Source organism: Vipera berus (genome assembly GCF_964194415.1).
Source record: "Vipera berus genome assembly, chromosome: Z".
Classification (NCBI taxonomy): domain Eukaryota; kingdom Metazoa; phylum Chordata; class Lepidosauria; order Squamata; family Viperidae; genus Vipera; species Vipera berus.
The window spans coordinates 107,518,725-107,590,813 of NC_138205.1; the positions used below are offsets into that span (position 1 = coordinate 107,518,725).

Genomic DNA, 72,089 nt, shown 5'->3' on the forward strand with positions numbered 1-72,089 from the left:
GACGTGGTTTGGGGTGGGTCCTGACAAGAATAATCATTTTGTAAGGGACTGCCCTTTGCCTTCATTTTCATTTTCAAGGTATTCCTCCAAGAAAGTCTTTTTCTGCCTCTGCTGAAAGAATGCTTTTGATTATTTTTTTACAGAAGATAGAGTTAAAACGTAAATTCAACCCTTATCATTAGGCTATAACTTACATTTTTCTAATCAATTTGCCTAACACATTCTAATCCATACTTGTTATTTTTAGTATTGTGTGTAACTTCCATGAAGCAATCCTTTTCAAATAAAACTTCAACAGGGTAATTCCCTTTCTTGGCTATTATTTAAGAACAGGCAAATTAAAATTTTATGTAAGCAAATTAAAATATTATATTTTTTCACTCAATTCAGATCAATTCTGTTCAGCTGAATGTTAATTAAGTTTATGATAAGTCTTATCTGAAAAGAGTGTTGCCTGAGGAAAACTCAATAACTGATCTGTAATTAGGGAGTAGTTCTGTAAAAAGGAAAACTATCACCAATGATTGTGTAATTAGTTTTGATTAGTATTATGTTGTCAGCAGTTTTGCCCCAAACCAGCAATTAATTTCTTTGGTTTTTAAAGTCAGATTGTTCTGAAAGGTGTAAGAGGTGATCTTATGAGATACAGTAGAATTAGAGTAGAATAGAGCTGAAAGGGACCATGGAGGTCTTCTAGTTCACCCCCCTGATCAAGCAAAAGAAGCTATGCCATTTCAGACAAGTCTTTTCTTAAAAACCTGCAGTGATGGAGCGCCTCACAATTTCTGAAGGCAAGCTGTTCCACTGGTTAATTGTCTTCACTGTTTGGAAGTTTCTCCTTAATTCCTGGTTGTTTCTCTCTTTTGTCAGTTTCCAACCATTGTTTCTTGTCCTGCCCTCTGATGCTTTGGTGAATAATTTGACCCCCTCTTCTTTGTGGCAGCCCCTCAAATATTAGAATATTGCTATCATGTCACCCCTGTTTCTTGTTTTCTTTAGACTATCTAGTAAAAGCAAGGGGTATATTATGTCGTGGGCTCTGGTGAGCAGGAATAAAGACACACAGCTAAGTACAGAGAAACTCATTCTTTTATTAAGCTGGAACTGTACTGGGGACTTGGGGTGCATCTTGCCACAATATATAGCCAAACCCTCGGGTAGCAACCAATCAGATTGAACCCATGCTTGCTGCCCAAGGTTGACCAATTGCAGGACCGGAGACGTCCTGTCTGGGTTGCTGGAGAGCCGTTAACTCTCCAGCAACGCACGTGGTGAGGTACCAAAAGCCCAGTACATAACAGGGTGTTTTCTCTTTTTTAACTAAAATGGGAATATACTGTAGCTTTTCTATCCTTAAAAGTTTCCAGACTGAGCAGTCATTGAGCAAAAAATTGATCTCATTTCCCTATAAGCAGAATAAACATACTTACGATGATTTAACATGGGTTTTCTCAAAAGTGCCTTTCCACTCATTGCTCCAATACAGAAGAATAGAAGCTTTGGGCTCCTGGTCCCCTACCCCAGGGGTCAGCAACCTGAAACAGTGAAAGAGCCACTCGGAACCGGTTCCCTCACAAAAGGAAAAACTGGGAGCCGCAAAAAAAATGTGTGCGCATGCACGTACATGCGTGCATGTGCAGAACAGGGTTTGACTGAAGAGTGGAGCCAAGGCGAGATATGCACCTACCCTGCATATTTGAATTGATTGGTTGAACTTTTTTAGTCCCTTTTTTTTGGACTGCACATGGCAGAGGACTGGGAGCCGCAGGAGATGGCTGAAAGAGCCGCATGTGGCTCCGGAGCCGCGGGTTGCAGACCTGTGCCCTACCCCCAAAGTAATTCAAAATCATCCCATTTGTTGTGAACTTAACAAGCCAAGGAAATCATCTATTCTGCTTTAGCATTGACTGTTAACTAGGATTTCCCTTGTTGTTAGCTGCGAAGTCGTGTCCGACCCATCGCGACCCTATGGACAACGTTCCTCCAGGCCTTCCTGTCCTCTACCATCTTCTGGAGTCCATTTAAGCTCACGCCTACTGCTTCAGTGACTCCATCCAGCCACCTCATTCTCTGTCATCCCGTTCTTCTCTTGCCCTCAACCTTTCCCAGCATTAGGCTCTTCTCCAGTGAGTCCTTCCTTCTCATTAGGTGGCCAAAGTATTTGAGTTTCAACTTCAGGATCTGGCCTTCTAAAGAGCAGTCAGGGTTGATCTCCTCTAGGACTGACAGGTTTGAATACCTTGCAGCCCCAGGGACTTGCAGGAGTCTTCTCCAGCACCATAGTTCAAAGGATTTCCCTACAATACCCCAACAATCTAGTGAGACAGGTGACTGTGAGGGTGTGCTACAGTTTTCAGGGACAGGTTGGCCCTAAGTCTATCTTCCAATGGCAACATAATTTCATGGCTGCTGCCCTTTAAGTAGGAAAGTAGGCTTTGTATTTTCTGCTCTTGCCTCAGGTCAATGCTGTGCTTCTGTATCCCTCTCCCACTTCACTAAAGAACATCTCTGATTCTTAACTAGGCTCTAGGAAAGAGCAGTCAGAACTCAAGATGATTTCCTTGTAGATCTTTCTCAAAGTTGCTTGTTTACAAGCTTTTGCATTAAGTCATAAATCAGGAGTGGGATATAAATTTTCCCAAGAAACTGAGACTGTTGTAAAGGACCAAAGCAATAGCTCCAAGCTATTGCTTGCCTGCAAGGATTGTCTGCAAGGCTGCACTTCAACCGAGGCAGCAATTAATGGGTGAGCCCAGTCCTCTCACATGATAACAACCTCCTCCTCCTCCTCCTCCTCCTCCTCCTCCTCCTCCTCCTCCTCCTCCTCCTCCTCCTGGCCAAGAATGAGCACTGCACAGGAAAGCACTTTCTCTCCTTGCCCTCCCGCAGCCACAAAGCAACTTTAGGAGTGCATGGTAACTGCACAGAGTTGAATCTGACTCATCTTCTTCTTGTACAAACTCCGGTGCACTTATTTACTTTTAATTTCTAATTTCCAATTGATCTCACCTGGGCTGGGCAGGAGCTGTAAAATGCCCAGGTCTGCCATAAACCATGGTTTGCAAATTACAATGGCTGGACAGGGACCATAAAATGCCCAGGTCTGCCATAAACCATGGTTTGCAAATTTCAACGGCTGGACAGGGACCATAAAATGCCCAGGTCTACCATATACCATGGTTTGCAAATTACAATGACTGGGCTTATACAGCATGTTAAGCCAAACCAATGGAAGCATTTAGCATGAGGTATCAACCAGGTGATAAAAATTTGTCTTTCTGCTTTCATAGGCAACTGGCATAAGACTGTGATCAACTTTTAAAAATGTAAACAGCAATGGAAAATCAAACACATTATGTCCATCTGTCTGACAATTTCTTTTAGCACAATAAACATATTTCAGCCAAAGCTGTATATACATTCTTTTAGCAGATGGTCCAAAGATTGTGATAATCCATAGTTTTTAGCAGTATTTCTTATAATAGTGTCTGAGATTTTGGGGGGCTGGCTTCTTGATATGGCCTCAATAAATATATGAGGATGAGATGTTTGGAAACAACTGCCTACTTATTCACTAAAGCATTGCCCCTGTTTTCCTTAAGAGATTTCTTTCAAGTATCAATCTTAATTATATGTAAAATGTAAAAGAATTCCCCTTTTACAAAATTCAGAGAAATGGGCAACTCTTCAAGTCATTTACAGCTAAGGTTAGGTTACCACATTCAAAACATTCCTTTTTAAAAAAAATTCCATGAATGCACAGGGTTTAGCCTGATGAAAAGTAAATACTGTATGTGCTGAAAATATGCACAGCCCATGAATTACAAAAATAACACACTATGGAAAAGTAGCCTATTGGCTGAAAATGCTTACCTCCTCTTAAAAACATGATTGCCTTCTTCATCCTGAAAACAAAGATGACAACTGTGAAAGTTTAACATTGCATACAGGAGGATACCTACTACTTTCTATCAGAATTATAGTTAGGAGTCTATTCTTGCAGCAGTAAAACTAAAAACATGCCTTGTATGCATACTTCTTTCAAAACAAAAAAGATGTTTTCAACAAGATTCAGCTTATTATGTTTTCCTAAAGCAGAAAACAATTTCACTATAAAACATTCAGTTCTGGTATCAATTGCACTCAATCAAATTTTCAGGCAGGCTGCTCCCAAATATCTGTTGAGTAGGAGCTCCTCTGAATGTTGTCATTAACTACCCCATGTGTTCAGCAAAGGCTAATGTGTTAGAACACCTTCCTAACTTAGGGACCAGCCACACAATGATTGTAATTTATTTATTTATTTATTTATTTATTTATGGGATTTATATCCCGCCCTATCTCCCGAGGGACTCAGGGCGGCTAACAACAACAAAACTTAAAGGTCTCTGTACAGTAAATTAAAAATAAAAATTTGAAATAAATTAAAATAAATTAAAGAATAGAGTTAGAATTGTAAATATAATTAAAATCCCTGTCAGTCTAGGTCAGCCAGGTGGAAAAGGAGTGTTTTGAGGCTGCGGCGAAAGGACTGGAGATCTTGGGCCATCTGAAGCTCAAGGGGGAGCTGGTTCCACAGGGCTGGCGCTCCCACAGAGAAGGCTCTTCCCCTGGGGGTCGCAAGCCGACATTGTCTAGCCGACGGTACCCGGAGGAGGCCTTCTCTGTGTGAGCGTACTGGGTGATGGAAATTCGTTCCTGGCAGCAGATGGTCCTGCAAGTATCCCGGGCCTAAGCCATGTAGGGCTTTAAAGGTAAGAACCAGCACCTTAAATCTCACCCGGAGGGCAACCGGTAGCCAATGCAGCTCACGCAGGAGGGGTGTAATATGGGAGTATCGGGGTGCTCCCATCACTACCCGTGCAGCTGCACTCTGCACCAGTTGAAGCCTCCGGGTGGTCTTCAAGGGCAGCCCCATGTAGAGGGCATTACAGTAGTCTATACGGGAGGTAACGAGTGTGTGGGTGACTGTACGTAGAGCATCTCAGTCTAGAAAGGGGCGCAACTGGTATACCAGGCGAATCTGGGCAAATGCCCCCCTAGCCACGACTCCAATATGATCTTCAAAACTGAGTCGTGAATCCAGGAGGACGCCCAGGTTGCGTGCCCATATGTTTTGCAATACTTCCAAATCTGTCATATAGAATCTTACAAGTTTTCACCAACAGTTTTGACATCTTATAAAATTGCAAAGATATTGTATTCTTGATCTCATGTAATATAAGGAAATGATGTTAAGATGAGTAAACCTTAAGATTTAATAATAATCTCATTAGATTTCAGTTTTAATTTTTTTATTCATTTTATAAAACTCACATGGCAAGCAATTATAGGTCCATGCACCTGCTATAATCTTGAATGGAACATGCATTTTCTCCTTGATGTTATTGGATTCCCAACTCCTATTAGCCAATTCTCAGCCTGGTTAACAGTGAAAATTGTACTTAATTATTTCTAGTAAGCTACAAATTTGCAGCGGAGTTCATCTTCTAAGATTAACCACTGTCTTTCCTCATCATGAAAAGCTGTTTCTTGAGCTGACACTGGCTCCAAGCCTTTTTTTTTCAATTAAAGGTAAAGGTAAAGGTTCCCCCGTACATGCGTGCTAGTCGTTTCCGACTCTAGGGGCCGGTGCTCATCTCTGTTTCAAAGCCGAAGAGCCAGCACTTGTCCGAGGACATCTCTGTGGTCATGTGGCTGGCATGACTAGATGCCAAAGGCGCACGGAACGCTGTTACCTTCCCACCGAAGTGGTCCCTATTTTTCTACTTGCATTTTTATGTGCTTTCGAACTGCTAGGTTGGCAGAAGCTGGGACGAGTAACAGGCGCTCACTCTGTTACGCGGCACTCGGGATTCGACCCACCAAACTGCTGACCTTCTGATCGACAAGCTCAGCGTCCTAACCCACTGAGCCACCGCATCCCTTCTTTTTTCAATTACCATGACTTTAATTTTTGGGACAGCCAGTTTGGCAAAGTGATTAAGGCAACAGGCTAGAAACCAAGAGACTGTGAGTTCTAGTTCTGTCTTAGGCACAAAGTCAGCTGGTTAGACTTGGGCCAGCCCCTCTTTCTCAGCCTTAGGAAGGAGGCAATGTTAACCCAAAATATAAATCAAAAGGAACTTTAAAAAATATTGTTTTATCCTAGACTGGACCATAGATCATGCTAAGCTGATGTATGCACTCAATCTCCATGTTGTAGAAAAGTATGACTTATGACTTATATTGTACCAAGTCACTTGATAACACATTTTTCAACAAATTAACATTGGAATTGTTTAATGTAGAGAATAAACACAGTTCTGTCTTGTAAAATAGATGTAAAGAAGGCAATGGCAAGCCACTTTCATAATTCTGCTTAGAAAAATGCAGTCCCCAGAAATTCAGCTCAAATCAATGGTGTCCTTACTTTTGTTTACTCTGTGGCTGTTCACTAATTCAGCAAAAAGTCTAAATTCAGATATGGCACAGAACCAAGATAAAATCTTTCACCTGTAAATCTTTCATGAAGACATGATCTAATTCGTGCAATATTAGTCCAGATAAATGAAAATAATGCTTTAAATACAAGGTGCACCAACAAGATCACTATCAATGTATTAGTCATCCTATTGAACTTCCAGATGCTATTTCTGTCTACCAAATTAATACAGACTGTACACTATCAAGGTTCAGTGCTCATGGGTGTGACAGGTGAACAAGAGCAGGAGCAAACAGAACTCCCAGCTGGAATAACAAAAAAATATTCCAGATTAATAGACACCAGTTGCTAAAAAAGACTTCAAAGGCAGCTGTCACTGGACAGCAAATATTAGGAAACCCATTTAAAAAGTCAATCAACTGTGCAGGGCTAAAATTTCATACACTAGAACATTTAAAACATCTCCAAATAAGTTTTCAACAATATATTGAGAAGGGTAATAAAGGATTTGATCTGGGTGATGATAGGTAAGGCACTACACTTTATGTAGAAAATGTCATGCAGCATTTTCTTATACAATACACTCAGAACATCATGCAGCATTGTACATAACTGATAATAAGCAAAGTGGCAATAATAAACAAACAACATAAAAACCACTTAGCTGAACATTTTCATCAAGGCTTTCAATAATAATGGTTTGCACAATGTGGTGCATCTTTCCAGTTATTTCCCCTCCTTTTTCCCAGTATCATATACTGTGTACAGAGAAAGATAACAAGCAATGAAACAGTTTCACCACTAACTTCCTGTTCTGCTTCTCCTTGCTTACGCCCAGGGCTTTTTTTGTCATAGCACTGCTTACGCCTATAGGTTCTGAAATAAATTTTTTTTTTTAGGAAAAAAAAAATTCTTAGCAAAGCCACTGCTATAAAAAGATTTAGTAAGAAACTATATTTTCAATAACTGAGTAAAGCAATGGATTTGGAAAGCATCTAATATTGCAGAGGAGAAGTTTTAACTGCAGTTCCAAGCAGTTTTCTTGGGAGTAAACTCAGGTAATTTAGCTGCAGTGTTTTCACGTTTGAAGCCTTAACACAGGGCCACTGAGCTAGCAATTCCAGTTTTATCCACTGTCCTCATGGCCATGGCCCTCATTTTGATTGATGCTGCCTTATTCCACTGTTTTTGATTTCTTTGTTTTTTGTTTTTTTGTTTTAATCTTGGCAGCCACAAAATCAAAGAAAATCCCTGGAAGAGAGGACAATTCATCATTATGCCTATGGCAGTTTTTTATCCCTGAACAGCAAGGTCAGATTCTGTTAGGAGGGGACTTGGGGGCCCAGCTGTAGTGAGTGGGGGAAGTGATGCAAACTGGAGGGAGATGATTTGTTGAATTCCTTCAATTATGTTAACTAAGTTGAGGCTCTTCCATGACATGACCTGTTATGTCAGTAGCTTTGTTGCAAATATGTCAGTAGCTTGTTGCAAAGAAGGTTCCTTTGAAGCGGGAGATTCTGGTGCAATTATTGGTTAATGTTGTAAAGGCGGGAAAACCCGGGCTTGTGATTGGATACAGTTTAAACAGCTCGAGTATAAAAGCCAGAGTTATTTGACAGTTGTCAGTTGACATATGTGTATTGAATAAACCTTTTTGCTGTTAAACCTCACTGAGTCATTCGTCTGTCTGAACCAAACAACTGGCGACGAAGGTGGGATAGACGGCGGACTAGTGAAGGATTGGTGACAAGCAGCAAATTTAAAAAAAATTCACAGTCAACCGCAAGCGGCCGCGGCGGAATCCTCAAACCTCCGAATGGCGCAAATTGGTTCTTTAAAAGAATTCGATCCAAACTTCCCAGAGGACTGGGAAGAATATGTGGGACAGGTCGAAGGATTTTTGCTAGTGAACGGCATAACCGACGACCGGAAAAAGGCGGCTGCCTTACTGACTATCTGTGGCACACCTGTGTACCGGGTTGCCGTGGGACTTTGTCAACCATTGCCAGTATCAAGCGTTTTGTACGCCGACTTACTGGCCAAATTAAAGGTGCATTTTACACCAAGAAGATCAGAACTCTTTTGGCGGCGCATCTTTGAAAAACGAAATCAGAGGCCGGGCGAGTCAATAACAAAATTCGTTGCGGCAGTCAGAGAAGCAGCGGTACGTTGTAAATATGATAACTTAGAAATAAGAATCCGGGACAGAGTGGTGCTCGGGTTACGCGACGAGCAGTTACAAAATAGAATTATCGCTAAGCCCACCGGCGACTTGCAAGAAGTCCTTGATGAACTTTTGACTTATGAATCCACTGGGTATCGCGACCCCCCCCCCCCGCAATAGCATGGCTGCTTCTGCTGAAATAAACCAAGAAAGCCCTGTGGACTGCGGGGAGGTGGACCCACAATGGGAAGCCGACATAGCCGAAGTCACCAGGCGGTTTGGAAAAATGGCGGCAAAACCATTCCGCAGTGAAGGACCAGAACCGAGTCGCCGATTCCAAACAACAACACCACAACGACAACCAACAACACCGCAACGACAACCGGGAGAAGTTCCAGCTAGACAGCGCGACAGCGACAACCGATGTGGAAGCTGCGGGGGAAATCATGCCCGAGCAACATGCAGATTCCGCTCTGCCAGATGCAGATTGTGCGGAAAGACCGGCCACATTCAAGCCATTTGCAGGGGTCGTGCACGCGACAATCGTCTACACGAAATCGATGTTTGGCCCGAAGGTAAGGTAACCCCTCACTATAGTGGCAAGGAGACCCCTAGACCTTGGGCACAATACCCCAACCGCGGGGAGGTGGTGCGAGTTAATCACATAGGGAAGAGAAAAATAAATCACATTTTGGGATCAAAATTAAAAATCGTAGTCCAGTTGCAAGGAATTCCTTGCAAAATGGAAATTGATTCTGGGGCCTCAGTGTCCATAATTTCAAGTGAGACCCTTAAAAAGATTGAACTTAAAAGTGGTCGCAAAATTCCACTTAGTTCAACCAAAATTCAATTGGCAGACTTCCAAAAAACCCCAATAAAAATTAAGGGAAAAGTTACCCTTAGAGTTAAATATAAGGGGTTTAATGGAATACTAGACTTAATAGTTACAGAAGGCCATAGAACTAGTTTAATAGGCCTTAACTGGTTTCCTGCCCTGGGAATTTGGGTCGGGGGAATAAACACCGTTATTAATAATAAGACCCTCAAATCTGTCTGCGATGAATTCGCAGACGTATTTGATGGGTCTTTGGGTAAATATAAAGGACCCCCAATTAATTTTAATTTAGACCCATCGGTTAAACCCATCAGGCTTAAGGCCCGACGGGTGCCTTTCGCCCTTAAGCAAAAAATCGAGGCCGAGCTCGATAAGCTTGTAGGCCAAGGCGTTCTAGAACCGGTCGAGGGTGGTTTGTGGGAGACACCGATCGTCACACCCCTTAAACCTAATGGGGATGTGAGGATCTGCGCTGATTACAAAGCCACCCTGAACCTAGGAATGAAAAAGCATGCTTACCCGGTCCCGACGGTGAAGCAGGTCCTCGCCACGATACAGGACGGCGCCATATTTGCCAAGTTAGACTTGGCGCAGGCGTATTTGCAACTTACTGTTTCCAGGGAGGCTGCTGAAGCTCAAACTATTGTTACCCACAAGGGGGCGTTCCGAGTCCACAGACTGCAATTTGGTATTGCAGCAGCTCCAGGTATCTTCCAGGAGGTGATGGAGAGGACCTTAAAGGGCATACCTGGTGTATGCCCTTACTTTGATGATGTTCTAATAGCTGGAAGAAATGAAGAAATATTAGCTGAGCGTCTGGAACAGGTACTGGGAAGATTTAGGGGGGCTGGACTTAAATTAAAAAAGGAAAAGTGCTGTATTGGAGTTAAATCCACAGAATTTTTAGGATTTAGGATAGATAAAAATGGAATTCACCCTACACCTGATAAAATTAAGGCAATCAAATTGGCACCAGAACCAAAAAACAAGGCGGAATTACAAGCCTTTTTAGGATTAGTCAATTTTTATCATACATTCTTGCCACATAAAGCTGCCATCGCGGAACCACTACATAGACTATTAGATAGAAAAACCCCATGGCAGTGGCAAGATAAACATAGAGTCAGTTTTCAAACATTAAAAGATATTCTTTCAAGCCAATCCACAGTTACTCATTTTATTGAGAATAAACCAATTTATTTAGCTTGTGATGCTTCACCTTATGGTGTAGGGGCTGTTATCAGTCACATGGATAGTCAGGGCATTCAAAAGCCAATTGCATACTATTCCAGGACGCTTACCAAAGCTGAACGGAATTATGCACAGATTGATAGAGAAGCATTAGCAATCGTGGCAGGAGTAAAAAAGTTCCATGATTACCTTTATGGTAGGAACTTTACCATACTCACTGATCACAAACCATTATTGGGACTGTTTACCACTGATAAACAGACACCCCAAATAATGTCTCCCAGAATGCTGAGGTGGTCAATTTTCCTCTCAGCATATTCATTCTCACTGCAACATAGACCTGGTAAGGAAATGGGCCATGCAGATGCCCTTAGTAGACTGCCTTTAACCAACACAGAGGAGGACCCTGCCCCAGTAGAACAAATTATGTCATTACAGGAAATTCCTGAATGCCCCTTAACTGCTAAAGAAATAGCTGAGGCTACTAAAAAAGACCATATTCTCAAAAGGATTATGACCTGGGTTCTTGGCGGTTGGCCTAGTACTAACCCTGATGCCAAGTACATCCCATATTTTAGGAGGAAGAATGAACTATCATCCCATTTGGGATGTATATTGTGGGGCAACCGTGTTGTTATTCCTGAACTTCACAGAACTACAGTTTTAACTGAATTACATGAGGGTCACCCTGGAATTGTGCGAATGAAGGCATTAGCTAGAAGTCATTTGTGGTGGCCAGGGCTTGATAAAGATATTGAAGAATGCGTTTCAGGATGTTATTTGTGTCAGCGATCTAGACCAGAGCTGCCACACACACACACACATAAGTGGGAATTGGCCAGGAATCCTTGGTCTAGGATTCACATTGATTTTGCAGGGCCATTTCAAGGCGTAACCTTCCTAGTTGTGGTGGACAGCTTCTCTCGGTGGCTGGAGGTAGTGCCTGTTAATTCAATGACATGTAGTAGAACAATACAGGTTCTTAGGGGCCTCTTTGCCACTCACGGGTTACCTGATGTGATTGTATCGGATAATGGGCCCCAATTCACCTCTGTTGAATTTCAGGATTTCCTCAGGGCCAACTCGATTAGACATGCAACATCCGCACCCTTCCACCCGTCCACCAATGGCTTGGCTGAACGTAACGTGAGAACCACCAAAGACGCCTTGAAGTGAATCATCCGTGGCGACTGGCACCAAAGACTTGCAGACTTTTTGCTGACCCAACACACAACCCCTTGCACGGCTACCGGGAAAAGCCCTGCGGAAATGAGGTGGGGCAAACGGCTAACCACCAAACTGGACAGGTTACATCCTGACAAACTACCCTCAAGTGCTGAACCTGACATCCCAAACAGGTCCTTCAAAATCGGAGACTTAGTCTGGGCCAGAAACTATGGACAGGGGGACAAATGGGTTCCTGGGGTAGTCACTGACATAATGGGGCCGTTGTCTTACACCATTGAGGGGGAAGGGAATAGAATAAGTAAAAGACATATTGATCAATTAAGGAAGAGAGTTGCCGGAAGTATGCCAGTTGATGGGGGTCAAAACGTACACGGGGGTGATACTGCATCTTGGCTTAATCAAAACAACTTGCCAGTTAGCGGTGAAGCGGAAATTCAAACCAGTGTGACTACAGCTAACACACAACATTGTCAAATTGACTGGGAGCTGTCCCCTATGAACAGGCCAGCAGTACCTGAGCAACAACAACAAACACAACTGCAATCACAATCTGTTAGTAGGGAATCTTCAGAGCCTGTGATTCAAAATTCCAGACCCATAAATATAAGCCAGCCAATCAGACAGTCAGTTAACAATGACTTAAGTAACCAAGCCAATAGATACCCATCTAGGGTCCATAGGCCACCCAAATACTTGAGAGATTACGTCAACAAATAACATCAACTGGGGGGGAAGGGGTGTTATGTCAGTAGCTTTGTTGCAAATATGTCAGTAGCTTGTTGCAAAGAAGGTTCCTTTGAAGCGGGAGATTCTGGTGCAATTATTGGTTAATGTTGTAAAGGCGGGAAAACCCGGGCTTGTGATTGGATACAGTTTAAACAGCTCGAGTATAAAAGCCAGAGTTATTTGACAGTTGTCAGTTGACATATGTGTATTGAATAAACCTTTTTGCTGTTAAACCTCACTGAGTCATTCGTCTGTCTGAACCAAACATGACCTATATTGCTTTCTTATGTGTCTTGCACACTAAAATAGTGGGAAATTTCAAGTAATAATGTCCAGAGGTTACCCGAGATTGAAGCACTGGGTTTAGTTTCAGTAAATGAACAAAGGATTTAACATTGTATATTTATTTATCTTAGGAGCAAAAGGAATAGGTGACATGAAGGTGGAAGTTGGATAAGGGTATAGGTATTAGAAGAAAGATACTGTGTTTACGTTACAAAAGAAGCCATGTGTGACAGTAAGAAAATAGCAGACAGGACTGGGACTGTTTTGTGTGAGCAGCATTGAAATTAATTAGGTGCCATCAAGTTGGGTTCAGCTCTTGAACCCCGTATGGGGTTCAAATTTACCAATCTGATTAGTGTCTATTAATATTTTGTAGCTACCAAGGACAATCTTGCCATTCATCTTATCCTTGTCTTTCCCTTCTTTTTCTAGCTTCAATCATGCTAACCATAATCAATTTTCCAGTCCATCAAATGCTTAGATCACATGTCCAAAATATGTGAGTTTCTGCTTGCTAATTATTGCTTAAGAAAGCAATTCTCATTATTTGGTCCTGGACTGATTGCTTGATTTCTGGTTAGTCCAATATCCAAATTCATACTTCGACTGTATCTCTTGCTCATTCTCAATTTCAAGCTTTCATAATGATATATTTGAAAATCCAATGGCTTACTATTTTAATCTTTATTGTCATTGAAATGTCTTATCCTTCATGATTTTGTTGAAGTTTGCTATTGTCTTCTTCCATATATTTAATCTAATCTTTACTTCTCCATTCTACTATCCTTCTTTATCAATGTTCGAACTCTTCTCAGTCTTCTTTAATTTTGAGAAATGAAGAGGTGTCATCCAAACATTTCAAATTGTTAATATGTCAACCTTAACTATCATCCCACTCCATCCTGCTGTTGATATTTACTGTATAAATTAAACAGAGATGAGCACAATATGTATTCATTATGTTTGTGTTTTTTAGTTTTCTTAATTTAACTCATATCTGATACCAGTAAAGTTATGATCTGTTCCACAGGTAGTCCTTGAATTATGGCCACAATTGGGACCATAATTATCATTTCTAAATGATGCAGTTGTAAAGCATCATGTGCTTATATTGCTTAGCAACAGCAATTCTGGCAATCCCCAGATCCCATCAGTCTTTATCCAAGGGCCCACCCCAATCCAAGCCACTTCAGGGCTTCATCCTTGCCTGCCCCAGGCGTTAGTAAGGTAAGGAACTGCCATTTCTTATCTCCCCCACTTATTTCTTCTCCAGCTCTGCCCTTTTGGCCACCGTGTACTCTGTCTTGCAGTGTGGCAAGCAGTCCCAAACCATATTGCTGTGGAGTTTTTTGCCATGTTGTAATTCAGAGGCTTCTTGACATACCACAAGAAGCCTCTTAGCCACTGAATAGTGCAAAGCTCCAGTCACCCCAGGAAGCGCCAGCCCTCAAATTTTGATGTGACTACAGGAGTACTGCAATAACTGTAACTTCAGGGACTGATCAAAAGTCTTTAACTTCAAATGGTTGCTGAACAAATGTTCATAAATCAATGATACACTTGTACTGTTGGAACTACTGGAAGCTTCCAGATTGACCGGGTTGTATTTGTCCATCTTCTATTTCTCATAATGTAATCAGTTTGATTCAATGTGTCCAGATAGTGATGCACAAGGACAGAATCTATGATTATGAAACAGTTGTTGGTAATGAAGCATTATCTTCAGAAAATTCAGCCTATGGCTGGCATTATTTTATTCAATCCAAATCAGTCTGTGGTTCCAGATTTCCAGTTTTTTAACTTCTGCATTCCAAACAACCACGAGTACTATATAAGATAAATTTGTAATACTAATTATGAACCTGTCATTTATTTGTAATAATTGAGCATATATTGTACATTATGTCTTTTTTGAGTATCACTTCAATTTCACGCAATATATATGTATTTTTGCCCTGTATGATGGAATCATTTGAATGAACATTTCCCATTCTGGTTCATTTAATTCTTATATTCCCAGGATATCTCTTTTGCCCATTTCATGTCAACTTTGATAATTTCTTCACATAAGGAAGTTTTTTTGTTGTTTCTTGTTTCAATATCGGCATCATTAGTGACCTAATATGCTTGCAGTTTGGTTTGGCCATTTATTATATATAGTAATTTTATTTAAACTGTTGTTTGATCCAGATTGTGAGCCAGCCGTAATTATTTACTAAAAATACTTCTTTTTTTAATAAATATAAATGTTGGAAATGTATTTCCTTTTGAAAAAAAGAAAAACTTTCACTTGCTATTAATGACACTGAAAACAGGGCAATTTCCTTTCTGCTTTCTTTCAAAAAGAGGCTGTAGGCAATTTACATGCACTCCCATTAATGCTTGGAGCAGGCTGCTCTTTATCCCCTTTTCAGTTGTGCTTGTCCATTGCTCAACCATTTTTTCTTGGCACACTAAGTACTGGTTCACCCAATCATAAAACACCTGCTTATTTTTAGTTTCCCAGTCTTATCCTAAAGGCAAACACACTTTTTCATAATAAGATATTCTTTCAAAAAAAAATCACACCTGAGAAATCTTAACTAAGGAGGGTCTCTCTCAGTTTTTCAGGTGTTGGATCCTAATTGGTCCGGAAGGAGAGCTTCCCCGATTGGTTGTGCTTTATCATACAAATGAAGGACGGAGTTAGGGAGGCAACGAATCCTAAAGAATGTAAACAAATGCGTCGGCCAACTTTTTAACCCAAGTCACCAACTCAGTCACTCTCGCCGGGTGACATAAAGGTCTCCCGGAGAGATCAAATAGGAACGAAAAAGCAGCGGAACAAAAGATAGCTTATCGCGCGCGGCCGACCGGATGCAGTTCGGAGTTGCTTCTACTGAAAGTGAGGATCATGGAGCCGCGGCTGCGAGTTTTGGAGTTATATAGCGGGGTTGGAGGGATGCACTATGCGTTGAAGGGTAGGTTTATCCTCCGATCCCAGATTTGCACAGGTATTCGTGTTTCGCTTCCTAAGCACGCTCTTCATGACTTGGCTTCCTGGTGGGGAAGGACACCTGCAGTGGCTGTAGGAACCAGGGCATTGCGGAAATGTATCTTATGCTTAATCCAGAGAGCCATGGACGTTTAAATGATTAGCCATTCACGCATCGATTTTATTCTCTGAAAAGATTATTGTTTGCTTTGTCTGCACATTTTTGACCTTTTGAGTTTCTGTCTTTTCAAGTATTGATTTCTGGCAACTGCCTGGACAGGTCCCTGCAGTTTTCTTGATAGAATTTAGAAGTGGGTTGCCATTGTCCTCTGATTCACATGGAGGAACAGCCTGAGCAAGCTCAACATCCTAAAGGATTCCAAAGTGGCTCACTGCAGGACCACTCCTGTCATCTGGCTAAAGCTTGCTGTCCGGGGAATTCTGGAAGCTGAAAGCCATTTCTCTTAAAATTACTGAGAATAAGAAAAAATGTTCTGGGTCTCCGAGAGTGTCAGTTGACAGCTACAATTTTCTTTTAGGCTTCAAAAAGGAATCCCAAGAATGCAAACAGATGTCAAATAATTGGAGTGAATAAATCAACAATCACCATCACATTTCAGTGGGATCCCTGCTTTATCTCTTCGACAGCCTGCTGCTGTTCTCAGCTGACCTGGGAGAAAGTTCTTTTTAGAAAGGTTGGAAATAAGGGCAGTCCCCCTTATGAGAAGTGGTGAAGGACCTATGTTTGCAGTGAGGGAGAGGGAGCAATAAGAATGAAGGTAGGATAGAGATTCTCATGGTGGGAGGCAATGAGGCATCTATCTGCCCAGGAATTGTTGAGACAGCATAGAAGAGGAAATGTTCCTTTCCAAGAGCAGCAATTAGAAACTCCAGCCCTGTGTAAGGATGGTTACTTGCATAGCTTTGTTTCATGGTGTGACTTCTGTTGGGGTGGCAGCTTTAGAATGGGAGGAAATCCTATAGCCAAAAGGACTGGTAAACTCTCTTTCCTGAGAGTTTAGTCTGCAAAACTCTCAGGAAGAAAAACCCCACCTTGATATTTTAAAAGCATTTTTAAGCTTTGCATTCTGGGCTCATTTTAGGAATGTAGGAAATTGCCTTTAAGTCAAGTAGCCGCTTAGCTGGTCTAGCCTATTATCTACTTTGGCAGTTGGAAGCAGCCACTGAGTTTCTGTGAGAGGTGACCATCTGCTTCTTGTCCTGTTATAGAACATCACTTGGGAAAACCTGAGTGGTCCTTCATGCAAAGCTTGATAAATCACATCTATCTTATCTATCTCGATCTCAGTTCCTACTCTCTAGCACAGACTTCCGCAGCCTGGTAGCTCGCCAAACTGTCAGGCCTACAATTCTTTTAAAATTTTCACCTATTTTAAAAAGATCCATGATGGTGTCTGAATCCCCTTTTGCTATTAAATATTGATAATATAGCCCTATTTGTTACAAAACTAAGTGATTGCTGCAACATTTAATACACCAAAAGTGTGCTGGCATTTTCTTTATACTTATTTTGATAAAGTGTATAGATTAAACTGGGTCCATTAATTTGCATGTTGAAAAATTATGTAATCTCTGTAATCACTAAATTTTCATCTTTTGTGCTTGGTGTGGTTGTATACAAAAAACCCCTCTAAAATATTTATATTTTTATTCTAAAAAAGTGTGTTAAAAAGTATGGGTTGATAAAGATTTTAAACTAATTACTTTAAACCACTTTCCATATATTTAATAGAACACAAGCTGCACTAAAGAAATATGCATACATTATTAAAATATAAAGATTAAATTCCAGAGAATAGCTAGAAGAGATAAGAATGCCTTCTTAAATGAACAGTACAAAGAAATAGAAGAAAACAATAGAATAGGGAGGACCAGAGATCTTTTCAAGAAAATTGGACAGATGAAGTGAACGTTTAATACAAAAATAGGCATGATCAAGGACCAAAATGGCAGGGACCTAACAGAGGCAGAAGAGATTAAGAAGAGGTGGCAAAATTACACAGAAGAATTATACAAGAATGAGCTTAACATCCTTGATAATCACAATGAGGTGGTCACTGACCTTGAGCCAGACATCCTAGAATGTGAAGTGAAATGGGCCTTAGAAAAGCTGAGCAACAACAAAGCTAGTGGAGGTGACAGTATTCTAGCTGAGCTATTCAAAATCTTGAAAGACGATGCAGTAAACGTGCTACACTCAATTTGCCAGCAAATTTGGAAAACTCAACAGTGGCTACAGGATTGGAAAAGATCAGTTTACATTCCAATTCCAAAGAAAGGCAGTGCCAAAGAATGTTCAAACTATCGCACCATTGCACTCATTTCTCATGTTAGTAAAGTTATGCTTAAAATCCTACAAGCTAGACTCCAGCACTATGTGGATTGAGAACTACCAGAAGTACAGCCAGGATTTCAAAGAGGCAAAGGAACTAGAGATCAAATTTCCAACATATGCTGGATCATGGAGAAAGCTAGAGAGTTCCAGAAAAACATCTATTTCTGCTTCATTGACTATGCTAAAGCCTTTGATTGTGTGGATCATAACAAACTGTGACAAGTTCTTAAAGAGATGGGTGTACCAGACCATCTTATTTGTCTCTTGAGAAACCTATATGTGGGTCAAGAACCAACAGTGAGAACTGGACACGGAACCACTGATTGGTTCAAAATTGGGAAAGGAGTCCGGCAAGGCTGTATACTGTTGCCCTGCCTATTTAACTTATATGCAGAGCACATCATGAGAAAGGCAGGGCTAGATGAATCAAAAGTTGGAATTAATATTGCCGGAAGAAACATCAACAACCTAAGATATGTAGATGATACCACTCTAATGGCAGAAAGTGAAGAAGAACTAAAGAGCCTCTTGTTGCGGGTGAAGAAGGAGAGTGCAAAACTTGGGTTGAAACTTAACATTAAGAAAACCAAGATCATGGCATCTGGCCCTCTCAATTCCTGGCACATAGATGGGGAAGAAATGGAGGTAGTGACAGATTTTGTTTTCCTGGGCTCCAAGATCACTGCAGATGGGGACTGTAGCCAAGAAATTAAAAGATGCTTGCTCCTCGGGAGGAAAGCCATGACAAATCTAGACAGCACACTAAAAAGCAGAGACATCACCCTGTCAACAAAAGTGCGTATAGTCAAGGCTATGGTCTTCCCAGTTGCAATGTATGGCAGTGAAAGTTGGACCATAAGAAAGGCCGAGTGCCAAAGAATTGAGGCCTTTGAGCTGTGCTGGAGAAGACTCCTGCAAGTCTCTTGGACTGCAAGGCAACCAAACCGGTCAGTCCTAGAGGGGATCAACCCTGACTGCTCTTTAGAAGGCCAGATCCTGAAGCTAAAACTCAAATACTTTGGCCACCTAATGAGAAGGAAGGACTCACTGGAGAAGAGCCTAATGCTGGGAAACATTGAGGGCAATAGAAGAAGGGGACGACAGAGAATGGGGTGGCTGGATGGAGTCACTGAAGCAGTAGGCGTGAGCTTAAATGGACTCCAGAAGATGGTAGAGGACAGGAAGGCCTGGAGGAACGTTGTCCATAGGGTCGCGATGGGTCGGACACGACTTCACAGCTAACAAAAGATTAAATGAATCTGGACAGATCAATACCATTAATATAGATTAGTTCCTTCTCTCTCTCTCTCCCTCTCCCTCTCCCCTCCTCCCTCTCCCTCCCTCCCTCCCTCTTTCTCTCTCTCAACACACACACTCACACACACACACACACACACACACACACACACACACATTGGACTTTAGCTCAATTCATCAAAAGTTTATAAATCGCAAACAACAGAGTTATATGATAAAATAATTAACGATTACAACCAAAGCCAACTTGAGTTTGTCAAAAACAGATCATGCCAGACAAATCGTATTGCATTCTTTCACCAGGTGACAAAATTAGTGGACCAGATGAATGCTGTGGATATAATTTACTTAGACTTCAGTAAGGCATTTGATAAAGTAGACCACAACCTACTACTTGATAAGATAGAAAAATGTGGGTTAGACAGCATCACCACCAGATGGATTCATAGCTGGCTGACTAGCTGTACTTGGCCTGTGGTCCTCAATGGAACTGCATCTACAGGGAGGGAAGTGTGTAGTAGGGTGCCCCAGGGCTTTGTCCTGGGCCCAGTGCTCTTCAACATCTTCAATAATGATTTGGATGAGAGGATAGATGGGGAACTCATCAAATTTGCAGATGATACCAAGCTGGCAGGAATGGCCAACACTCCAGAAGATAGGCTTAAGGTACAGAAGGATCTTGAGCATTGGGCACTATCTAACAAAATGAAGTGCAATAGTGAAAAAAGTAAGATTCTACATTTAGGCAAGAAAAACCAAATGCACAGGTACAGTATAGGTGGTACCTTGCTCAATAGTAGTAACTGAGGGATCTTGAAGTCCTAGTGGACAATCACTTAAATATGAGCCAGCAGTGTGCTGCTGCTTCCAGAAAAGCCAACACAGTGCTAGGCTGCATTAACAGAGGGATAGAATCAAGATCACATGAAGTATTAATACCATTATAAAACCTTGATACGGCCGCACTTGGAAAACTGCATCCAGTTTTGGTCACCATGGTGTAAAAAGATGTTGAGATTCTAGAAAGAGTACAGACAAGAGCAACAGAGATGATTAGGGGACTGGAGCCTAAAACATATAAAGAAGGGTTGCTGGAATTGGGTATGTCTAGTTTAATGAAGAGAAGGACGAGGGGGGGCATGATAGCAGTGTTCCAATATCTTGGGCTGCCACAAAGAAGAGGGAGTCAAGCTATTCTCCAAAGCACCTGAATGCAAGACAAGAAGCAACGGCAGGAAACTAACCAAAGAGAGAAGCAACCTAGAACTAAGGAGAAACTTCCTGACAGTTAGAACAATTAACCAGTGGAACAACCTACCTCCAGAAGCTGGGAATAGTCCAGCACTGGAAGTTTTTAAGAAGAGACTGAACAGCCATTTCTCTGAACTGATATAAGGTTTTCTGCCTGAGCAGGGGGTTGGAGTAGAAGATTTTCAAGGTCCCTTCCAACTCTATTATTATTATAAAATCTGTAGATAACTTTTTTATATACAGTATCACACTGTCATCTTCTCCCTCCATCCTCCTCTTTGCTGTGGTTTCATAGTGCTGTTAACTGCTCTGTTAAATTGTTGTAGGTTTTTTACCTTAACCTTAAAATATATCAAAACATATCAAAAACAGCCATAACATATCCACATTTACATATTGAGGGACCATTGGCAAATTCATGGCACATTCCATTTAACTATCTGGACCAATAAACTAAAGGAAGACTCTACATTGTCATTTAGTCAAGAATAGTCAACGTGATGTACTCTGGATATTTTTTGGACTATAGTAGTCTAGGAATTGTAGCCTATCCTAACCAGAAGATACTAGTGCATGCATTTTAGTGTACTGTATGAATTCAAAGTAAATCATAATGTGCTTTGTTGGATTATAGCTTGAGTGAATTTAATTGTGATGTGGAGGCTATTGTACATCTTGGCACTAGTGATCTGTCCCAAAAAGATGTACTCTGTGCAGAATATTTCCAGAGCTTGGGGCAGGAACTTAGCAGGATAGGCTGTAGGCTTACTTTTTCAGAGGTTTTTACCAATGTACAAGGAGCAAAATGGAAAGGGCCAGCGTATAATAGAGTTCAATATGTGCCTAAAGGAGTGGTGTAAAGGGGAAGGCTTTGGTTATATTAGTCACAATGTCTGTAGCTGGTCCAATGAAAAAATGTACAAAAGAGATGGTTTGCATCCATCAAAGAAAGGGACTGAGTTACTCGGCAATAAATTCACAGATTTTCTGGAGGAATATTTAAACTAAACAATGGGGACAGTGAGTTAATTGATACAGAACATCCCTGTCCCTGGCAATCTAAAATTATAGGGCTATCAGTGCATGTAACAGATATGCATGTGGACAAGAATATCAACCTTGCTGTCAAGCAAAATCAAGATTTTAATAGCGAGTGCCACAAAAAGTGCACTAACCAAACAGGTGGTAAGAAAATAGCGGAACTCAGGCACCACACAGGTTACGTAGAAAGTAAACACAGGGTCAGTCATAAAGGACTCAAATGTCTATACACCAGTGCACAGAGTATGAACAGTAAACAGGGTGAACTAGAAATTCAAGTTAATGAGGGCAGATATATTGTTGCCATTATAGAAACATGGTGGGACGAAACCCACAAATGGAACACACAGCTAGAGGGATTTAAATTATTTAAAAGAAGCAGACCAAATAAAAGAAGAGGTGTGCTTTGAAGGAGCAGGCAGGACAGCGAAGTTAAGCAAACTTAACTTTATTAGGAACCAGGCAAACAACAGAAGAACATTGCTCTTATTTATACTCGCAGCTGTCAACGTTTGGCCAATCAGGGCTGAGCCGGTTTCCCGCGCCGTTCGCTTCCGCCAATCGGAGTCGGCTGGTTTTGACAGCTCGGAGCTGTCATCGGTAGCGCGTGCTGTTGCCAGATGATTCTGACAGCCGAGAGCTGTCAGACAGTGGGCGCCTGCGTAGTTCTGTCCGGCAGCTTTTGACAGCTGTCAAAAGCTGCCGCGGCTTTTACCTCAGCCCTGCTGGTTTATGTACATTCTTAATGTTTACGTTATTAAACATGTGAATACATAACACCCCTTACCCCTCCCTCTGATTGAGTTGACGTTTCCCCGATTGTTTCTTTTTTGGGTTTCCCCATTCGAAGTCTTCCAAATAGGTGGGGGTCTTTTTATTCTATCGGAGCATCGGGGGATTGTCTCTTCTGGTCGTTCCCTTTCCCCAGGTGTATTGGGATCTGGCTCGGGGGGCAGGGGGCTTGGCTCTGTCGTTTCAGAGTTCCTTTGTGGGTTTTGTTGTGGTCCAATTTGTTCGGGGGGGTTTTGGTGTGAGGGCATTTGCGGCGGCGGTTCTGACTGCATTTCATAGTTCCCCCTTCCCCCCATATTTTGCGGGCTGTGTTGCCATAGTTGGTCAATGTGCCTGCGGATGTGGGTATTGTTCCCAGTGTCGATGACGTAAGATAGGGGACCTGCTTGTTCTATGACGACCCCCTGTGTCCACTTATTGCCGCCTCCGTAGTTCCTAGCCCAGACAGCTTGCCCGGTGCTGAGAGTTCTGTACCGGAGGGGAAGCTCTGGGTCTGGTGGGGATCTATCAGGATGTAAACGGTCCAATCTGGTAGTCAGTCGTTTGCCCCAGCGGAGTTCTGCTGGAGACTTCCCAGTAGTCGTGCAGGGGGTGGTGTGTTGTGCTAATCACCTCAGCCAAGCCGTTCGTCGAGGGGTGAAACGGAGCCGTGGTGGTGTGCCTAATAGAGTTCACCGTTGTGAAACTCTGGAATTCGTGGGAAGTAAATTGGGGGCCGTTATCGGAGACTAATACATCCGGAAGCCCATGTGTGGCAAACAACCCCCTTAAAACTTGTATTGTGGATGCAGAGGTTGTGCTCGTAACTGGGGCCACCTCTAGCCACCTAGAATAACTATCTACGACTATTAGGAACATTTGTCCCTGGAATGGACCTGCAAAGTCTAAATGGACGCGTGACCAGGGTTTCTTGGTTGTTTCCCATCTGTGTATGGGAGCTTGGGGCTGAGCTGCTCTGACAAGTTGGCAGGGATAACACCCAGCCACATATGACTCTATTTGCCTGTCGAGGCCGGGCCACCAGACGTAGCTTCTGGCCAAAGCTTTCATCTTGACAGTGCCCGGGTGACCTTCGTGGAGGCTTTCTAGGACTTTTAATCTGTGTTTTTCAGGTATTATTACCCTGCTGCCCCATAATAAACATCCCTGATGGGAGGATAATTCTTTTTGTTTTAGAACGTAAGGTTGGAATTCTGGGTCTGGGGGTGTGGATTGCCAGCCTGAAGTGACGTAGCCTAAGACTCTGCCCAGGATTTTGTCCGCAGCTGTGGCTGCAGAAATGTCCCTGACCGATAATGGGCATTCTGGCAGTTCGGATATAGCTAGGATCTTCCCAGCTGGTGCGGGGTCTGGGTCAATTACTGGTAGGGGGAGTCTGCTAAGCCCGTCTGCATGACCCATGCTTTTCCCTGGTTTGTATTCTAATGTGAATGAATAGGCTGACAAAAAGGTGGACCATCTGAGGATGCGGGGGGATAATATCTGGGGCGTCTGTTTGTTTACTGTAAAAATCCCTAATAGGGGCTTATGATCCGTAAAAATGGTAAATTGGCGACCATAGAGGTAGTCGTGAAACTTTTTCACGCTAGCTACTATGGCTAAAGCCTCTTTATCGATTTGAGCGTAGTTGCGCTCAGGTTTTGACAACGTTCTGGAATAGAACGCTACAGGGGTTTGTGTTCCCTCCTTAGTTAAGTGGCTCAGGACTGCTCCAATGCCGTAGGGAGAGGCATCACATGCCAAACATAAGGGTAGCTGTTCGTTGAACAGTGCCACCGTAGCGTTGCTGGTCAATAAGTTTTTTAGAAGTTTAAAACTTTCGTCGTGCTGAGGGGACCAAACCCAGGGTTTGCCTTTGTCTAATAGCCTATGGAGGGGTTCAGCGATTGAGGCTTTGTGAGGCAGGAAGGTATGGTAGAAATTAACTAACCCCAGAAAGGCTTGCAGTTCCTGCTTATTCTTTGGGATGGGCGCTGTTTTTATGGCTTTTATTTTAGATTCAGTGGGGTGAATTCCCTTTGCATCAATTTTAAACCCTAGGAATTCCGTTGAGGGTACCCCTATGGAGCATTTGTCTCTTCTTAATTTGAGGCCAGCCTTTCTGAACCTATGGAGCACATTTGTTAGTTTGTCTGCTAAGTCGTTTTCTGATTCCCCTGCAATTAGGATGTCATCAAAATATGGGCAGACCCCAGGGATCCCTTTTAGTGTTTTTTCCATGATTTCTTGGAAGATCCCTGGGGCTGCAGAGATGCCGAATTGAAGGCGGTTAATTTTGAACGCTCCCTTGTGCGTGACAATTGTCTGTGCTAAGGCGGTGTCAGGGGTGACAGGCAGCTGTAAGTACGCCTGCGCCAAGTCTAACAGCGAAAATGGCACCTGACTTAATGGCCACGAGGATGTCTTTGACAGCCGGGACCGGGTAGGCATGGGCGTTTAGTGCGCGGTACAGGGTCGCTTTATAATCAGTGCATAATCTGATTTGGCCATTGGGCTTGATTGGGGTCACTATGGGTGTTTCCCATTCGGCCCCTTCTACTGGTTCTAAAACTCCCAAAGTAACTAGCCGATCTAGTTCGTTTTCTATTTTTTCTCTCAAGGCGAAGGGAACTCTCCTAGCCTTGATTCTGATGGGCATTACATTAGGGTTCAGTTTTAGCGATACTGGGGGTCCTGTGTATCTTCCCAGCGAGCTGTCAAAAACGTCCGCGAATTGAAGGCAGACGGATTCTAAGTTTGACAGCTGAGTGGCGTTGACGCCTGTCAGCGCTATCCCTAGTGCCTCGAACCAGTCCAGCCCTAGCAGGCTGGTCCTGTTTTCCTGGGTGACTAGTATAGTAAGGGGTCCCTTAAATTGTCTAAACTCCGTTGGGACTGAGGCCTTTCCCCGGAGCTTAATGGGCGTTTTTTGAAAATCCGCTAGGCGGAGTTTAGTGGGACGTAAGGCAGGCTGTTGCTGGCTGCGGTTACAAATGTCCTTGTAAGTTTGCCAAGAAATGAGAGAGACGGAGGACCCAGAGTCCACTTCCATCTCGCAAGGGATTCTGTGAATTAGAACGTCCACCTTGACTTTGGGCTTAAGGGTGCTGTGGACCGTATGCTCCCTCGCTTTTCCCTTTACATTTTGCACTAGGGGTTTGGACTTTTGTCTTTCCCTGGGAGTGGGTCGGTTCGTACCTGCAGACGTCACCTCCAATTCATGTAGGTTTTCTCGGCTCCGGCTACGGCACACGGCTTTGAGGTGACCTGTTTTTCCGCATCCATGGCACTTGGCACTGCGGAACCGGCACGATGCTCTCGGGTGGCTTCCGCCGCAGCTGGCACATTTAGCTCTGTTAGGCTGGTAGCTAGTGCTCTTGTTGTTGGAAGGGCCCCCTCGGCTGTTGCGCTGAAGCCTGAGCTTCTCGAACCGCCGCTGCACGGCATCGATGTCCATGGAGATGTCGTCGTCCTCTGGTCCGCTGAAGGTGCCGTCCTCCTGGTGCACGGACCCACTGGGCCCGCTATCAGGGGAACGTTGGTTGTCGCCGTGGCTGTCTTCGTAGGCGATGACTTCCATGGCCACTTCAGCCAGCGTTAGAGCGGGTTTGGCGATCAGCTTCCTCCGCAGGCGCTCATCTTTAAGCCCGATGACGATTTGGTCCCGGATTCGGTCCTCTAAGTCGGGGAACCGACACCGCCGTGCAGGGTGTCTGACCCGGGTTATAAAGTCATTAGCGGGCTCGTCAGGAAGTTGTACTCGTCGGGCGAAATTCACCCTCCAGAACAGCTCTGACTTCGTGGGCATGAAGTGTTTGCTCAGCCCCTCAGTGAGCTCTGCGTAGGAGATTGTTGCGATGGGTTCTGGACTGAAGAGTCCCACAGCGGCATCGTAGACGGCGGGCCCGCTGAGCCAGAGGAGGGCGGCTGCTTTAGCCCTATCGTCGGTTATCTTCTTTACCACCAGGTACCCTTCTACCTGGCCTAGATGTGATTCCCAGCATTCTGGGTGGCGAGTGTTGAACTCGCGAATATGGCCATGGTTCGTCATGCTGTCCGGTCGTGGATGCTGCTGCTTGCATTGTGTGGAAGCTAGGCTTCCCGTTAGTGACTTCAGCGAGTGACTAGCTCTGGCTAAGGGAAAAAATCTCTTCTCCCCTTAGGCGGTGACTTCAGCTACGCAAGCAGGCATCCCATCCTCGTTGCCAGTGCTTTGAAGGAGCAGGCAGGACAGCGAAGTTAAGCAAACTTAACTTTATTAGGAACCAGGCAAACAACAGAAGAACATTGCTCTTATTTATACTCGCAGCTGTCAACGTTTGGCCAATCAGGGCTGAGCCGGTTTCCCATGCCGTTCGCTTCCGCCAATCGGAGTCGGCTGGTTTTGACAGCTCGGAGCTGTCATCAGTAGCGCGTGCTGTTGCCAGGTGATTCTGACAGCCGAGAGCTGTCAGACGGTGGGCGCCTGCGTAGTTCTGTCCGGCAGCTTTTGACAGCTGTCAAAAGCTGCCGCGGCTTTTACCTCAGCCCTGCTGGTTTATGTACATTCTTAATGTTAACGTTATTAAACATGTGAATATATAACAAGGTGGAGTTTTGCTCTCTATATAAGAAATAACATCTCTACAGAAATAGAGCGCAACAATGAGAAAACTGTCTTGAATTCATTTGGGTCAATATAAAAGGGGGGAAAATGACATTGCCATAGGTGTATACTATAAGCCGCCCAACAAAACAGAGGAAATAGATGAACTTTTTGCTAGTCAGCTAACTAAGGTATGTAGGAAGCACATCACAATAGTAATGGGGGACTTTAATTACCCTGACATCAACTGGGAGACAAACTTCACCAAGTGGAAGATCAAACAGATTCCTGACAAACCTAGCAGACAACTTTGTCTCCCAAAAAGTAGAGAAGGGAACTAGGGGATTAGCCATATTGGATCTAATCCTCACTAACAGAGATGAAATGATAGAAGGTGTTGAAGCCACAGGAACCTTGGGGGGAAGTGATCATGCAATAGTGGAATTCAACATTATGGAAGCACAAGCAATAGAACATAGTCAGACTAGAGTCTTGGACTTTAAGAGAGCTAATTTCAATAAACTTAGGGCTTGGGAAGGATTCCATGGATGAGAATCCTCAAGGAGAAAACAACTCAAGAAGCTTGGGAAATTTTGAAAAGTGATATAATAAAAGCCCAGTCTAGCACAATACCAACAAAGAAGAAAAATAACAGCTCTCAAAAGAAACCAGCATGGCTGCTTAAAGAACTCTGATAAATTGAAAAATAAAAAGGACAAGTATAAAAAGTGGAAAGGGGTACATAACTAAGGCAGAATATCATCAAATAGCCCGAGCCTGCAAAGATGAAGTGAGGAAATTCTCTGAACTAAGGCTTGCAACAAAAGTCAAAAATACAAAAAAAAGCTTCTTTCAACATGGAAAAAAAAGTGAAGGAAATGATTGGTCCATTAGTGGGGGAAAGTGACAAGAAGGTGACAAGCAACAGGGAGAAAGCAGAACTATTTAACTCATTTTTTGCATCTGTCTTTACACAAAGGGAAAAAAGAGTCCAACCTATCAAAAACAGTGCCATAAAAAACAGAATAGAAACACAAGTTAAGATAGGCAAAAAAATGGTAAGTGAGCACTTGTCCAGTGTAGACGAGTTCAAATGACCAGGTTCTCAAGGAACTGGCAGATGTGATCTCAGAACCACTGAACTATATTTTTCAAAGATCCTGGAGCACTGGGGAACTACCAGATGACTGGAAAAGAGGTGATGTAGTTCCCATCTTCAAAAAGGGAAAAAACATGGATCCAGGAAATTACTGACCTATCAGCCTGACCTAAATACCTGGGAAGATTCTGGAAAAGATAATCAAACAATGAATCAGCGAGCACCTAGAGGCAAACAAAGTCATTACTAAAAGCCAACATGGGTTTGTCAAAAACAGATCATGCCAGACAAATCTTATTGCATTCTTTGACCAAGTGACAAAATTTGTGGACCCCTGTGAATATAATTTACTTGGACTTCAGGAAGGCATTTGATAAAGTAGATCACAACTTACTACTTGATAAGATAGAAAAATGTGGGTTAGACAGTATCAGATGGATTCATAGCTGGCTGACCGGACATGCTGGCAGGAATAGCCAACACTCCAGAAGACAGGCTTAAGATACAGGAGGATCTGGACAGACTTGAACACTGGACGCTATCTAACAAAATGAAGCTCAATGCTGAAAAAGTAAGGTTCTACATTTAGGCAAGAAAACCCAAATGTACAGGTATACTGTAGTATAGGTGGTACCTTGCTCAATAGTAGTAACTGTGACAGGGATTTCAGAGTCCTAGTGGACAATCACTTCAATATGAGCCAGCAGTGTGCTGCAGCTGCCGAAAAAAAGCCAACACAATTCTAGGCTGCATTAACAGAGGGATAGAATCAAGATCACATGAAATATTAATATCACTTTACAGTACAATGACTTGGTAAGGCCACATTTGGAATACTGCATCCAGTTTTGGTCATCATGATGTAAAAAGATGTCAAGACTCTAGAAAGAGTATAGAGAACAGCAGCAAAGATGATTAGGGGACTGGAGGCTAAAAACATATAAGGAATGCTTGCTGAATTAGGTATGTCTAGTTTAATGAAGAGAAGGACGAGGGGGAACATGATAGCAGTGTTTCAATATCTCAGGGGCTGCCACAGAGAAGAGGGAGTCAAGCTATTCTCCAAAGCACCTGAAGGCAGGACAAGAAGCAATGGATGGAAACTAATCAAAGAGAGAAGCAACCTAGAACTAAGGAGAAACTTCCTGACAGTTAGAACAATTAACCAGTGGAACAACCAGTGGAACAACCTCCAGAAGCGGTGAATGCTCCAACACTGGAGGTTTTTAAGAAGAGACTCACAGCCATTTGTCTAAAATGGTATAGGGTTTCCTGCCTGAGCAGGGGGTTGGTCTAGATGACCTCCAAGGTCCCTTCCAACATTATTATTATTGTTGTTATTATTGATCATCACACAGTCAGCCAGATGTTCAGACTTGATTTGGCATTTTTGTCTACCTATCGAGTCCTTACCAAGGATCTAGGATAGGCAGATGTGGATGTTTGATGGTATTACAGATATCATCGCAGGATGGAAGCAGTTCCTAGTAAGGCTGCCTTTTGCCTTTGGCGAATTTGTCAATGCCAATGGTGTTTAAGTGGTGCTCCAGTTTTGGGATTGAACCCAAGGCACCTATTACTATTGGTACTACCCTTGCTTGCCTTTGCCACAGTCTTTCTATCTCTATTTGTAGGTCTTTGTATTTTGTTATCTTCTCCAGTTCTTTCTCGTCTGTTCTGCTGTCTCCAAGCACTGCCACATCCACTATCCAGATTTGTTTGTCTTTCTTATCGACAGTAATATAATAATCACATCAGTGATGCCCTCGACGTGATGTCCCGTTGCCTGGAAGCGGTCCGGGAATGGATGGGGAGGAACAGGCTTCAACTCAACCCGGACAAGACTGAATGGCTGTACATACCGGCATGTCAGGATATTCAGAGTATTCCATCCCTTAATATTGGGGGCGAGTTATTGCCCCCCGTAGATAGGGCTCGCAACCTGGGTGTCCTCCTAGATTCACAGCTCTCCTTAGAAGATCACATAGGAGCTGTGACTAGGGGGGCTTTCACTCAGGTTCGTCTGGTGCGCCAGCTACGACCCTATCTGGACCTGGATGCCTTGCGTACAGTCACCCATGCACTTGTGACCTCTCGTCTTGACTACTGCAACGCTCTTTACATGGGGCTGCCCTTGAGAACCACTCGGAAGCTTCAGCTGGTACAGAGTGCAGCTGCACGAACACTTTTGGGGGCTTCCCGATACTCCCATATTACACCTCTCCTCCGTGAGCTGCACTGGCTTCCAGTTGCCTTCCGAGTGAAATTCAAGGTGCTAGTGATGACATACAAAGCCCTACATGGCATGGGTCCAGATTATCTACGGGAACACCTACTGCCAGCGTCAACACCCCTCCGTCCTGTGCGCTCCCACAGAGAGGGCCTCCTCAGGGTGCCACCGGTCAGAGAATGCCGGCTGGTGACCCCCAGGGGGAGAGCATTCTCGGTGGGTGCGCCAATCCTTTGGAACTGCTTGCCAGCCGAAATCCGGATGGCCCCCGACCTTCGCACCTTCCGGCGTGACTTAAAAACCTATCTATTCCAGCAAGCTGGCCTGGCCTGATAGATTTGGGGTTTTATTTGTTTTATTATTGCTTTATTGTATACTTACTTTGCTCTGTACACCGCCCTGAGTCCTCCGGGAGAAGGGCGGTATATAAAACAAATAAATAAATAAAATAAATAAATAGTTTGTCCATAGGCATGCATGTCTGTAAGTCACGGGTATCAAACTCGATTGTGTCACATGACATGTATTGTGACTTTTTTTTTGCCTTTGTGGAGCTGGGGTGGGTGTGGCCCGCACGGGATGCATCTGACCCATGGGCCACCAGTTTGACACCTCTGCTCTAAGTGAAGGAAATTGTCATTTTATATTCTAAAGGAATTGTTTTTCTCTTTCCCTCTTGATCATCAATTCCATTATATTGCTTTAAAATTAAGGCTAAAACACAAAGGCCCAAAGAAGCATTCTTGAATTGAAGCAGGATGATGAGTTTGGAGAAAAGCAGAAGCAGTCAGCCAGAAAAATGATCTCACACTCCAACCTCACTAACTTTTTGGAACCAGTTGATAAAGAGAAACAAATTCCATGGAGACCCAGTGGTTTCAAAAGAATAAGTAGAAATTAAACTTCAACCTGCAATTGCTTCCATGACTTTGAAAACCTTGATGCTCAAGTGCTTGGGCAGTTGATGGAGGAGAATGAAAAGAGATTGGTTAAAGTTTTCAGTAGTTGCAAAATAAATAAGGTGTGACTGTTTCCCTTTCTAGAATAGCTTTACTGAGATATAAATTATCCAGTTGTACTTGAGAAATAAACTTATTTGTTTGTTTATATCACTGCTCTACAACTGATGCCTCTTATTCTGTTTGTCCCTCCTTGAATTGTAGCAAGTGGAATATCTGCAGAAGTCGTGGCAGCTGTTGATGTGAATACAGTGGCCAATGAAGTTTATGCACACAATTTTTCTACCACACCACTGTGGCCAAAAACAATTGAGGTAATTGATGCAACTGTTTGGAATCTGTTTATATTTTGATTAAACCTCACTGTCTGCTGAATAAGAAAGTAATTTGTTTTCCCCCCAAAATTTTATTTTATTTCTCTGGCTTTGTAAATGAGGATGAAGAAAACTCACACTACTGTCCCAGTTAAAACAAATGTCTGGTTTCACAGAGCAGGCTGTGCTAAAACGTGATTTGCTTGTTGATGGCTTAACACAGGCTCTCAGGGTTGCAACTCCCTGGGGCATCAGTAGCAATTTAATAGGGGTGGGAGGGTCAGAGTTTTTCTGTAAACCTGGTCATACTGCCAAAGTCAATGAGTTTGTTTTGGGGGGTTTTCAATTTTTGAAACTACAGCATTTGAGAATGCCTGCCTTGCAGATAGTTTAAAGTTTCATAACTAAAAATAAGTAGCAAATCACTTGTTTTACTTCATGGGGACAAATTCAGTTATTATTTAGGGAATCGTGGAACCTCCAAATTTGGCTTAATGTACTGAATAAAAACTAATTATGAATTATAGCCTAGCATGTTGCATGACCCTAGCCACTTTAGGTTCACTCCAGAAAGCCTGATTAAGCAAGCCAAAGCAGATTGTAGGAGTTGATAATGCAACACACCTAAAAGGTTCACTCCACAGGCAGGAATTATTCATTTAGGCAAGCTGTTAAGGCATTCAAAAACTAGAGATAAGGATTTATTGAAAAAGGCCATATCAATGCATTTTGGCAACTATAGTGATTCAGGAACAATCCTGTCTACTGAAACAAGGTTCAGACTCATATATGTTTCTTTCCCATTCTTTGCCTTGGTTCATCTTTTGAATAATTAATCACTCATATTTTTATATCACTAAACTGAAAATATTAAATCATAAAATATTATAATAGAATAGGCAACATGATAGGTAAAATAAGAATAATGAGCAAAAAATGTCGCTAAAGCAGTTTATGTAAGTACAAAAGGCCGAGGAATAAGGGGAAAGATAATGACTCAAATATAAGTTCTTAAAGTTTACCTTGCAGCTTGTTATAAGAAGGAGGTAAGAAAATAAGTTGAAATAGTCCCATTTCCTTCTCTCTCTGCAAGCCCAAGAGTATCCTACATATAATGGGAAATGTTTCAATTATTTCTTCTTTTTTTTAGGGAATAACACTGAAAGAACTCAACAGCTTATCTTTTGATATGATTTTGATGAGTCCTCCTTGTCAGCCCTTTACAAGGTATCTGTGGTTTCTTGGCAACATTATGGAAGTGGTTTGCCATTATTTTCTTTTGGGGTATTTTCTCAATTTTTCAACATAAACTGAGGCAAAGTCCTAGGCCAGATGCTGGCCCAAACGCACCAAGCTGTTTCAGTGCCTGTCTCTGGTCTCTCTTCTCCTAGTGTGCTGTGCTAAAATTGGCTCTTTTATTCTAGTTATGTTAAACTCACATATTGGTGTTCTGGTTAATGAAAAAATCTTCCAGCTAAAAGGCCAAAGCAAAATGACTATTTTGCAGTAAAAATATTTTTATGTAACATATTTGCATTTAATGGAACATCATGATAGCCTTCATTTCTACACTGCATGGGTTTTCATTTCCACTCACTAGAGCCTTTTGTATTTTTTTTTTAATTCCATTTATATCCCGCCCTTCTCCGAAGACTCAGGGCGGCTTACAAGCTTAGCAGTAGCCTTCATTCTATGTATATGCCTGCTTATTGAAAGAGTGTTAGTGTTGCAGCCCTCTGGCTACTGAACTAATTCTCATCTAACAATCATCACAGTTTGAGCTAAAGATTCTTAGCATATATGCAACTAGACACACGAATTCTGATTCAGCTCAAATAGTTGATGTAAGAAAATACTGTTTTTAGAATCAGAATTATAAATTCTTCCCATTTTGTGCACAGACGTTAAACACACTGGCTTTTTAGTTTTTCTTCTTTAACTTTTATCCACAGAATTGGTCGACAAGGTGATATTTCTGACCCTAGGAGCAAAAGTTTTCTCTATATTCTAGATATTCTTCCAAAGTAAGTATTCATGGCAACTCTTCTCCTCTAACATTACTGGGTAAGATTCCTGATATCATTATGTCTATATTTTAAAGACTATACCACTTTCCACAGTGAGCTGTAGATTTGTATAATTTTATGGATCAGGCAGATCATAGATTTATATTGTTACAGAGTTGCCTAAGAAAACATGTTAAAAAGAATGTAAAACTTGTATTTCTGATGAAATGTTGAACATGAGAAATGATACCATACAATTATCATGTTTTAGGAAACACAGTTTTGTAGTGAGCCTGTATAGGTGCAGCCATCATCTCTTCTTTTTTGAAAATAGCATATGGCATGTGAATTTGACCTGATTTGCCAATGCAGCATATGATTCCTATTTGTCTGGTCTTTTTTGGTACCTATGAGCAAGATTGGCAGAGATTGGAAAGTGTTGTTTTCTATCATAGTCTATTGTATTTCTTTTATAGACATTCAATTTATTGTTACAATAAATTATCAAATATAGTATATTGGTAGTATAGTATATTGCTATACTACCAGTAGTATATTAGCATATTGGTAGTTAGATCTTGATATATAACATCCTACTGTATATAATATGCTTGATAACCAGCATGATATATACATGACGTTGGATTGTCCTAGATTCTAGTTCGGTGAGTGACATGCCATGTGATTTTGGGTGATGTGCCTAGAAGCCAGACTAGAATGTGGTGTATTCCTGTATAACCTTTGGACCCTCTGGAAGTTGTTCTTGTGTGGCCTAAGGAGTCTCTGAAAATGTTGCAAAAACATCCTTGCATGTTTTTTAGAGCTTCCAAAGGCTGTGTGAGAGCATGAACTCTTGCCCAATTTCCAGAAGGATCAGAGGCCAGGCGAAAGCACACCACATTCTTATGTAGCTTCTGTAGCCTCCAAAGAGTAGGAGAAGGTCTTGTGTGATTTGGGGGGACTGCAAAGAGTCTTTTGGAGATTCCGGACTTAAGAATGTGGTGTGTTCTCACATGATCTCTGGAATTCTCTGCCCTCACATGTTCTCTTAGAACTTCCAAAATGCACATGAGAATGGGACATGTTTTCTGCTCTTTTTGGAGGCTACGAGGCTATGCAAAGGCATTTTTCAACGTTTCTAGGCCTTGTGCAACCCAAAACTGCCTTGAATAGTTTTTTTTTCCTGAGAGACAGACAAATTGAAAAATATTTTTTATTTATTTGTTTGTTTATTGTGCCACCCATATCACTAGCCAAGTGACTTTGTTATGAATTGTTTCTCTTCTCTCTCTCTCTCTATCTCTCTCTCTCTCTCTCTTTGTGTGTATGACACACTAGCAGAGTCAAGTTAGTTTTTTCCTGACATGTTGAGCCAAAAACTTTGCCATCATTGTGAATCTAGTCTGTTCCAAAGTCATAGAGATGCATGAGTGCCCACTCTAATCTATCTCTCAGGGTGTTTTATTAATCTCCACTATATTTCCATGCTTTGAAGAAAATCACTTCATTGAAAAGGGTTTTTTAATTTCAAAAATACCCAACATTGTCAAATCTGTATTCTACAAATGAAATGACTATGTTAAAACACTTAACATGCTGCCTATTTAATTATATATTTCTTTTTCACAAACTCAGATATATGATTAAGGAAATGACAAAATAAACATTTTTTGTTTTTGTTTTTCTATGCCTGGAACAGTCTAGTTAATTGTATTGCGTTATCTGGAATTTTAAAAATGCATTTAATCTTTCTTGACCATATGCCCCAGTGAAACAGCAGTTTTAGTCTTAAGGCTCCTAAATTTTGAGACTCTTTAATTGGCCTTCTTCAATTCTTGTCTTCTAGTGGGATAAAAGTTAAAACATTTCTGACTGATTTATTTAACCTGTTGCCAGTAAATTTTCTTTCTGTTTTTAACTGAAATAATGAGATGCAATCTGGGGGTAAGATAAAAAGTAACTAAGCATGATTTTTTTTGTTCCAATTGTTCATATTTATAACTAAAGTTTAAACAAATTGTTTTACAGGCTTACAAGGCTGCCAAAATACTTACTTTTAGAAAATGTCAAAGGTTTTGAAACATCTTCTGCCAGGTATATTGGAATTAAACATTAATGCCAATTTTTTGTTGGCAAAAGAGTAAGGAACTAATAAAATTATACAATGGGTATTTTCAGATTGGAAAAAGTGTAACATTGCCAATTCTTGGAACATGGAGATTAACATATAATACCTTATTGTATTTAAAAATAATAAAAAATCCTAATTCATAGAATTGACGCTGCAAGATTAAACTGTTTTAGATGAGATGCAGTGATAGTGTAGCTATATTTATATATTATATATTTATATATTAGAATTAATATTTCTATTGTAAAATTTGAGGGCATCCTAGCTTTTTATTTTAAGAAGGCAAGAGATCTTATGTTCAAATTAAAACATTAACTTCTGCTTAGCCGTATGAGGAAAAGCTGCAGAGATTCGATCTGTTCCTTGCTCTCCTTTTTCTACAGATACTGAAATACAGACAAAAGTTCTTTATTTCAGGATAAATAGGATGGGCAGCTAATTTTCATGAAGGTTGTACACCGCCCAGCCCAAGTAACTAAGCTGAATTCACGCTTCATGGTTGTTGTTTTTAGCTTAGTGCTGTCGGGATGTCAGTCGTTGTAGTTCATGATTGTTTTATGAACCAAGATGACTATCTCTTATTGTAAAGGTATTAATTAATTACAGTATCTGAATCCAATCAGTATAACAGTAGTGAAAAAAATTGTATTTAGATAACATTGGATATTCATTCATAACAGTGGAATTCATGGTTTTGTTTTATTGTCATATTGCCAGGGATGAACTTATACGAACACTAAAAAAGTGTGGATTTATATATCAAGAATTTCTGTTGTCCCCAACTTGTGTGAGTAATGTCATTGTTAAAATTGTTCAGTTCAAAATTTTTCTGTTGATTCACTTACTTTGTAGAGGTGCTGATCTTTACATATTGTTTCTCAGCCCCAAATTATTTCTACCAGAGTTTGTTCCTGGATTATGTCATCAAAATGGAATTCTCATCTTGTAGAGATGTTGATACAGAAACATTTCTTGGAGTAGAAGAGCAACAGAGACAAATTCTGAATTCTTCCTCATTGACCATACTGGTTAGAGTTGAAATCTAAAATATAAGATCCGCAAATTAGATATATGTGGTTATCATATTGGGACTCAGGATATTGGGACTCAGAAATATAATGATGGAAGGATTTGAAGTTGTCCCTATTTCAACTAGAGTGGCAGATAATTGTCAACAGATTAAGACAACATGATCCAGCTTTGTTTATATAATGAAATGGCTGTTGTGCCTCAGACTAAAATCCTTCTCTGTTTTGTGAGGAAGAAGGGAAAGGTATTTGTGTGTTAGAGAAAGAGAAATAGAAAGGAGGAGGGGAGGCAGGATGGGCCAGGAGAAAAAGGATTCATCCAATTTGTGGTGAGAAAGAAAGGGATGATTGAGTTAAGGGAAATCAAAGAACCTTTAAAATAGTGGATTTGGACTTATGCATATACATGAACCTGTCCTTTCAGATGCAAGGACTTATTCACCACATATTCCCAAGAAAACCAGGGAAGTTTTGCTCTCTCTTTCCTTTATTGTGATGCAGATTACTGCTTTTCTGTTGTGATTGCTAAAAATGCAGTCTTCTTCAGAGTCCATGGAAGGAGAGGGAAGCATTTATTTTTTCCCCTCCAGCCATCTTGTTCCTGAATGATGTTTTTCTTCACTGCTAACAGTCAAGTGGAGAAATGAACTAGGGATTTTCAAGCAGGAAAGAGGGCATTAAGCCCACAGGATGCCTGTGTTGGTTTTTTTCTGAATTTAATCTGAAATATATTTCACAAGTGTGGAAATAGTGATTGGTGTGATGAACTTCCACGGTGAATATTAAAGCCAGCTCTACCATTTTGTTATTGTAAGGCCTGGAATTTTGATAATGCAACCACTGTGCTGATCACAGAAACCATTGTGACTTACTGAGTTCTTTAATTACAGATTGGGATTCCAAATTCAAGACTGAGGTACTTTTTGATTGCAAGACTCCATTCAGAGCCCTTTTCTTTCCTAGCACCTGGAAAGGTGAGACTACCTTTTCATCATTAAACACAAAATCTACTGGTTGCAATAATCTCAAACTTACAGTCATCTGTGAATGGAAATTTAAGAATGCTCCAGACATATGTTGTTGAATTATCCTAAGCTGTTTAAAGGAATGGAAGAACTTTGCATCTTGAAGATGGCTAGTGTCGTGCAGCCTGCTTTAATATGGTACCTGTCAAATACAACCTATCAAAAAAGTATAGTCAAGCATGGTGCTTTTTAGTTATGTTAGAACTGCAATTTCCAGAAATCCCTGCAAGAAGAAATGATTAAAGAGTATAGCATGCAAACTTGAGGTTCCCAATGGCTTGTTCCTGTTCATTTTGTTGTACTAAATTGCTGTTTAACTTGATATGAATGCATGAACTGTTTTTTCTGTAGGAATCTCTTGTTAAAAGGCACTTGGAAGGATTTTGTTATTTTATTTTTTTGCAGAAAAGAACTTGAAACTGCTTTCATGGAGCAACCAAATTTAGTTGTTAAGGGCACATTGAAACATTGTTCAAAATCACCCACAAACCCAATTTTGGACTCTTTACCACATGAATGAAGAATACCCATTCAGTACACTAATAATAATAATCAGAATAGAGACGAATGGGACCTTGGAGGTCTTCTAGTCCAGCTCCCTGCTCAAGTAGGAAACAACAAAGAGTTTCTCTATAATTACTGGACTTTATTATTAGACTATAAATGTTAGACTTCTGCACTACTTGGTGAATATTGTATGTAAATATTTTGAATGAAATTTGCACATCATGTGTGCATATGAACAACGTTTAATTAAATACCTGAAAAACAAATAGAAGCTAAGACAAATTCAAGGTTGGTTCATGTTGTCAGGGAACAAGGGTACCAATTTAATATTTGTAAATAATTCATCAATTCAGGTGATTAACCAATATCACATTAGGCATCCTTTACATGATGACCAGCTTCACTGTTAGATTCCATATACTGCTTGCCCAAAACGGTGTTTGCTAATATAGCTGGAGGATACTGGATGAGAAAAGTTGGTTTATAAAATAAAATTTAATTTCTTTGAAAATATTTGATAACTGATAATCTTAGAAAAGGGTTCTTACTCAATAACCTTATACATACTGACTGATTTAATATATGACACTGAAATGCATTTCATTTGTTATATTGAATAAAGTAGAGTTTGCTAAGTTCACACATTGCTCTAAGCAGTGTGTTATGGCTTGCAACCACAGTCCTTGGTGCACAAAATACAGTAAACCCAAACCAAATGAAGTTTAGTTCCATGCATGAACCTGATCTGCATATGTTGTCATCCTTGTTAAAATAAAATTTGAAATTTCCTTTGAATGTTTGTGAATATAATACTTTCTAATTTGTTGCTCATTTTTCTTCAAACAGATTTTGACTGATTTCCCAAGCCAGGAAAGAAAGAATTCAAAGACATATAAAGATGCTGCAGCTGTGGCTGAAACTGGTTCTCAAGGACTTAGGAAAGACCTCAGTTCTTGTCTTGATGCTAATGGAAAGGGGGAGTTTCTGTATAAACTTGAAACAGAGACAGAATTGGAAAGAAAACAGCAATGGGACAACAATCTGTCTTTACAGATGCTCAAAGGTTTTCTCCAAGATGATAGAGAAGAGCTGAGTCAGTACTTCTTACCATTGAAGTCCCTGCTACGTTATGCTCTCCTATTAGATATTGTCAAACCCACTTGCAGAAGATCTACATGTTTCACAAAAGGGTAAGTTCATGTGAATGAACCTGTTTATTCATTTGGTCTAGTTTTCAGAATAAAAATGTTTTCTTCACATCTTTTTTTAAAAAAACTTAGCCAATAAGCCAAAGCATAGTTCTCCTATATTAATTTATCCCAATCATTTAAAAGATATACCCAGAAGAAGATTCACAGATAAGATTGCCATATTTAATGATCTTTCCAAGGAATCATCTATGTTTCATAAAAGGAAAGACTTGCTAGTAGCTATTGGTAAAGATATCTGTTGTTTCATTTCATTATAGTGTTTAGGACAATGAAGTAAGGGTGGGGAACTGAACCAGGAAAGGGTGGGAAATGAGAATTGGCTTCTTTCCACTCATGTTCTCCAGATGCCCAGAAGAAGACCAGATAGCATCATAGTAGAGGGAAGGAATCCCTTTCTGAATTACAATGTCTTGCTGCTCGCTTTGTCAAAGATTCATCCATGGGGAGCAAGAGGGAGCTACTTCTAGTGGTCTGAATTATTGTGTGTGGTTTAAAGATTGTTTAGCCTTGGAGATTTGCCAGTGAATTTTGTAAAGTGCTTTGCAGGGGATTGCAACTACTAAACAATTGAGCAAAAGAGATCTGCTTCCATTACAGTGTTAGACCTTCAGGCAACTTTTCATTACTATGCCAAATACACAGGATGACTTTGGATCCTTTTTTAAAAAAGTAATATTATTTTTGTATTCCAAGTCAATCTTGTAATATGAAGTGCATGTTACCTGCAGTTTCTGTCCTCAGAAAGTGTGCAGTGCAGGGGAAAGGTGCAGGCTCTGTTATTTAGAGATCCTACTCCTTTTTTTCTTTCTCTTTCGTTCAGCCTTTGATTGTATAAAACAGTAATTTAAATTTGCCTAGCTTTCTATGTCTCCTTTACTGGAATCGGTATTTGTCTCTAGCTACAATTCATCTCTCTCTCCCATGCCAGCTTTTATTTTTTTATAGGGGTATGTTTGGTTCTGTTTGCTTGATAACTGTTTCTCAGGTTCTGCTTGTCCTGTAATTAACAATAAATAACAGCCTGCAAGAAACTGCTGCATAAATGTGTTTATGCCAAAAAAAACAAACCACAGTGGCTCCAGAAAAGGGATACCATTATTTTTAGTGCTTCTGTCTCAAATATCACTGAGCCCAGCATTGTATACATTAGCACTGTGTACATCTGGAAAATGATTTGCAAGAAGTGTTTTGGCTTTGCAAGAACACATCATGATTCTGCTGTTCATTAAAGCAGTCTTTTTCCCCCCCCATGCTTCGACAGCTTACAAAAATGTACCACAATAACCTTTGAGTCACTCAAAGAAAGCCTGATGGCTTTAATGTTCAATACATTTGTGGGCTTGGAAGGCACAAATCACTTCTTCCACATTATTGATTTTATTTATGACCAAACTGGCTGAACTTGCATTCCCTGGCTACTTTTATTAAATTGGTGTTCGGTACCATTAGATGCTTTTATAAGCCATTTGCAAACACAACCTCTCTACTCATCAATGGTGCAAATCTCACAAGAGTTGTAATGTATAACTCTTAATTGATTTAAAGGTATGGACACTATGTAGAAGGAACTGGTTCAGTGTTACAGATGGCAGAAGAAATTCAGGTACAGTGGAACCCTTTATATATTCATGGTTTAATTTTATAATGCAGTTTCTCTGCTTTAGTTAATTTAAAAAAAGATAGAAGTAAAGCTACCAGCAAGAAAAAAGTAAGGCCCTAAATGGCGAGGGTCCAGGATATTTGAGGGAACACCTGCTGCCAGCATCAAGCTCCCTTCGTCCAGTGCGCTCCCACAGGGAGGGTCTTCTCAGGGTGCCGCCGGTTAAAGATTGCCGGCGGGTAACACCCAGGGGTAGGGCCTTCTCAGTGGGTGCACCTGCCCTGTGGAACCAGCTGCCTGCGGAGCTTAGGACTGCCCCCGACCTCTGTTCATTCCGCCGGGACCTGAAGACCTGGCTCTTCGAGCTCTCTGGCCCAGGCTGAGAATTTTTTAATTTTAATTTTAACTGGGTTTTTTATTTTTCTCAGGGTTTTATTTAATCTTTTTAAATTTGTTTTAACGTTTGTATTGATTTTCTTTTAAATGCCCTGTAAACCGCCCTGAGTCCTTCGGGAAAGGGCAGTATATAAATCTAAATAAATAAATAAAAATAAAATAAAATCATATTAAACCGAATACAGGTTGCCTGAAGACATGCACTTAAACTTAGGTATGTTATTTGCTCTTTGAATTAATATATTTAATTATATATAATATTCTATGGAATAATTATAAGTGGTTCAAAATATTTCAAAATCATTCAGATTTGTGAAAAAATGTATATAGTCTTCAGATCGTAATCACTCATTTAGCAACTGTTCAAACTTGTGATGGCACTAAACAAAGGGGTTTTATGACTCGTCTTAAAGGTTCTGGCAGTCACGTTCTTCCCCATAATCACATGATCTCTGCACTCATGATTGCAACATTGAAGTGAGATCTAAGCAGAATATTAATTCCCGTTAAAGAAGCTGTGCTAGCAACTTGGCCTGAAAAATTTTAATTGCAGCAGGAACATAGTATCCTCACTTTGAGCTGAAAATGAGGTCCTCAGTTAACAATCCACACAATCTTCACTTGATAATGGCAGCTGGGCCTGCTGGAATTGCTGTCAGTTAGCAATGTAGTGCTTTATATCTGTTGTGTAGAAATGGCAGTTCTGGTCCCAATTGATATTATAATCTAAGGAATACCTATAAAACTAGTACTGATTTTGAGTGAGAAAGAAAAAAATGGTTAATAGAAATTGATTGTACAAAGAAATTCGTATTTGCAAAAAAAAAATTCATTTTCTCAGATTTGCATACCACTCATCAAATTTTTCTGAAAATTTTTATTCCCATGATATCAGTGTAAAACATATCTTTTAAAGTTAATAGTACAGATTCAATAAGAAACTATCTACAAATGTAGTATTTTTTTTTAAAAAAAATTTCAAATCAAAACAAATGAAGTGAAAACAGAACCAATAAAGAAAACTGCATTTGCATATTAATGTGCACGAATCACTAAGATGATAAATAAAAGCCAACTTTGTATTTAAGGAATAAATTTGCATTTATTAATAGAATTAAATAGACGCATAAGTTAAAGATTGCAGTGAAAACCAAATCTACAATGAATAAAAAGTATAAATCGAAAATGGACAACCTGCCCCTCTCCGAATGTCATGTGATTACATTTCGCAGCATCATTTATCAGTAACTTAGCATAAGAAGAAAGGCATTTTTTACTTCATCCTTCCCATATTAAGAAAAATGCAGATAGTCTTATTTTGTTGGTGCTTGTATTGGGCAGCTGGCTTTCAATTCATTTGTCTTTGCTTTTGTCATACCCTAAAGTCATAAGGAACCAGATCAGAGGGGACCACCGATAAGTGAAATGGGCAAAGGGCCACCAGGCCACAGGTCCTCAAGCTGTATCTCTTGTGTGCATGCATGTTGATGTTATGGGTGGTGTTTGTGGCTTGGAGCTGCTTCCATCTATCAAAAGCATCAGGTCCTGCAGATATCTCTGACTTAGACAGAGTGTTCCAGCTCAGCTCTGCTAGGATTATGGAGCATTGCAAATCATGTTGATGGATGATGAAATAGTGCATGAAAATAAGAATGTTATACTTTAGTCATACATCATGAACAATTTCCCAAAACCTTTTCTACAGCTTGAATCCGTATTTAAATCTTTTGATGATTTGTCTGAGGATGAAAAGCTTAAGAATCTATCAATGCTTCAACTGCGGTATTTTACTCCAAGAGAAATAGCAAATCTGCATGGATTTCCCCCTAAATTTGGTATGTGTTTGGTATTTCTTAAATACAAACCTAAGTAATATTTAGAAATGTGTACACACCAGAAACTCAAATGAAAATGCTTACTATATACTCATATGTAAATTAATCTGCATATAAGACTACCTGTGAAATTGCAACCAAAATTCCAAGAAAAATAGGCCACTACAAATAAGCTGAACTGCAAAATTGTAACCAAGCAGAGAAATAATTTTTCTTTCATTCACAAATTTGTTTTTCACATACCTCACATTCTCTTGCAGTAACAGAATTGTTTGTTTCTTCCATGCTGCTAACAATTTTTAGCTTGAAAGATGTAATATATGACAATCATTGGCAATTTCTAGGCATTGCAATTTACTACCTACTGGAAATGTGTACAGAAAAAGTGGAAAACAATAAATTTTTATGTCATCATTTAAAACTCATGATTTTTTTTATAAATCCAAGTTCTGCTTGTGGAAAACTGAACCCAATTTTGGTAGTATTCTGGAATCAAAAATTTTGGTGTATAGGCAAGTGGTAGGTTATAGTGCATATCGTAGGTTATATATTCTTCAGCAGGCAAAACACTTTTTGAGTTTATTTTAAGTTGTTTGTCCTCATGAACTTTGAATATAATACATTTCTTCTATGGGACCAAAGATTTTAAATTCTGTATTTGTAGTACATTATAAAATGCACATAGTGGTTCACGTGCTCTCTGTGTTTTGGTTCTTTTTATATGTGAAAGAATCATATAGAGGAGAGGAAGTCATATATTATTCTACTTGTCTTATTTTCATTAATAAAATCAGTCTTCTAAGGCTGCTGAAATAACATTGTTATGTTCAATTACGATGTCTGTGCATCTGTGACTAGCTTTTAGAAAGATGACATCAGATTATTCAGAAAATGCTTCTACTGCTAATGTTTTGTCCCCAAGGCTAGCTTAGCTTTCTTCAACCTGGTGCACTTAAAATATGCCTGGCTGCATGCAAGCAGAGCATTATACAGATAATGGTCAGATACATCAGGAAGGCATTAAATTGGATAATGGCTGGGTCAGAATAGAAAAGATGTTGACATACAAGCTTGAGACAGATTTTTCCCTTTTCCAAGTGACAGATTTTGTAGAGCATACCATTTAGTACTGAGGTCATGCTGGAATCCAATTTCTCCACAGTTCAGTGGACATGAATGTAACCAGGAGGAAAAACACTTTAAATGAGGGGGGAAAAATCTTTGCTAAATAGTAGTGAAAAGCAAGAAAGACAAGATGTTCCCTAAAATAGCAAACTTCTTAAAAGAACCACACTTTACCATGCCAAAGAATAACGCTGAAAATATCATGAAATAATCATGCTTGATCGGAGTAATCCATATTTCATGGTTCAGATACTGTTTGTGTTGGCAGTTAAATACCAGGAATTATTAAAAAAAAGAACAAAACCAAACCCCAGGCAATTATTTCAGTTGAAGGATTCTTCCACATTTCTGATAATGTTATAAGTTATAGAGAATACCAAGAAACAGAATGTTTGCCAGTTCTGTATCTGTTTGAAAAACTCAAAATATTCCCAACTCAAGCTTAGTGTCTGGTGTCTATATAAAAACAACAATGCAGTTTTCTTGGCAACAGTACAGGAGGTTGTCTTTGCCTTCTTCTGTAGTAGTGTGTTTGGATTTGTTGGTTGGTTGGTTTTCCAGTCCAGTCTATAATCCAGGTGGTCTCCCATCAAGCATTAAGCAGACTAGCTCTTCTTAGTTTCCAAGCCAAGGTTTTGTTGCTTTCTGCTAAGACGGAATAGGTCCACTCAGAAGTAATTTATGTTGAGTTCAGTTATCTTGCTATCAAGTCAAAGAGGACTGCAGTTCTGTACTCACTAGCCTTAGAATATAAGTCATTGAAGTTATCAGTCTATTTATGACTAAGCCTTTATAGGTTTTCAGTGTCAAAATAATAGCAATAACCATTTTACCTTTGGAATTATGGCTGAAAAAAATAAGTTTTCTCTCTTTTTTAAAAAAATGTTTTAGATTTTCCTGAAAACATTACCATAAAGCAGTGTTACCGTCTACTTGGAAACAGTCTCAGCGTGTTTGTGGTTGCTAAATTAATTTCATTTCTCGTTGAACCTATCACTAAGTGATGAATTGTTCAAGTGAACTTTCTGGAAACAATATACTACATCAGAATGGATTTCTTCCCTGGAAGAGGATTGAATCTTATTACCATGGTATATTTGTGTGGATGCTCATCTTTGTTTATAAAATAAATAATTGTCAAATATATGTTTGTTTTACTATTTGTGAAAATAGAGGGTTTTACTGAAAGTCTTGTGTTAGTATTTTAATTTATGATTATTGGATCCTGAATTTATGAAAAAATAGGAATTGTTTAGTTCAGGGTTTTTCAACCTTTTCACCCATTGTACCACTTTTAGGATATGGCAACAACCGAGTACCACCAGTCGCCTAGCAAGGTGTCAAAAACGTGATGACCCCCCAAAAAAACAACAAAAAAGTGATGAAGTACTGGTAGTCCTCAACTTACAATAGTTCACTTAGTGACTATTCAAAGTTACAATGGCATTGAAAAAAGTGCCCCCCAAGCCACAGCCGAGCAAGTCACCTGCCTGCCCACCCAGCGGCGCTCTTCCTCCTGTCCGAGGTTTTCATTGTTGTGAGCATTTCTGTTGAGGATTGGCAGCAGGGGTCGGGTGGTGGGGTGTTTGGTTTTTATCCCCCCCCCCCCATCTGCTGGGTGGTTGCAGCAGGCTTTGGTCACTTCACATGACCCTGGGACACTACCAAGCATCTGAATGTAAATCACAAGACCCTGGAGATGATACAACATTCCAGCTGATTGGCGCTTCTTCTGGGCTCAGCAGAAGCGCCAGGATCAGTGCCGAGCTCCAGCTGGAGCCTGGCACTTTCACTGAGCCCTGACAGCCTCGAAGAAGCGTTGATCCTGGCGCTTTCGCTGAGCCCTGACAGCCCTGCAGCTCCAGCCATCTCTCACTCAGGCTTGTGCGGTGCTGCCACTGGTTCAGCTCATTCCCCTCCCCTGCTACCACTTTTCTAGGATGGTCACGTACCACCTGCCAGGTGCCAATGTACCACAGGTAGTACCTGTACCACTGGTTGAAAAGCCCTGGTTTAATTTAATATAAACCATTTTAAATACTCTTAAACCCAAGCTCAGTGGTAGAATATAAACGTTTTTAAATAAAAAAAATTAAAGGCAAATATTAAATTGCTTTTAATGTCTTGAAAAACAACTCTTTTATTCTTAATACACTTTATCACTGTTTCTTCCAAAGAAATTCTAGAATTGTAGTTTCATAATTTATTGTTAGAAATGTCTATGTTGAATCCAAACTGCAATTTTCAAATTTCCTTAAGGAAAAGACTGATAAAGATGCAAGTCAACTTAATTTTTTTGAAGTAAATCTATATATCATAGAATCTCTGCATATCTAATTCTCTAAGTTCAATTAATAGCATCTGTAATTATAAAAATAAAAGAGCAGGCTTTTCAATCTCAGAATTTATATTTAAAGTAAAGGACAAACACATTCTGACCTCAACACAGATTTACTAGTAGATCCAGTGTTTCATTATTACCAATGTATGTGCCTCTTAATGGAACGCAGAATAATGACAACTACAAAAACAATCTCAGTAAAAAAACAAAATGAAAAACGAAAAACTGAATTGCCACAGTTGTTAGTGAAAAAATAAAGAATCTTATGCTAGAGATTTAAAAATAATTGATAATTATAAAGCATGATTAGATATAGTAGGAAATAACCATTTGTTTAGGTGCAAAGAAACTGAATCTAGCTTTCTACATTCTTATAACCCTTATTTGGTACTATATGAGTATTCAAGAGGTCTGGTTTCTGAATAGTTATAATGTAACCGCTTTTCAGACAAGGGAAAAAGATTCATAGAGGACATTAATGCTATAATAGCACCTGGAAATCTGTTGATAGGACTGTGAGCATATAGTATGCAAGCTTGAATATACTGTATGCTTATTCTTCAAAACACCTACTATAGAGTTGTAGGAGTATATATAATTAAACTTTGTCAATGTGATAGCTTCGATCCTTGGGAAGGAATAATTCACTGAAGTTCTGCATATACACATGCCCTCAATATCTGCCTTGAAAAATACTCTGGGGTGGAAAAGGGGGAAAGAGAAGACTATGATTTGAAATTTTATTTTATAATATTTCAAAGGCACAAAAGTTTACTGTATCATCTTTTTTAGTACATCTTGAATAAACCCAACTCCTATATTGAACATGTTACTGCTGAAGGTAAGTACAATACACAGATATTCAGTAAACATGCCTGAAAATTGACATAAGATTCACATACTAAAAAAAGATTCCTATAATTATGTGTTTTAAAGTAGATTTAATTCAAACTAAGTTAACGGTATGTTAAAGATATGAGGAATTTATTGCGTAATCTGGAAATTGTGGGAACGGCCAGAATTTGGTCTCCCAAGAATTTGGCTTTTGACCTTTCAGCCTTTCCGTGCCTTCCTAGTTGGGCCTCTCTGTAGCTTCAGTGTAGAGAACACTCTCCTGGCTGGGAGGGGGGCCTGGCATGTGGGAGGTTTGGGAAACGCTATGATAAAGACTTCACATACATCTTATGCTATCTTGTTTTTGTGTGATCTCATAAGCACCTGAGTATCCAATTATTTCTGTGTATCCTGGTTGTGAGAGACTGATGTAATCTTTGTAATATTAGAGGTGAATAAAAGTTCAGCGGGCAGTGTACTCTCCAGAGTTCTTTTGGAGACGAGGCTGCCCTGCTGGTTCAGGACAACTCTATCGACCCGGGTCTGAATTCCTTTCCCTTCGTCTTAATTCTTTTCCCTTCAGGAAATGAATTTGTCTTAGCCATACTCATATAGGAAACAAAGGGTCCTAATAAATTACAGTATTGTGGCTCAAGTTCTTCCAGAAAACATGAGGGAAACCATCAGAGAATTCATGCAGTGAAGTCTCAGTGAAAAAAGTATGGGTTCAAACCAGACCCATGAATTCAGATTGTCTTTGTGTTGACTCATTTTCTCTCTGTTTCATTTTAAATTCTTATTTAGACACAGTACTCAATAGAATATCAAAATAGCTGATATGGCAGGATAACATTAATTCCTTTTTAAAGTACATCTTCAGTATGATAGCATGTAGCATATCCAATATGATGAACATCTTAAAATATTTTCAAAAACTTAGTATATCCATACTATTTTTATAACCTAGAATGAGAAACAATACAAAATGAAATGTTCCCAATGAAGTTTCATTGCTTATATATCTGCCTTCTTTTATTTTTTTATAGACTTAACGTTTTTTTATCTATGCATCTCATAGAATATTGAGATTCAAGGTATTACCAAGAAAATCAAATAATATGTTCCTTTTTATTTTGACTCAGTTGTTCAAATTCCTAAAATATTGTTATGAATAAAAGTTGCAAATCTTGTAGGAGTATATACAAAATTTCATTTGTTTTGTTAGCGGGGGAAAAGAGGTGGGTAGAAAGATGATGTTTACTTTCTTAAATACAAATTTAGCTGAACTTTTAAAAGCTATAGATTAAAACAAGCTATCAACTTTAGATTCAAAACATCCTTAATTATATAACAACAATAATAATAATAATAATAAAGTTGGAAGGGACCTTGGCGGTCATCTAGACCAACCCTCTGCTCAGGCAGGAAACCCTACACTGTTTCAGACAAATGGCTGTCCAGTCTCTTCTTAAAATCTTCCCATGTTGGAGCATTCACAGCCTCTGGAGGCAGGTTGTTCCACTACAGTAATTACTTGTTCTAACTGTCTGGAAATTTCTCCTTAGTTCTAGGTTCTCCTTAGTTAATTTCCGTCCTGCCTTCAGGTGCTTTGGAGAATAGCTTGACTCCCTTTTCTTTGTGGCAACCCCTGAGATATTGGAACACTGCTATGATGTCCCCCCTCGTCCTTCTCTTCATTAAACTAGACATACCCAATTCCAGCAACCGTTCCTTATATGTTTTAGCCTCCACTCCCCTAATCATCTTTGTTACTCTTCTCTGCTCTTTTTTACATTGTGGTGGCCAAAACTGGATGCAATATTCCAAGTGTGGCCTTACCAAGGCATTGTAAAGTGGTATTAACACTGGTATTGTAAAGTGGTATTAACAACATGCATTGACCTAGTTCTTACATGTTCTAGCTACTTCTTCCTATTTCCTTACACATCTACATGACAATGAGATATGTTAACTTAAAACCTGCATTCCAAAAAGCAGATTTGAAACCAAACTTAACTTTGTACAATAGTGTCCCCCAGCTTTCTTCAAACTCTAAATCTGTTGTGTTACATTTCCCAACTTTCCCAGAAAACATGTTCACAATATGAATATTTCCACTGTTCTATTTCATCAAACTATTTGTCTAATTTATAGATAAATATATTAGATTAAAAATGTCAATATTTCCTGACTAGTAATAGCCCTCCACAACATGCTACATGTACCTTTTAGTTAGAAGTGCCATCAATTTAATTTTTTAGAGGAAAGTTGGTATTTCACCACTGAGCTACAGTACATTAATAATGTATTATAAAAATAGTATTAAAACATTTTGTTAATATAACTACAAACTATTGTGAAATTAGTGGAAGGGCAGTAGCTAGATAAAATCACAGCTGATTTCCCCACAGAATATCCCATGCTTTATCTTTAGTATGTCTAGATAAGACTGAAGAAATCTCTGGTATATATGAAGCCTGGAAAATTGCTGACAATCAGTTTCACTGTACAAAACCAGATAATCAATGACATGACCTGTAATATGTTCTTATGTTCCTGTTTTACTGTACTATAAAATCATTATGTAATGACAATATGTGCAATGTGGATATGTTTACTTTTTATTCGATTCCATATTTTTAGTTGCAACTTTATTGATTAAGGGTGTTTTCTCAACCATGACAACTTGAAGATGTGTGAACTTTCTCTCCAAAATTCCCTAGCTAGCAGTCTATACATTTTCAAATTGCCATGGTTGAGAAACATTGGTGTAGATTAATCCTCACTGTTCTTCTGATACTCTGCCAATAATAACATGGCCATCAGGTCCCTCTTACTTGTGCCTGGCCCATCTTCTACATATGTTAGAAATTTCTGAAATTGAAAAAAAAGGCTAAAGTTTAATACAGCACAATCTGTTGTTGAATCACCTTTATTCATTGGCATGCTATAATAGTTTGCTTCTACAAAGATTAAAAGGAATGAAAATGATTAAACACTGAAAAGTTAAACAGTAGAGGTATTTTTTTAAAAAAAAACTTGGAAGATACTCTTAGATGTGTTTGATCTACATGCATATCGACACACAGTTTTCCACTCCAAAGATGCCTTTATTTTTCAATTTCCTTCCCACTAACACAGGGGTCTTCAAACTTGGCCCTTTTATGACTTGTGGACTTCTACTCCCAGAATTCTTTTTTTTTTATTGAAAAGTTTTACAATACATTTTATCTTTAACAATCCCTTCCCCCCTCCCTCCACCCAACCCCAGTGTGGCTGGCTAAGGAATTCTGGGAATTGAAGTCCACAAGTCATAAAAGAGCCAAGTTTGAAGACCCCTGCACTAACATCTCATTGTCCATCATATAATTAGGCTTTCCTAAACGTGGTAGCCTCTTTTCCTTGTCCTTGGCTCTCTCTCCCTGCAAATTTAGATTTCTACCAGTATTTGCAAATCAAATATTTTGGCACATGTAAGAGGGGAATTCTCCATCTGTTTCAATTCATATTGGTGCTTTTCTAAAGCCACTTGCAGTCCCTATACCCTGTTTCAATGATATAATTTATTTTTCCATTTAAGCCTTCAGTATTTTATTTTGCGCTATATGATCTAGTTAGGAAATACATGTTGGATATTATGACTTCATGATACCTTATAACCACTGGGCCTGATTACAGATGAACGTTACAAAGCTAAGTCAGAATAAGGTCATTGCTTCCTGTCATCAGTTTTAACAGTGGTGATCAGGAAACACTTTTTAACATATTTTTACAGTTGTTACAGTTGTTGAGTTGTAATGGTGTGTGAAAATGTATTTGAGAGACATGAGGGAGAGCTACATGAAGAAAACCATGCAAAAGATGTATCAGCCCATAGATGGAGAGGCAATGTGACAAACACTTCCTTCCCTAGCTTTCCACAGAGCAAACAGAGGGGAGAAATAATTTCTGTCTTGTAAAATTCCACCAATGTAACCTATGTACCTGGATGTGCTTTTCTGAACTACCTCACATGCTTAATATGAATTCTAATAATGCCTCAGTTTTATTCAAATTCCTGCTTCCTTCTGAGCTTTGTTTGCCACAGACAATCCTTCATAGATATCAATTGAAAATGATTAATAAATTGTTAATATACTATCATTTTGTTTGCTTATTATAAATATTATGATTATTGTCTCACACTCACATATAAAACCTCCTCTTTTTAATCAAGAATTTTTCCTCATTGTGATGAACCCAAGTGAATTTCCAGTGAATAACAGAAACATGAGGCAGGTACAAATTAGGTAAAACAAAGCTGTAATTCTTAAGGGACAATATAATAATGTGCATGTGTATCACACCATTAGGAAGTAGGAACCAACATTCCAGTATTTGCCCAAGAGAAGTCTTGGAAAACTGTTGATTTACTTATAAAATTTAAGAAATGCATGAAAATATGATCTAGAACTTATAGACAACTATTCCTTTATAGCAAGTGAATCACCTCTAGTACTCCTAACTGAGAAAGAGTGCTGAATAAGCACATGCAAAGACTTTTTCAAGAGCAAAGTACACCTGACATAGGATTAATCCTTGAAGATAATACAAATTTCACTTTAACTGACTGCACAAGTCCAGGAAGGCTAGAAGTGAGGGATGAAGTGTCCAAGCTTTTTTCCTTGGACCCTGGTGACATTCTTAATGATTTTTGGGAATAACTATGGATCTGATTCTGGTGAAAAAAATAGACCTAAAAGGAACATTAATCAGGCACAGTGAGTACCATTCTTGACATTTTAATTACAGCTTGCTTGAATTCATATAGATACAGAAAAAAACTGCCATAGGAATAGAACAAACTATGTAGCTTCATTAAAGTTCTTTACAATGTGCTATGTTCTTCCCTTTGACATATCAGGCCTCGCATGTCATCTGAAGGGGGCAATTTAGTCTTCTACACTGGCTCTTCCAAGAATATTGAGTTCAGAACTGGATCACAGGGCAGAATAAAACTTAATGAAGAAGACCTTGCTGATGTTTTTAGTCAGGTAATGATTTGGATCTGTTCACAATGTTGTTTATTACTATCTAAATCCAATTCTTCAATAACGCTTAGAGGGGATTCAGAAAATCAGATTTAAATACGTTGACACGTGACGATTCATATATACTCCCATCAGTTACATGCTGCTTTTTAAGATAAAGATATTATCTAAAGAAGTTTTTAATCTGGTCCCAGATTAAATAATTTAGTCCTCAAATAGGATAATCCATAGATTTTATTTTTATAATTCATAGATTACTTTTATATATTATATTTTTATAACACATAAAGAATATAGTTAATGAAAGGAGTGCAGTGCATAACCAGGACAATTATGGGAGAGAGTCAGCTGGAACTGCGTGAGGTATTGCCGGGACTCTGCTGAGAGGCCAGGATCGGTGTGCGCTGCTCCAGCTGATCGGCGGCGGCCTTGGGGGTGCCAGGCAGCCGCATGCGGTCTTAGGGCAGAGATTCAGCTGGGGCTGCATGAGGTTTGTCTGGGTTCTGCTGAGAGCCCAGGATCGGCACGTGCAGCTACTGATCAGCAGCGGCTCTAGGATCTTTTGCCTCCTAGGTCACGCCTTCTTCTCCTTCCAGCATTCCTTCTCGGAGCAGCATGCGATTGCCAATAGGTGATTGCAGGGGCTTTGGGGGGGGGGGCTGCAGCTTCTGCAGTTGAAGTGAGGGCATGGGGGACATGTCAGGGTGCTAGTTGGTTATCCCCCCAAAGACCCCCTAACCTTAAAACAGCTCTTGGGTAGCAACGGTTACCCAGCACGAGGGGCTCAGGAGAAAGAGATGCTGGCAATGCTAACTCCCAAGAATGAGGGGCTCAGAGGTAGCTACAAGCAGGGGAGGGAGGAAGGGAGGGGGGCAAAGAAAGGAAATCAAACCTGATTGACAGGCAGCATAGTAACCCTGCCCCTACTCTGCAGAGGGCAGATCTCCATCATCCCAAACCTGGCAGGAGTCTTTCTGCCACACCATTGCAGACAAAGGGGGGCTCCAGTGAGGAGGAAGTGGAGGAAGAGGGTTTTGGGATCCCCCCAAAAAAACAAATGTGCTTTATGGATAACCTCCCATCATGACAGAAACAACTAAAACCTGCTGCACCCACCCAGCAGACGTGGGAAAAATAAAAACCAAACATCCCCTCCCCTGCTGCCAATCCTCAACAGATGCTCATGACAACGAAAATCTCAGGAGGAAGTGCCCGGGCGGGCAGGCAGGTGTCTTGCTCAGCTGTGGCTTGGGGAGGGAAAGGGGGCAGCTTCGCCCCCCACAAACACTGCCCTCTCATGAAAGCAGGATGAAAACTGAAAAACGACAAGGAATTAAGGTTAAAACAGAAGAGTGTCTCGCAGTGGTTTTCTTCCCCACTTCCTTCTAGCAGTTTAAATTTGTAAAGACCACCAAAGAAAAAACTTTGCTTTCTTTCATTTTAATTCAGAAGGGAGAAATGGGAGGATTCGGGGGGAGGGTTTGTTTCAAAGGAAGGGAAAGGGGGGCTTTGGGTCTGTGGGGGGCGTAGCAGGTGAACGGTGATGGCACGCAGCTTCTGGCATGGGGATATGCGATCTTTTTAAAAGAGCAAAACTAGGCAAAAAATAAAAATCCCCCACTCCACCCCCAAGAGCAGGATGCGGATGGGATTTTTTTTCTTGTTCAGAAGAGACACTCTTCTGTTTTAACCTTTTTTCTTTGTCATTTTTTGGAGTTTTCATCCTGCTTTCGCGAGAAGGAAGCGTTTGGAGGGATGAAGTTGTCCCCTTCCCCACTAACTGGGTGTACAGATAGTCATCAATCTACAGATAGTCATCAGCCCAAAATTTATGTTGCTAAGAGAGAAATTTGTTAAATGAGTTTTGTCCCATTTTATGACATTTCTTGCCACATTTGTTAAGTGAATCACTGCAGTTGTTAAATTAGTAACACTGTTCTTAAGTGAATCTGGTTTCCCCATTGACTTTGCTTGTCAGAAGATTGCAAAAGGGGATCATCTGACTGTGGGACCCTATGACCGTCATAAATATGAATCAGTTGCCAAGCATCTGAATGTAAATCACAAGACCATGGGGATGCTGCAATGGTCATAAGTATGAAAAATGGTCATAAGTCACTTTTTTCACTGCCGTTATAACTTCGAACAGTTACTAAGCAAACTGTTGTAAGTCGAAGACTACCTGTATTTTATCACTTTTTTCCTTTTTTTGGTCATCAAGTTTTTGACACTTTGCAAGGCAACTGGTGGTACTCAAATATTGCCATATCCTAAAAGTGGTACAATCTGTGAAAAGGTTGAAAAGCACTGGCCTACACCAATACAATTGATTGCACAAGGCTTTATCATCAGGTGTTCCAGTTATTTCATATGATGTCCTTCAGTGTGGTTTTATTTTGCTTTGTCTAAAAGCATCACTTTTCTCCTTTGCTTATGCTTCATAATATATATATCTATATATATCTATATATATCTATATCTATATCTATATCTATATCTATATCTATATATATGTGTGTGTGTGTGTGTGTGTGTGTGTATATATATACAATATATATATATACAATGTATATATATATATACATGTATATATATACAATATATATATACAATATATATATATACTGATATACAATCAGCCCGGGTTCGAATCTCAGATAAAGGGTATGACTAACTGATGAGAACATAAATAGTTCGAAATGATCATCTTAGCCTCCCAAATTCTTTATTAGCAATTTGAATAATTTGCACAAATAATGAGCTGTCATAAGTTGACTAGTTCCTGTGGATAAGCCCTGAGCCGGGCCAAAAACAGGAATGAAAGAGTTAATTAGCAAGGTCCATTCAAAAAGCCTTGACAAATACTTAAACATACATTTGCCTTGCCTTCCAGCTAATATAAGAGAGACAGAACCTGTGGCTCAGGAGGTTAAAACACTCCCTGATATACAATCAGCCCGGGTTCGAATCTCAGATAAAGGGTATGACTAACTGATGAGAACATAAATAGTTCGAAATGATCATCTTAGCCTCCCAAATTCTTTATTAGCAATTTGAATAATTTGCACAAATAATGAGCTGTCATAAGTTGACTAGTTCCTGTGGATAAGCCCTGAGCCGGGCCAAAAACAGGAATGAAAGAGTTAATTAGCAAGGTCCATTCAAAAAGCCTTGACAAATACTTAAACATACATTTGCCTTGCCTTCCAGCTAATATAAGAGAGACAGAACCTGTGGCTCAGGAGGTTAAAACACTCCCTGATATACAATCAGCCCGGGTTCGAATCTCAGATAAAGGGTATGACTAACTGATGAGAACATAAATAGTTCGAAATGATCATCTTAGCCTCCCAAATTCTTTATTAGCAATTTGAATAATTTGCACAAATAATGAGCTGTCATAAGTTGACTAGTTCCTGTGGATAAGCCCTGAGCCGGGCCAAAAACAGGAATGAAAGAGTTAATTAGCAAGGTCCATTCAAAAAGCCTTGACAAATACTTAAACATATATATATATATATATATATATATATATATTTCATAAGAGCTGGCTCCAGATTCTCAAGGTCCTTTGACATGTGACAACCAATAAGTGTCCAGACTACAGATTTGATCTTCTGTGATGCAGCTTTTATGCATTTATTTGCCTTGATTTTTGTTATTTTGGCAGGCAGCTACAATCATTTTGGCTTTGCAAAACCAATCAGAGGCTCATGAAAATTCTATAGTATGAGGAATAGAGCTCCTCATAATTTTTAAGCAAAATCCAGTGATTGAAACTTAACATAGAAAGATCAAATAAGGTTCTATAGTTTCTTTATTTTTCCAGTAACTGGAAAAGCTATGTTATCCGACATTTGCCATGCTCAAAAATGCAATGCCTAAGTATAGGATTTCCTGACCTGAATGGCAACTCAGAAATGCCTCTATATAGAAATATAGTATATACATTTCCTAGTTTAGAAGAGATGCAGCTATGTTAGAAAAGTCCCTACAGTGGGTAAAACTGGAAAGCCCAAACATTCCTCCTCTTCCTCCTTCTCTCTACCCCCCACCCTCAACTGCCTGGATTAGTCACTGCAGCTTTCTTGGCAAAATTTCTCATAAGTGGTTTGCCATGGCCTCCTTCCAAGGGTCAAGAGAGAGTCACCCAGCTGTCTTTGTGTCTAAGATGTAATTAAAAATCTCGTCTCCTAGTTTTTAGTCAAGTGATTTAAGCATTATACCAATTGAGTCTCTGTCTTTTGTTAGAATCCAGGAACCTGTAGAATCTTCAGGGACTCTGCCCCAAGGGTCAAGTTACTCAAGAGTTTCTCAGGGTATATAACCTCTGTCTTAGCCAACGTTAGTGTTACAATCCTTTCTCTCTTCTGAGTCATACCCAAATATTGTAACATGGGGGGATTTTGCAGTATTCTCATTTGAACAAACATCTTTACTGGGTGGGGTAGAGTGCCATCCCTCCCCCTTCTGATCTACTTCAGTGGAACCATTCTATCTTTCATGCTTTGGGGCAGGGAGCCTTTATATACATATGGTTTAGAGTTCCACAGTCAAGACTGGCAGCATGATGCTTCATCCATTTTTAATACATGAACTGATCATGTGAGTTTTTGTCCCTGGATTGGAAGTTAATAGTATTGGAGCATTGTTTGCAAATACATTCGAAAGAGGACAACTGGCAGAAGCAATCCTTAAAACAGCAAGGCCTATAAAGAGTAAAAATCAGAATTTCTTCCTCTCCCTGGACAGAGTTCTCTTCATTCACTGAGAATTATGTTTTTTGCAATTTTTAAGCATTTGAGAATTGTTTATCCCTTTTATTTATAAATATAGATCCAACGGAACAAAGATGAACTTCTAGAACTAAAAAGACTCACAAGCACACATCACAATGTTTCTAGTGAGATCATCCAGCTTCAATCCCAGGTATTTTTTTTAATATCTCTTATGTATCATTTATATATTATGAATCTAGTATACATATCACTATTTAACTACCAAATTAATTTTTTAATTTGCTGTACTGCAAAATAATTTTATGTCCCGGTTTAGATCCTACACTTCATGCCACACAAATAGCAGTTTATGATATCTCTCAATTTCTTTTTTTAAATTTGCCATTGTTCACCTATAAAGAATAAAATCCATTTTTAACTACTGCAAAAAATGAATTGTTTGAATTAACTGTAAAACGTTGAAAAGAGAATAATTCATTGCTTGTTAATGGATTGATGTCTTAACCATTGGACAACTGGATGGTGCTTGGGGCCAGTACTACTTTAACTACTACACCTCAAGTAATTGAGGAAGTAGAGTCTGAAGGGTTAGGGTTAGGGTTAAAGGACTGCAATGGATTAAAAGGACTGCGTAGACTATCATGGATTTCTAGACAGGCTTCATCTTTAGTAAAGGAGAATAGTCCATTTAATTATTTTGAAATATCAACATCTATAATTAATGCAATAAAAGAAATCTGTCTTGAATATATGTATTTTTTAACCGTGGAAAAAAATCTCAATGTAGATTCTGCTGAAACAGTATCCTAAGTCAGTTATAATAAATTTTACCTGAAATCTGCAAATATTCATGAAAGTTGCCAAAATGTAACATAGAAAATTTGCATATATTTAAAAAGAGTGTGCTATGAGACTTTGTAGGTTCTTTAAAATTAGGAAATTGGATAGAACAGAGTAATATATGATAGTGACAACAAATAGATTTATGCTAATCTAGATACCATTCTTTTTCTGCTTCAGATTGTGAATATTGAAGGCAGACTTCATAATCTTGAGCTGGTGAGTAACATGATGTACACCTTTTATGTACTTTAAGATTAATTAATTGCCAGAAGTAATAACGCTAAAAGAATGGCTTTATTTTTGCTTTATATTTTGTTCCAGACCTTCCTAAAAAAACACTGTAGTAGCAACCCTTGCCAGAATTCTGGAACCTGCATAAACCTACTAAATGCTTTCTTTTGTCTTTGTCCCAACAGTTGGCAGGTAAGATTCTTAGCATCTTCCATAACTTGCAATGTATAAAATGCAATTTGCTCCAGCACTGTCATTTACACAACAGCCAATCCAGTGGAATCAATCTAACCGATAAAAGAAAATCAGAAAGTAGTTTATATGCCCACGCAACAGAATAACATGGTGCAGGAAATAAATTAGCAATTGCCATAGATATTGAGAGGATTACAAATTGGAGCCATTGTATACTACACAATCTGTTTATCCACCTTATGTGATGGTTCCGAAAGATGAAACTCTTCAAAAGAACTTTGAAGCATTGTTTACCTTCAAGAATCTTTTATTCAAGTATTGGCACTACATAGTTGAAACCAGAAATCTCCTCCCCTGGATACAAAGTAACAAAGTGCAATTCCCTCCTCCAATAAACAGTCATAAATCACATTCCCCAATTAGCTTGAAGTACGGGCTTTCTCCCCAGCCCTCCAGCCTGCCAAAACACTATCAGCTCTGGGCCCAATGTCCTTGGGTTCCCAGATTAAGTTATTATTCTTATGACTAGCTAGATTCTCATCTCTATTCCTCCTCCCAGCAGCAACTAATTCTAAAAGCAATAGAGAAAATGGCTGCATTTCCATCTGTTGTCAAAGCAAGAACATTCAATGTTAACAGTGTTGACATCCTAGGCAGTGGAGATAGAACTTCTGTTATCGAAGTTATAAAATTCAGTTGCTCTTCTAGCCAGTTTGTGCATTCAATGTCTTTGATCCCAGGAATAATTTGTCTTGGTCCAGACCAGTTGCATATACTGTAACTTAGACTGCATAATTCTTTCTTCAGATTTTTATGCTGAGGTCTTCTTGGCCACCTACTCTTTTGGGATCTTTCTCCTGGAGATGCCAAAGTGGGATTTTTAGCATGCAAGTTTGTATTCTGCTATTGAGTTCCATAACCTTCCCTCACATTTAATACCTGGCAGCTGAAAGTCTGATTGTTTTGAAAAGTGCTGTATACCAAGGGTGGTTAGAAGGGAACTACTTAGTGTTGGAGGCCTTAGGCATTTAATATGCTCATGCTAGCCTGCCCAAGAATTTTCAGTTGCTTACATTTGTGCTATGATTCTTAACTGAAAAATATACAAGACGGAGTGGTTTAGAGAAAAATGTGGAGGGGGGAGCAGATTTAATGGATCTCCTCAGCTACAAAATTACAATTTAATTCATGTAGACAAACCTTTTGTTTTTTTTAAATTAAATAGGAATAGATGCTGGTCATCTAATATTACAGCAACAGCTTAACTACCACACAAATGGCCCTATATGTATAGTATAATATTTTTTTCAGTAGAATATACATTTCTTTGTATAGTTTTTGAGGGCTTACTCTACCTGAGCTGATTCTCAAATTTTAAGCTTTTATTACAGTGTTCCTAAATGAAAGTACATTGCACTTAAATGAACAAGGAAGGTGCAGCCACAAAACCAAGTTTTGTTTAGTGTTTATAAAGGAAACATTACAGTGAGAAAGTTGGATACTCTATACCAATCTTTTCTTATCTTGACAGCTTTACAGTGTTTGGACCTCAACTCTGAGAATTCTTGGAGATGAAATTCACACATCTTAAATTTGCCAAGATTGAGAAACACTGCTCTGTACCTTTTGAAATTTTATATCATGTATCAGCTTGATCCACATATTTTAATCCTTAATTTATTTGGAAAATAAACCATCCTTCTCTTTTCAGGGACCAGATTGTTCTGTTGATGTTAATGAATGCCAGATTTATGAGGGAACATCCTTAGGATGCCAGAATGGAGCAACATGTGTAAATAAGCCGGGGAATTACAGGTAATTCTAATGATCTTATGGGCAGTCTTTTGTATAGCACTTTTAAGTGCCACTTCTATATGAGAGAACATCCATCCAAGTCAAGTGAATAGCTGGACAGAAGGATACCAAATAGCTAGATGCCTTTCTAGGCCCTTCATAGTAGGACAGCTTCATGTTGCAAATCCCAAACTATGTAATTTTATCTTTTCACCATACAGGTAGTTCTTGATTTATGACAGTAATTGAACTCACAATTTTAGATGCAGGTTCTGACAGTCATACCTGTCACATGTGATTTTAAAATCTTTTTTTGCAGGACTCAGTAAGCAAACACAATGGTTGTCAAGCAAACACCATAGTCATTAAGCAAACCCATTGTTTACCATGGGGCATTTTTTGCTGGAAACCAGAAAAAAAATGTAGTAAATCATGGTCATAGAGTACTAGCTGTAATTTTTTTGCTTTATAAACTCACTACACTTTTCAAGAAATCTAAGTATGTATCCTTGTCCTTCATTACACACAACATTGACACATATTAAAAGAGAGGCCTAGTCAAATACTGACAAGATGCACAGGCCTGGTGTCAGCATATGACATTCTCTAATATCAACATGCTGGGACAATTCATCATCATTGACCACTACCTATATACTCCCTTTACGGATATTTTAAGATCAGATTCCAGAAACTTAGTCCTGTTCATATTTTCCCCAGTACCCATAACAGATCTCTGAGCAGCATCAAGAGGCAATTTTCACCATTATAATTTCCTACCATATTGCAGAATCAATACCATGAAATACATCAGCAACCTGGAAAAACTATTTTTCTTACATTTCCCAGAATAACTTAGAAGTGAATCCCTAAGCACTATCTGGAGAATAGATTTTGGCGTGCTTTATCTATTGTGAGAAACAAAAAATACAGCAAGGCTCAGTAGCTTAGCCCTTTTGGAAATGCTGTCATTACCTTCAGGTTATCTATGCCATGATTCAATTTAGTTCTCCTAAAATATCAACATACAGTATACTTAGAGACTTTTTTGTTATTCAGATGTTTTTAATAGTTTCAATTTTAAAATTAAGATCCCTTACAATAAGAAAACTACAGGACAATGTCATACCGACTAAACTGTTTGATCCAATCAGTCTCCATTTAAAGTCTTCTAGTGAGGGATAACTTACTGAATAAAATAATATATGAATAATAAAAGTGTGTGTGAGTATGTGTGTGTGTGTGTGTGAGAGAGAGAGAGAGAGAGAGAGAGAGAGTAGATTATCCTATCAGTTCATCAACATCACTATCTTTTACTGCTTTAGAGTAAAGTCAGTTCTCAGCTATGTCCTTGTACTGTTGACAGTACTTAAATTGTTAAAAGCCACAAGTGAGCAAGGCCCCACTTTTTTTCTCGTAATTATTTTTCTCTAATTCTTTTCTCTTTCTTCTATCCCTTGTTTTTCTTTCCTCCGCCCCTTAACCCAGGAAGATCTTGTTTGCTAAATCAGTTATTAAAAGCCTAAACTGACCTTTTTCAAAGGCTTTTGAAATTGGGTGAAGAATAGCCTGAAAGGTTTGTTCACAAGTTCCTCTCTCTGTTTAGATAACTGTCAAACCCCAAGCAGCTGTGCAAGATCAAGGAAGCAAGACTTCACTAAGTTATCTTTAATCCTCCATTAGGGTAAATACTGAATCTTGGAAGCTATTCTAGGATTTTTCCATTTTCATTCATAGTAAGGTGAAGATTCTTAATGAAACGCTTCTTTCCAGCCTTCCTATAGGTTAAGTTGCTGTTTATGAGATATCAGCTGATCAACTGTCTCTTGATTATTCCTGCTCTCTTCCATTTGTTTCACAGCATTCACACAATTTCTTATAAATTGGTTCAGTGATTCAAACTATTCTTACTATCAAAGTGAGTTTACTAGTATTCAGCTACAGCCAATTTCTTATAATTTTAATCAAGTTAAATCCAGCTTCTACCTCCTTTCTAGCTCTTTTCTGCAAGACCATCCTTCATTGATGAAGAGACTGTTGAATCTCAGTCTTTTCATCCATAATAATATTAATTTATGATTGTGTCTAATGCTTATTTCTGAATGAAGAACCAGCCTTGTTATTCTTTTCTCAACCTGTTCCAGTTCATCTTCATATTTTTAAAAACCCTAAACATGATTCAGTACTACAGATAAGCTACCACTCATGAGAAAATTATGGTCTAACAGTAATAGTTCCATACAGCTACTCCTTGAGATATGGAGTGTCTCAATGGAACCTGTCCATTATGGTTGCATGTCATGTTAATTGCTAGGTGAAACATCTCACCTAATTAGACCCCCCCAATCCCTGCTCTTCCCATTGTTGGAAAATGTTTGTTGTTAAGCAGAGTATTAGCTCTTTTGCCTGGGAGATATGTCATTGGAGGTCTAATATGGGTCCAGGACCACCTGACCTGGCCCACCCAAAGCTTCTCCATTTCTGAGATGCCCCTTGTTCCATTTCCCGCACCTTGGCTTTCCAACAAGCCTTTTCCCATTCCCACTGAGTCCTGCCAGGTCTTAGACCTGATTCACACCCCATCAAGCCAAACACTGTTCTCCTCATGTATCTTCTGAAGAACTCTGAGGCTTTCCAGGGCATTGGAATAACTTCCTTCTTTGTGCAGCCATATGGCACAATTCCAAAAGCAGTTGCCATTTGGTTCTACAAAATGGCAGCCATCTTTGAGTCACTGCTTTGCAGCCCATTCTGTTGGCTTATCAAGGTCTGCTGCATTCAGAAGTTTCTGCAGCACTGTGTAGACCTCTCTAAGGCAGCAAAATGAAGCACATTTGGATCACCATTGTGCATGCACACTTGACCAATAAAGAATTCTATTCTATATGATTTCTAGATTGATGGCAGATTTCACCTTCTCCCTCTTGCTCTCTCCTCTCCACCTATCCATCTTTCTAGTGATGGTATTGATGTATTAGTGTTGTTGTGTTCTTTTGATATTGTTTATTTTGTTATTGTTACTTTTGATATTCTATTATTTTACTTTCGTTTATGTTAATTTCATTTTTCTTTCTTTTTATTATTATACGTTGCTTAGAATAGCCCAGTGGTGGGATAGGTGGCAAATAAATTTAACAAATATTAATAAATTTAACACATATTTTGTTCTCATATAAGCATTCATATGAATATTCAAATGATTATAAAATCATGTGAATTTGTAATCAGCCAATATAACAAATCAATTCATCATTGGAAAATCAATGAGATAAATGCAGGCTGTTTTGTACATCAGGACTGATCAAATTATTTCCATTCAGTTTCACATATATTACCTCATCAGTCCATTCCATTCTGTTACTATATCAACCTGAATTTCAAATTCATTCTTCTGCAGTTAGCATTCTACTTTTTTAAAAAAAATATGTAAAATTTTGTTTTTAAGCTAATAGCTATATTACAATATTTGAAAACATGAAAACTGAAAGTAACTGTTTTTTGATTATTTAAAAGTGATAGGTAGACAAAGCTAAGATACTCTACCATATCTATTTGCAATACTGCATCCAGTTTTGGTCACCACAATGTAAAAAAAGATATTGAGACTCTAGAAAGAGTACAGAGAAGAACAACGAAGATGATTGGGGGACTGGAGGCTAAAACATATAGGGAATGGTTGCTGGAATTGGGTATGTCTAGTTTAATGAAGAGAAGGATGAGGGGTGACATGATAGCAGTGTCCCAATATCTCAGGGGCTGCCACAAAGAGAAGGGAGTCAAGCTATTCTCCAAAGCTTCTGAAGACAGGACAAGAAGCAACGGATGGAAACTGATCAAGGAGAGAAGCAACCTAGAACTAAGGAGAAACTTCTTGACAGTTAGAACAGTTAACCAGTGCCCCCAGAAGCTGTGAATGCTCCAACACTGGAAGTTTTTAAGAAGAGACTGGACAGCCATTTGTCTGAAATGGCATAGGGTTTCCTGCCTAAGCAAGGGGTTGGTCTAGATGACCTCCAAGTTCCCTTCCAGCTTCTTCTTCTTCTTCTTCTTCTTCTTCTTCTTCTTCTTCTTCTTCTTCTTCTTCTTCTTCTTCTTCTTCTTCTTCATCATCATCATCGCACAGTCAGTGAGATGTTCAGACTGGATTTGGAATTTTTGTCTACCTATCGAGTCCTTACCAAGGACCTGGAATAGGCAGATGTGGATGTTTGATGGTATTACAGATATCGTCACAGAATGGAAGCAGTTCCTATTATTATTATTATTATTATTATTATTATTATTATTATTATTATTATTATTATTATTATTATTATTATTATTATATTATTATTATTATTATTATTATTATTATTATTATTATTATTATTATTATTATTATTATTATTATTATTATTATTTCAGTCATATGAAAGAGACCACATTCTAGATAGGAAAACTTCATTGTTTCTATCAAATAAGAAATATCTCAAAGAATATGTTTTATTTCAAGGTATAAAAATGAAGAACGGAAAAAAATATCGTCATTCATTTCATTTCATTTCATTTCATACTAGTTTTGCAAGATCAAATCTGGTTAGTCACCGTAACCAAAGATTTACTGTTATGAGTTTCAGCCTCAGGTCCAAAACTGGAGTCCTAGAGTCCATCTTCAGGAAACTAGTTTTTGCTAAGGATTTGCTTTCAAAACCCTTGATCTGAATAGTTTGAAAGCAGGACTTGCAGACCTCAACTTATTGAAATTCATTTAGTGACTGAACTTACACAGCACTGGGAAAAGTGGCTTATGTCAATTTTTCAGACTTTGTGATTGTTACAGCATCCCCACAGTTATAGGATCGAACTTTGAATATTTAGCAACTGGTGTGTATTTATGGTGGTTGCGGTGTCATGTGATCACATTTTGAGACCTTCTGACAAGCAGAGTCAATGGGGAAGCCAGATTCACTTAATAACCATTGTACTAATTTAACAACTGCAGTGATTCACTTAGCAATTGTGGTAAGAAAGGCCATAAAATGGGGCAAAATTCACTTTTTGGCAATGGAAATTGTAGTTTGTAAATCAAGGACTACCTGTATATTAATTTGTGATAAAAAAATAGGTGAATGATAAAAATAATTTATTCCATTTCAGAGAAGTTCCGCTTAAGCAGAATTTGAAGTTCTGCAATCTGCTTGTGCAAGGCATTCGTTGTAATTGGATAACTTTATGTTATTATATCTGCATTAGACTGAATGGTAGGAGACTGGAAATTAGAAAATGCTTATTTATAGAGGGTGATAAAGGCATATTTATCAGGAAATAAGATCATTGTCTGAAACAAGCAGTCTGTTAAAGAAAAACTATTTATTTGATTACACAGAAGAGTAGTCAAGCATGCAGGCTTTTGAAACCTGGGTTAATCAGTTGCACTTTACCAGAAGCAATGTGCTCAGTAACCCAGGTTAACTTGCATTTAATCTGTCAAGCCAAACAGTTAATGTAACATGGAGCCATCTGAAAACTAGTCCAGCTTTTAGCTACTGCTGAAACAGAGGCTATAGAATGCACAATTTCACTCAATTCTGCCAAAATTTAAACATCAGAGACTAAAAAGTATTAAGGAAGTTTAATGTTATTTATTAATATATTTACTACCAACATTTGTATATTTTGTACTTACTGTTGCTTCAAAATTTTCTTATATAGCCCAATACACCAGAAATCTGATTGATTAATATTTTTTATCAGCTGATCAATATCAGAGTTATACTCTGCTATTGTTACAAGCTAGAAGTAACTTGGTGGATTTGAATGAAATCAGATTGATTTGTAGTTTTTAAAATGTCCTTTATTTACTTCCTTGGTCCTATTATTCCATGTAATATATGATTCCTAATGTAGAGAAAATCCTATTTGCCCTACAGGGGGTTACAGGCAGTTCTCTGGCACATTTTATTCTGGTACACAGTTGCCAATCGTATACATTCTGTGCTCTGGGCAAGAACTGGATGCTCTTCCTCTGGCTTTATGTAGTTAGTTTTATAAATGTGGTTTCAAAAGGTTGTATGCATTAATATATAATATACAGGTAATCCTCACTTGTTCAACAACAATTCAAAGTTACAATGGTGTTAAAAAAGGAGATTTATGACCAGTCCTTGAAGTTGCACCTGTCACAGCATCTCCATGATCATGAGTCAGGCATTTGGTAACCAATGTATTTCTACAAAAGTTGCAATATCTCTGTGATGGAAGGTAGTGGGCTGCGTTCCAAAGAGTAGTTCCCAGAGAATGTGCTTGATATAGGAAATAGGCTGCTTCAGTTTAGCAAGAATGTGTTTATATGTGTGGAACAATAAAGAAACCTGCTTTTGAGATTTGCCATGTGTCTTTCTTGGGTTTGGGGGCCTGACAGTCCCAAAGCTACATTGCCATTTGTAAACGTTACAGTCAGCTTCTGACAGCAAAGTCAATGAGGAAGGCAACAGGAAATTGCAAATCATGGTCATGTGACATCATGCTTAATGACATGATGATTTGCTTAATGACCACAGCCAAAACCGATGAACTGACATAGGCCAGGAATGGTCATGTGATGTTTCACTATATAAATGCATCTTTCAGTAATAGAGTTACTGGTCCCAATTGGTTGGGATGTGAGAATATAAAAATGATGAATATGCCTGAATCAAAATCTTACATTGGACACATGAAAGGAATATCTATATTAAGTCATTATTTTTTTCCAAAGTTGCATTTGTACACCAGAAACATACGGACAGTACTGCACATCAAAATATGATGATTGTCAAGGAAGATCCTCTCTTCTTTGTGGACATGGGGTTTGTGTGGATGGAAACAGAGAACAGCTCCATCAGGTAAGCAAGAGAAGCCTTATATCAAGAGTAGATATCTGCCAGGGATACTTTATTTGGGATTTGTGCAATATATGAAGAGTTGTACTTACCGTAATTGCCCAAATAGCTTTTTCCAAAACTTGAGATATACAATAATAAAGTTTGGCTGAATATAATTAGAACTGTAGCTTACCCTAGTCACAATTTCCTTAATGTAGGTCCCATTTCTTTCAATTGTCTTTTCAGTTCTACTGAAGATTCCATTATCTGTGGAACTTAATCAAAATTAACTTTAGCTAGCCTGGGAATAATAAAATTTGATTTACATTTATTTGGTTAAACATTTAGCAATATTTTCTTAGAATACTGTGGTTAGAATCCTGTATCAACCGAAGAAAAAGTGGAAGTGGAAGAAGGAATCTTTAATGAAGGAGGTCTCCATAGGCAGAAGGTATCTCTGTCTGATTGTGGAGGATCCCCTCAGCAGGAGGATGGATATGCATTACCACGCTTCTCCTTATTCCAAAATTCTCCTGATTTTCTTAATAGCATTTGGAGAAAGTTATGCAGACAGCTGAAGGAAAGAGGGGACAGGAAATTTTGCTTTCTGAATTTGTCTTCTGTGTAATATAGGCTATTATTCCCCAGTTCTCAGTATATTTTAGCAATATTTTATATGCATATTTTCTTATTAATTCAACATTTCCCATATTTTAATTGCTACAAAATGAAAATCATTCATACTTTGTTTAAAAGATATATCTCCAAAATACTTTGAGCTCTTTACTAGCAATATCTTACTTGTCCTTGTAATACTATGCTTGCCATTTTGCAACAGAGGTGATTTCAAAGGGTATTACCATATTATTTGCTGTGTAGTAGAATCTAGATTTTGTCTTCATTTATGTACTGATGTTTAAATCAGGAAGCCATTTTACAGTCTACAAGCTGTGAATGAGCAATTTTTGTTTATCTGCTTTTTCAGATTATAATTACAAAGTTTTTCAAAAATAAATCAACTTATGTTCAGATTGGTGTGTTTCTTTGTGCAAGTTGAGGTGTGTGTGTTGTTCTACCTCTATTTAGGTTCATTTCATGATTACCCATAATTTTCTACCTTTTTCAGAGAAAATTATAGGTTTTCTTTTTCTAACATGCTAACAATACTTTTCACTGTAAGTATGCATTAAGTCTTAATTGTTAGAAGAAGGAACAGAAAAACCTGGGGAAATAAGATAAACTGAAATTGCATCAAGAATTTTGACATGTCAGTTTCCTGAAGTCTGGCTTGGTACTAGTAATAGTGCAAATAGAAGCAACTCCTTTAGGAACATTCACATTTATTTTCATGTTTACCTAATTTTAACCTTGCAGCCAAATTATACTTGCATCTGTGATGATGGCTGGATGTCACCTCCAGGGAGCCTTGCTTGCAGTGCTGACATTGATGAATGCAGCCTTCCGAACCCACCCTGTTCAGTGAATCCTCCTGTACGGTGTGTCAACATGCCAGGCTTCTATTTCTGCGATCCTTGTCCAGCAGGTGAGCAATAGTTCTTAAATGTCCTCTCATTTGTTTCTCATGGGGATTAGCATTGGCATTACAAGGAGTTTCATAGTGCCACCATCTTGGCCTTTCTTCCTGAGATGTTGTTTTCAAACTTTATTTTGCTTTGTTTGGGGTATTCCTTTAAAAATAGTAGCTCTCCATATGAGAACTGGAGTGATCTTGTCTTTGGGGAAGAAAAACTCCTGTTTGGCCATATTCCAACATAACCCTAATCTAGCATTTTTTACAATGAGATTTGACAGCTGGGAAGAAAATGGTCATTGCTGCCAAGATACTAATGAATTTGAAACAGGTAATGAAACTGAGTAACTAATTAACATCATTTTGTATGGGGGTGCAAATTTCATTTCTTTTTGTAGAATTTTCTTCCATAACAGCTGAAGGGGTACATATTACTGTATTTTAATCCATAGTTGAAGGTTACCAAATTATTTGCATGCTCTGTTTATGGAACAATTCATCAAGCTATGTTCCAATAGATATCACCATGCTGTTCCTTGTTAATGCATCTTGTGTTAGTGTAGCAACTGGTATTTTGGCAGGGTCACAAGGATGTCTTTAATCAATGAAGTAAAGTGCTGTATTTAATACAGTTAAAGTCATAAGATCTGATTCTGCTGACCACATTTCCTCCTGATTTATATTCTATTTATATACTACTGCAAATTAATTTAAATGGCTTCTACTGATGTCAGGGGAATCTGAGCCTCTTCCTAGAATGTAGAAATGTGTGCAACAGTTTGCTTTTGGCAAAGATATAGCTTCCCTCAACACTGTGGTCTAAAAGAAGTATTTATGTTCATTTCACCATAACATGCCATCACTGCTTAATAAGTTTATTGTTTTCTTTCACCCAGGCTATGAAGGTGATGGGAAAGTATGCACATTGATTAACATATGCTCAGTCAACAATGGGGGTTGCCATCCACTTGCTGTATGTAACAACATATCAGGTAATATTGAAAACAATGGCACTAGTTTTGTATAAAAGCTATAACTAGGCAGCAAAATTTTCCATTTCCTTATCTAAAATAGTGTTTCTCAACTTGAGGAATTTGAAGAAGTGTAGACTTCCAACTCCCCAAATTTCCCCCAATATTCTGGCTGGAAAAATCAGGAGTATAACCCACATATCCTAAAGATGGTTGAGATTGGAAAAAATAGATCTTCAAGACAAGATGGTAACCAATTTCCATTCTGTATACAGAAGCTGGCAGTTATATCTTAATTTCTAGAGTACTGAACTGGTTCATCTGATTAAGCTTAGAGTGCACAGGACAGGCCACATAATTGGCATAACTGTATCCTTCAGGTAGGCCAGCCCTCAGCCCAATGAGATGAGAGCCAATCCTCAAGGCTGATCTTGGAGGAGCACTCAATTAAAAGGGGAGATTATGAAATTGAACTGGAATCCTGAGAATCCTGCTTCAAATCCCTATTTAGCCAAAAGGCATATTAGGCGATTTGTTACCTTTTGTTGCTGTGAAGGCTTGGGAGGGTAAAATAGGAAGGAAGAAAACCATGCTTGTGCCCTTTAAGCTCTTTGGGCAGCAGATGGGACTTATATGTGGCAAATAAAATACAAATCAACACAGTAATAATATTGTTCAATATCTCTCATATAGCCATGGTGGCATGATGGTTAGAATAAAAGATTGCAGGCTGATTCTGCCCTCTGTCAGGAGTTTGATCCTGATTGGCTGAAGATTGACTCAGCTTTCCATCCTTCCGAGGTTGGTAAAATGAGGACCCAGATTGTTGGGGGCAATAGGCTGACTTTGTAAACTGCTTAGAGCAGCGGTCCCCAACCTTTGCAACTTGGCAGACTGGCTGGGGAAGAGGGGGAAATTGGGCCGCACAGGTGGCAGGCTGGCAAACGTGCATGTGCATGCACACAGCCTTTGTGTGAGTGGCGGGTTGGCGTACACATGCGCGAGTGCCCTCCAGCCCCCTGCTCATGCAAATTGAGCTACGTGTGCGCTCTGGCCAATCACTTGCATGGCCCAATTCCAAATAGGCCATGGCCCAGTAGTGGGCTGCAGCTCAGGGTTTGGGAACCCCTGGCTTAGAGAGTGCTTTAAGGTACTGTGAAGCAATATATAAGTGCTATTGCTATTGCTTTCATAATGCTTCACATTAGCTAATGTGGCTACTGACTCAGGCTGGCCAGACATCTTCCTCCTTGGCATTTCCTACTACTTTCTTCTCTGATCATAGCTCTGGCCTCTTCATTCTCTGGCATGGATGCCCCTGTAACATCTGGCTAGGCTCAGATAATGAAAAATTGTGATGTTATTAAAGTAGCAGTGCAGAAAATAAGGATGCCAAAAGCAAATTCCGATGATTGTTTTGACTTCCTGCCTTTTTTATTTGTAGACCCTGTACCTAATTGTGTTTGCCCAGATGGATACACTGGAAATGGTTATGGTTCAGATGGATGTTATGCCTTGAGCACCATATGCCAAACACATAATCCTTGTGTAAATGGACAGTGTCTTGTATGTGTTTTTAAAACAGTGTTTTTTTTACTTCACATAAAGTATTAAATATTCAGCTCTGATGTTAAACTTTGATTATATCGACTTGTACTTTCTCAGACCATATCTCTTATCAATAGATATCCAAAATGTTATTGATCAATGTATTATTGTTATATAAATTATACTATAACATTATTATGCTAATAATATATTACAATGCATTATTATATTAACTACAGTTTATTCCTTAGTATCTTCCCGATTATATGTTGTCTGGATTCATATATTGCATTAAGCCAGGAGTAAGCCAAACTCAGTTGTTTACACTAGCAAAGGTATTAAGGCTTGGTGTCTTCCAACAAACCTTTAAAAATGACAGAGCATCCCCGCCCAGCTATAAGTCAGAAAAAAGCCAGGATTCTGGATTTAAACACCATCCATGGTTAAATAACTGACGATACACATACACACACACACACACACACACACACACACACACACACACACACACTGATAGAGAGAGAGAGAGAGAGAAACAAAGGCCCAACTGATGTATTGCTAGCCTTCTTCCCCACTGCCATCAAACATACAAACATACTCCCTTCAAATATGCAAAATACCTTATTAGTTAGTGTTATATGCAGATTTGTTTGATTGATGTGACTCCATGTAAGAC

At 39.2% G+C, this 72,089-nt stretch overlaps 2 protein-coding genes across 3 annotated transcripts in view; both read left to right on the top strand.

Moving 5' to 3' along the window:
• The first annotated feature begins 15,569 nt into the window (after positions 1-15,569).
• On the top strand, positions 15,570-45,686 carry TRDMT1 (tRNA aspartic acid methyltransferase 1). Of its 2 annotated transcripts, none has more exons than XM_081346359.1 (11): positions 15,570-15,773; positions 31,541-31,650; positions 32,801-32,877; positions 33,603-33,674; positions 35,685-35,750; positions 36,505-36,574; positions 37,706-37,789; positions 39,194-39,537; positions 41,104-41,161; positions 43,260-43,389; positions 45,406-45,685. In XM_081346359.1, exons 1-11 carry the CDS (start codon positions 15,707-15,709, stop codon positions 45,516-45,518), a joined length of 1,191 nt encoding a protein of 396 aa, XP_081202485.1. In that variant the 5' UTR covers positions 15,570-15,706; the 3' UTR covers positions 45,519-45,685. The 2 variants fall into 2 exon arrangements, with proteins under 2 accessions (XP_081202485.1, XP_081202484.1); XM_081346358.1 differs by having other exon boundaries at positions 15,681-15,806; positions 45,406-45,686.
• Positions 45,687-52,330: 6,644 nt separating this feature from the next.
• The window catches only part of CUBN (cubilin), a gene marked incomplete at its 5' end in the record, with an annotated part of 199,548 nt that continues 179,789 nt past the window's right edge, over positions 52,331-72,089 (top strand). Inside the window, 10 exon segments of the mRNA XM_081346267.1 lie at positions 52,331-52,449; positions 52,593-52,722; positions 57,556-57,648; positions 58,479-58,517; positions 58,623-58,724; positions 60,439-60,542; positions 67,258-67,384; positions 68,738-68,906; positions 69,791-69,886; positions 71,310-71,431. Of these exon segments, the coding sequence (XP_081202393.1) occupies positions 52,331-52,449; positions 52,593-52,722; positions 57,556-57,648; positions 58,479-58,517; positions 58,623-58,724; positions 60,439-60,542; positions 67,258-67,384; positions 68,738-68,906; positions 69,791-69,886; positions 71,310-71,431 (1,101 nt within the window).

Excerpts from the sequence above, each read along its gene's own strand:
- TRDMT1 (XM_081346358.1), top strand. The coding sequence starts at position 15,707 with ATGGAGCCGCGGCTGCGAGTTTTGGAGTTATATAGCGGGGTTGGAGGG. Across the intron at positions 15,807-31,540 it reads CCGATCCCAGATTTGCACAG|CAAGTGGAATATCTGCAGAA; the intron begins GTATTCGTGTTT and ends CTTGAATTGTAG. Across the intron at positions 37,790-39,193 it reads CTTTCCTAGCACCTGGAAAG|ATTTTGACTGATTTCCCAAG; the intron begins GTGAGACTACCT and ends TTCTTCAAACAG.